The sequence below is a fragment of the Prosopis cineraria genome, unplaced genomic scaffold (assembly GCF_029017545.1).
Source record: "Prosopis cineraria cultivar Desert tree isolate PC_DT_omini unplaced genomic scaffold, ASM2901754v1 PC5, whole genome shotgun sequence".
Lineage (NCBI taxonomy): Eukaryota > Viridiplantae > Streptophyta > Magnoliopsida > Fabales > Fabaceae > Prosopis > Prosopis cineraria.
In genome coordinates, this window is record NW_026555336.1 from 9776998 (window position 1) to 9849086 (window position 72089).

At 31.3% G+C, this 72089-nt stretch overlaps 2 protein-coding genes across 3 annotated transcripts; both read left to right on the forward strand.

Moving 5' to 3' along the window:
• Positions 1 to 16876: 16876 nt before the first annotated feature.
• Positions 16877 to 27947, forward strand: LOC129311266 (PGR5-like protein 1A, chloroplastic). 2 transcript variants are annotated; one of them, XM_054953450.1, is made up of 10 exons: positions 16878 to 17308; positions 17416 to 17512; positions 17592 to 17692; positions 17832 to 17888; positions 18141 to 18217; positions 20055 to 20106; positions 20263 to 20373; positions 23668 to 23765; positions 23868 to 23943; positions 27727 to 27947. In XM_054953450.1, exons 1-9 carry the CDS (start codon positions 17000 to 17002, stop codon positions 23935 to 23937), a joined length of 972 nt encoding a protein of 323 aa, XP_054809425.1. In that variant the 5' UTR covers positions 16878 to 16999; the 3' UTR covers positions 23938 to 23943; positions 27727 to 27947. The 2 variants fall into 2 exon arrangements, with proteins under 2 accessions (XP_054809426.1, XP_054809425.1); XM_054953451.1 differs by lacking the exon at positions 27727 to 27947 and having other exon boundaries at positions 16877 to 17308; positions 23868 to 24130.
• An 11070-nt stretch (positions 27948 to 39017) lies between these two features.
• LOC129310740 (putative expansin-A30) lies at positions 39018 to 40361 on the forward strand. The gene is made up of 2 exons (XM_054952658.1): positions 39018 to 39187; positions 39727 to 40361. Exons 1-2 carry the CDS (start codon positions 39018 to 39020, stop codon positions 40349 to 40351), a joined length of 795 nt encoding a protein of 264 aa, XP_054808633.1. The 3' UTR covers positions 40352 to 40361.
• Positions 40362 to 72089: the final 31728 nt, after the last annotated feature.

Genomic DNA, 72089 nt, shown 5'->3' on the forward strand with positions numbered 1-72089 from the left:
TTAGAACTTTTCAGTCATGTCTACAATTAATGTTATCATCAAATTGCAACAAATGATTTTTTTTTCCTATTGTGCCCACAAACTATTTTATGCAGAAGTGTTCATTGACAATTATTGGCACTATGAAAAGCTTAGACATCCTATGGATGGACGTATCAAGGATGCCCATCTTGCATGACCAAGCCAACTGAACACAATGGCAAGCTTTACTGTAACAAATGCCATCATGATGTCCATTCCACTGCTGACATGTAACATCGCTTCCACTTTCCTTATGACAAATTACTGTTATTTGTTTGCCTTCCAAAATTACTTTTATTTACTCAACAGCCTTAAAATTCACTATGAGGTAAAGATGACACTAGGACCACATCAGTTGTATTCTTCGATCAAGTTGCTACACAGCTGCTCAAGCACACAATTGCTGAACTAAAGAACCACAACTTGAGGTATTTATGATCATTCTGAGTAAATAAGTTGAAAAAATATCCCAAAGAGAGAAAAAAATTTTTTCTTGCTTCCAAAACTTCTCTTAGCAACTACACCAATTCTTTAAGTATTTTTTAAACAGATAAATACTCTTCACAGGAAAGATGACTTCAGCTGGTTCCCGGCACAGCTTGAAGATGTACTTGGAAAATGTTTAACAATGAGATTGAGTTTCAAAGACATCAACCTCACAAGGAAGTCATCAAGTCTTTCAGTAATTCAATTTTCTCAGTACACTGACAATCCAAGCCCATCTGAATTCTCAAGTCCAGAGGTACTCACGGTGTCAATCATCTTTGACTTCATGCTTCAAATTGATCGTATGGTTAAACATTGAAATCTCTTTTTATGCAGAGTGCTAAATTTGTTACTGCACATATCAATTTTGGTTTAGAAACACCGTTAATTTCCATCCTCTCAAGTAAATATGAAGACAAGCACCCATCACCTCATGATAAGAACATTTATCTGTCTCAGCTCTCTAATACTGCCAAATCTATAAGGTAAACCAAGCAAATTGGCAAGAAAAGCACAAACGAAGATAACAGCACAGGAATCTTAGATATGCCAACTCCTGAGTTTTCCAACAAGCCTAGTAAGAAGCTGAAAAAAGAAAAGCTTCCATGACCTAATACAGTCGTTGGTTTTGATGTATGGAATCTTGTAGTATAGTTATGATGAAATTTTTTGTGGCCAACCAAAAAATTTTTTCGTTATGTCCTATGAACTCCATGGCTACTTTGCTTAGTCATCATACCACCTTGTAAGATATCAAAGGAATGAAGGTATCTACACTCATAAGTACTTTATTATATCTCATTTTCACGCATGCCTTCATATCAACTCTCTCGTAAGTATTTTTCTTTTTGTGTAGAACACAAATAAAAAAGATAAACATATCTCCAACATATTATTATTTCTACTATTACATGTTAAAGCTAATTTTCATCAAATCATAATCTTTTCTCCACTTAAGCTTACCTACATTCATAAAAGACTGACAATATTAAAACCCAACTACTAAATAAAAAATTGATTTAATAAAATTGTGATCTCAAGTAATAAAATAAGAGAAAAGTACTATTACATTTAATAAGATAAAGCATGACTTAATATTCAAATCAGAACAAGTTGATATCCATTATAAAATTCACAATCACCAATTGAACTTATAGGAATCACCGATCTATGTTGTTTCATGACAGATCATTTCTTTCTATCAAATACCTTGAAGATATAGGTGGGAGTGGATAAGCCAAGCGTGCCATTAATCCATCCATCTTCATTGGTTGGTTGATCGCAGCAAGAGAGCACCCCAATTCCAAATTCCAAAAGCACACTATCTTATTCTTATCCTGTCATCTATTTTGCTAGATTGCCACGAGTTGACTGTCATGGTCTAATGGATCTCCAAGACCCAGTCCTAGTCACTCCCGCGGGTGCCAAAAAGCAACACTCAACTTAATAGATAAATGTTGAGGTGGGACGCATGTAGCTATCCATGTCATGCGACAACCCACCCTTTTAACAGCAAGTAAAGCATCCTCCGAACTCACTAGCCAATGCAAAGCATAAATAGATCAACACTCACCTCAGAACAGAATCATCTACTCAGATATTGGGGTCTCGATTTTTAAAAGTTGGACCATATGTCCCTATCAGACTCATGCGACCAACCCGCAGGCTGACTCAAACACCAATTAACAATCATTCAGAGAACAAAAAGAATTATAAATACAAGAAAAGAATCAATATGCTTTCATTACACTGGTATCTATCCCAATACAGCACTAACAATAACAGGACCGAAAAAAATCGAGCAAACAAAATAGAGAGCATACGAACCAAAACATGATATGATTTCATTACTATACAATTTATGCCAAGCTACATACGCATACTTGCTTCTCCTACACCTCAAGATGAAACAGCCAGTGATTATATCACCTATACAATCAAAATAACATTTCCTACCGTTATAGGGTACCATCATCTTTATACATGCTGCCAATACATGCAATATATACTCTTACATTCATAACCTTTCTATTTATGATCACTGGCACCCAAAAAGCTTCTACAACTAACATTTTACCACCACCAAGGATACAACCTCAACTTCCGATGCATCCATGATAGCTCGTAATCCCATCTGCAATCTTTACACATACGCGGATCCTGTTCGGCATCATCATCCTCCAATAAAATCCCAGCATTAGCTCTTGGCCTCCATGGATTTAGACATAGGTTTTTCCTGCAAGAATATGACGCTCAAACTCTACAAATCTTCTGCCTCTATACCATGCAATCTGGAATAGGAAGAAGCTAAGATCCTTCCTACAATCAACAATGCGTCCCTCACGACGAAAAGTTCTGAGCCACTCTAAAGCCACAAAATACTTTTGACCATCCTTGTAACTATCACCGCTATCTAGCACCATCAAACCAAAAATATACCTTGCCTTTTGATGACCACCATTGGCAGAGCGAAACAACATCTCAACTGCTCCATCATGGCCCACCTGGTTCAAGAAGAACTGTTTAACACCCATTCTGTACAAGGCTTCTAAGTTGCCAGCTTGCATGCATCTACCTTCTAGCTCATCAATGAAACGGCACCGAAAGATATTGAACCTTGAAACTGGCTCAATATTCAAGTCGCGATAAACCTCCTCCTCTTCTGAGATCCTCCAAAAAATTTTACACGTGTGCCTAAAGGCTTGAAAGTAGCGAAAAGAACATGATGAAAACAGACAAGCAATTTTATGAGGATATCATCCAGTAAGTCATTCATGATGAACATACTGACCCTAACCCACAAGATATTGTTGGCTGTGCGGTCTGCATTCCATATCATTCTAGGTGGCACAACTCTCCGCAAGCTACTTTGGAAAGAGTAGATAGACCAAAGCTGAGGTACAAGGGGCTATGAGTTTAAACTTGGCTGTTTCCCACGTCGTCTAACACTTGATAGCAAACTAAGCCATTTAAATTAATTGCTCACTGTCTCATTGAAGCTTCTCGAAATACTGGCAAACCGCTCTAAATTATCTGATATATAATGATTATACCAATTCCCTCTCAAATATGTTCTCAACATCGTTACTCTGCACTTCTTGCTTCTTCTGTATCCTCCCAGAACCTTCTGGGATTCCCTCCACACAGCAATTAAATTCAAAAAGGATTGTAAACCCGCGTTTATCCCATTTCCACAACTCTTTTTAAATAGACCACAGCCACATGCCTCTTAATTCACACCCATTAACTTCCTCAATTGTCATCACTGCTCTTTTCAATCTCCCCAAAGTGTTGAAGATTCCATATAGATAGGTAAAAAAAAAAATTCTCATTGCTTCAATGCTTTCAGTTGTTATTTTGTTTAAGTATCTTGCATCTTCATGCCTTTTGTAGCAACTGCCGCTGTGATCAGGACCACCATCACGCAAAATCCCATCGTGTATCCGAGATGAGATTGTATGAGCTAAGCTTGAAGATCTCCCTCAAGAAAATAAAGAAGACTGCCAAAGTAAGCCATCGCTTCTCTTAATCAGCTACAACACCCACTCATGCTAAACAGAAAGGATGCTTCACTCAACTAATATCTACTAATGATTGCAACAAGCTCATCCTTCCTTCAGTCAACCTTACTAACAATCAACTCCAACTCTCACTTTCGCCATTGGTTCCGATGGAGGAGAAATTCCTGCTCCCACCACTTGATAAAGCTGCCACGTCTGAGCTCGATCTTAACAAACCACCAGATCAGTGAAGCAACGTGCATGAAGTGATTTTTTGAAACACATTGTGTCATACTTTTGCTTCTGTCTTTTGACCTCTTTTGTTTACCTTTTGATGTATATAGCTATATGGCAGGTTCAAAGTAGTCCAGAAGTTTGTATGACACAACCTATGCATTTATTCAATATCACCAAAAATGTAAAAACTATGTTCATCTTTAGTGTTTGACTTTCCTATACATTTCTTTCACATTTGCTTTTCAGATAAAGCTTTAAGAGATGGTGAAGCGGACAACAAGGAAGGAAAAGTTTAAGACATTAGAAACTCGCAAGGCAGTAAAACGTTTCTTGGCTCCTTATGGTGAGATAAAGACAAAATGGAAGCTGACAGTGATAGCTATTATTATCAGAGGTGAGCTGAGGGATAGAAGAGAGAGTGTGGGAGAGGGACAAGCAGTCCAGAACAATGAGAGGATGCAAGAAGCGTCAGACGAGTGTCATAGAGCAACTGATCAGAAGATAGAAATTTGGGAAAAATATTTACCGTTTGATTCAACTAATCACTGGCTAAGATTATGATCCCTATGCTGTGTTCATTTGATATCATCCTCCACTCAGAGAAAATATTGGATAAGTCAATTTACATAAAAATAGTATATTAAATGATCATAATTATGAAATTCATAGTAACAAAAACTAAAAATCATCCGTGTTACCTATTTTTCAAAACAAAGATAAATATGAAACCTATAATAAAAATAGAAAAATATAAAAAAAATTTCTGGGAATTTCATAAATCTAAATTTTAAAAGATTTGTTACCTATATTTTATAACGTAATACATTATAGGATCAAATTCTAATCTACATAACAATTTATTAAATAATAAATTTGTTACCAATTCTTTATTGCTTAAATTTTATTCTATTAAGGGATAACAAATCTTGAAATATTAAATTATTTCTTATTTTGTTAATATATACGGGATCTGTTATTTATGTTTACCATGTATAGGGGTGAAAATTTTCAAAATGAAACAAATTATTATATAAATTTTAATTTACGTATATAAAACAAATAATTACTGTTTTGATTATTATGTCCAATTATGTAATTTGCTCGAAGTCACTTTCTTCCTTAATGTTTGTTAATTGATTCACCTCCAGTGTTCAATTAATAATTTTCATGTATGATTTTTGACTTTCCTTTGCTTGATAATTAAATTTAATTATTTCACCTATCAATTTCTATAATAATAATTTTACTATTATAGATCATGAAATATATTACTTGTGGATAATGAAATAATAATTATCTTTCATATATCTTTAGTCGTTATCAAATAATAGCCGTTTTTGTCAAAGAAGACAAGCCAGTTGATCGTCGTTATTGTCAAGTCACTTTGTTTTTTTTCCCCTATGTTTTTACAATTTATAAAATTTTATATAATTATGTTTGCAGTATAGGAAATTAGAGGCAATCTACCGTACCACAACATGGCACACAAACAAATGACATGAACAATATATAAATTGTATTTTCTTAAAATAATATAATAATATATAATAAGTAATTCATACTAAATATTTTTTTAACATTTCACATCATGTATATGCATGGGAAAAAATTCTAGTTAATAATTAATTTAGGATTGGGTTAATTATTTATTTTGTTAAATAATTATGAATGGGTGATTACATGGTTTTTGAAAGAATCAGTTATTTGTTTTTAAATAAACAGTAACCATCCATTATCAAGTATTGAAATAATGGGTAATCTAGTAAGCAAACGCAGCGTAAGTTCAGATAATTCCCTCTCCAAAATTAGTCAAAATTCCCTCTCCATTATCATCTCTTTCTCTTTGCTTTGCTCATCTCTCTTGGTGTATCCACTATAAAAATTCATCCAAGGTTTGTAACCAAAACCCGGTCCCTGTGAGTGGTTTAAGAGAAGTCTGTCATCACTAGAGGCTGAAGGTATGCTTTTTACACACTATATTCTTGTAAATTCAAATAGTTACAAACATAAATCCCAACTATAAGTTGAGAATTATATTTACAATTTAAATGTTTTATGTCCAATTAGAATTCTTGAAAACAACTATCTGAATTAATATTTATGACTGATTTTTTTTTTTTAGAGTTAACTGTCATAAATTTCAAGTTTTGGGCCTTTAATGTTATTCTTTTTTTTAAAAAAATATTTCATATTGTTGAAGTCAGAGTTAAAAATTTTGGAGATGGCAAGTGGTATAGCAGAACCATTGGGAGCAAGGGTTCTCTCCTTGTCCTTTCCCGCCCTCTTTCCTTCTTTTTCTTTTTTAAAACCATTGGATCAAAATTTAGACAATTCATATTTAATCTCTTATAAAATTATGGAAAAACATATCTTTGAATTTCTGTATTTTTTTTTAATGTTTTAGATTCTCACACTTTTATTTTTCAATGTTTTAAGGCCCTCTCAAGTCCCTACACTTTGTTCATAGAGGGATCTAAAACACTGAAAAATAAAAGTGTATGGACCTAAAATATTGAAAAAAGTGCGAGAATTAATAACAAAATACGAGCAAAATATAAGGATCTAAAGTTATATTTTTCCTAAAATTATTGTTAAAATGTTAGATTAAAAAATATAAATAAAAAAATTCAAACTACTAAAATTCAATATAAACATTAAAAAAATATAGTAAAAATAAAATAAATTATTTTGTGAGACATCAAACCTAAATTATACAAATCTTGATCTAGTGATTAAAAATTAGAGAGAGAAGGATAGGAAGGAAAGAGGAGGGCATTCTCTCCTACGCTAGATACAGTAGAAAGATGCCGGAGACCAGAAACTCAAAAAATAGTAACATATAAGATGGGAAAGTTGAATGATCTCTACTGCATTTAAGTCCCTCCCTCAATCATATGATCCCAAAAAAAGTCTCACTCAGTACCAAATGGTATAATGGTAATATAAGGATTTCATCTAATTTTTTTTATTGAACACTTTTTTAAAAATAATTTTTAATCTGAAATATAGAATATTTTATAATAATTAAATCATTTTTTATAATTTATTGTTTTTGATTAGCATGAAAATATTTAATATGATTGTATCATTATTTAAAGTCAATGGTTAAATGCATCATTTTTCATGATATCACAAAAAAAATATTTTTTAAAATACATAAAATAATTGAAAGTATCATGTAATAAGAATGGGAGTAGTATGAGCCTGTTTGAAAATATTTTTATTTTATTATTTGAAAAATAGTGTTTTGTAAAACATGTGTTAAAATAAAAATAATAAAAATAAGTATTTCTCTCATTCTTTTTTATTCTCTATAATAATAATAGTAGTCTCAAAATACTTAAAAATTGTTTTCATTTTTTATTATTTAAAATAATCTTTTATTTTTTAATTTTTAAAATACTGTTTAAAAATACATTATCGAATATATTTTTTTTACTTTTATGTTCTGGGACAAGCCTTGCATGTCTGTAATTGTGACCGGCAAAGTTTGCTTGAGGAATTGGGGAAATTAATGAAGACTTCCCAAAAACCAAAAAACAAAACGCAACGGTTTGGAGGGTGTCCTTACTTTAGGCACGCACATTTCAACTAACCCCCATTGTGCCACTGGTTTTGGGCGAAGACAGCACAGATTTCTCCCTTGTCACTTCTTGTTTGGTTCATTCTAGAATTTAGGTCGACCTTTTTATAGATTTGGGTGTTTTTTTTCCGTACTTCCAAAAATAGGAAAAATAAATATGCAGATGTTTATAATTTCTCTTAATTTTAAATAAATTTTGTAGTTTAATTTTTTTAATCAAGTTCTCAGATCCGTTAAATATGTCAATTTCCAAATATTAAAATCCTTGAATTTTTTAAAAATTGAAATTAAGAAATTAGATATATTTTTTTATTAAGAGATAATTATATAACTTTAGAATTAAGGGTTAAATGGTAATTTTGCATTTATACTATAAGTCTAGAAGTGTTTAGGACCCTAAATTCATATAGTTAGAGAATAGGATTATTTGTTAATCATGTAATCAGTTGAGATATGGATAAGATTGAATCTGTCCTTTATACAGAACAAATGTGCCCTTTATATTCCTTGTATATGTGTCTCTATTGTATTGAATATCTTGTACTATTTACAAGGAGCCTACCTCCACAACTCTGTTTGTTAGCATTTCATTTCCTCTATCTTTGATTTTTCTACTATCAAAGCAAAGGGGATCCTCTTTTTTTACTTATATCCATCATGTCATCAACTTCTTCTCCTACTAACAATACTTCATTTACCATCATTGTTACCATTGTTTCTAAGCCAAATTCAATATTTAGCAGTCAAATCACATCGGTCAAGTTGGACCAAGGGAATTATCTTTTTTGGAAATCGATTATTCTTCCTTTGATTGAAAGAAACAAAATAGAATCTCATGTTAATGGTGTGGATATACGATCCTCCTGTTGCCGCAACAGATGCTACTACTGTTACTACTCCTACCAAAGATGACTGGAATGCTGTAGATCATATGCTTGTTGGTTGGCTGATGTATGACCCAAAATAGATAATTAGACCAAATTTGGGCCCAAAGATATAGAATTGAGCTACTTGATGTATGACCGTCTGTAGATGAGCACACTATAGTGGTAGACCACGTGCACTTATAGTTTAGGGACAAGTGAATATCAAGTGCAATTTTAGGAAAAAATTCACTAACACATTAAAGAGAATAACAAGTGAAATTTTAGAAAAAAATATGGAGAAATATTGAATTCTCATCACGTATCTGTCTAAGGGGATGCATTTACAATTTAGGGACAATATTGAGATGAATTCTTAATATGTTTCACATTATCGGATTTCCAAATTGCTTTAACAATAAAAAAATATGGTGACTTATTGAGAATACTGCTAGAAAAGGGAGATTCTATTTGTAAATACTAATGAATTTACCCTCAATAAAAACAATAGATAAATTGTTAGAAGTTGATGAATGTGAATTGCAAATAATTTGTCCTGACAAGCATACATTGAAGCCCTCATAGAAGCATTGGCAAGGAAGAAGAAATTGTCTACTTTTAATAAAGTCTTTGCATTAACCATTTATGGCCTCATTTAATTTTTGTTAGCAATAGTAGTTATTGAATTTCACACTATCGGCATATTCCAAATGGTTGAACATCATCAAATTAATCCTATTCTTGCAATACATTTAATTTAAAATCTCAAAATTCTGATACCACTAATTAAGGATAATTAACGACCATCTATAAAATAAGAAAGAACAAATTGATAAGAATAATAAAATTACATAACTCCTTAATTCAAAATTTCAAGGCTCAATTTTGTGCGTCATAAACTTTATATTTGATATTTTTATTTTGAAACTTAATATGAAACATATGATTCATAAAAAAGTTTGTGAAGAAGAAAACATGAATATTTGATACAAGGCCTCTTGAAAATGAGAAATCTTGTATCCTTGGAGTTGTTGTTGATTCTTTTAAACTTTAAGGTGTATGATTTGAATTTCATTAAATTTATCTCTAACTTACATCTCATGAAACTAATTAGACAAAAGATAAAAAAAATTTATTGTTTTGATTAATGATGTACAAAGTATAAAAAATATTAACAATTTATCATTTATTTCTTGAAATGAATGGTTATATTTACGGCAAGTACTATTACAAAGATTAGTCAATAACTACTATTTCATGGAAAAAATGGTATGATTATTCTTATAATGTTTTTCAAAATCAAGAATGAATATGGACAAACTTAACTCTAATACCACATGTTAAGTGGTAGTGGTCACATAAAATGAGGGTAGAGAATAAATGGTGAATGAATATATCAGTCTAACAAACTTTCATTTACAATCCAAGACTTTGATACCACTTATTTATTACATATAATTATGATTATTCTTATAATGTTTTTCAAAATTAAGAATGGATATGGACAAACTTAACTCTAATACTACATGTTAAGTGGTAGTGGTCACATAAAATGAGGATAGAGAATAAATGGTGAATGAATATATCAGTCTAACAAACTTTTATTTGCAATCCAAGACTTTGATACCACTTATTTGTTACATATAATATAGACTTAAAAGTAGTGAAAGATGGACAAGTATGAAGTATTTCTACATCTTACATAATGATTTGAGCGGACCATACATCTTAAATTAAAATCTCAAAACCACTTATTTGGAAGATGCAATGACTATTTAGAGATGGAGAAAATGAACAAATGGATAAGATTAGAGGAAGTACAATACTTCTTAATTTAAAATCTCAAAACTCAATTTTTATGAGTCCTACAATTTTACATTTAATATTCTCACTTTGAAACTTGATATGAAACATATGATTCAAAATGATATAGGAATATTTTTTTAAAAAAAATGAATTATAAAAAAGTTATCGAAGTCTTGAAAATATAGATATTTGATAGAAAATCTTCTAAAAATGAGAAATCATGTATCATTTGAGCTATTGCTAATTATTTTTTACAGTTTAAGGTATATGATTTAGATTTCACTGTAGTTTTCTGTAACTCACATATCATGAAGCTAATAAGACAAATATCAAATATTTTTAGTGTTTTGGTTGATGATATATGAATTAAAAGATATTAATAGTTCATACTTTTATTTTGGAAGAAAATAATCATGTTTACAACAAGTTATATTAGAAAGATTAATAAAGAACTTCTAATTCAAGGAAAAATGGATATGATTATTCCTATATCATTTTTCAAAATCAAGAATGGATGTGACAAAACTTGACTTTGATACCACCTTTTAATAACAGGTAGTGGTCACAAAAATGAGGATAAACAATATATGATGGATGTGTAGAACAATAAGATATAATTTAATTTAAAATATAACGCTTTGATATGACTTATTTATCTCATATATTCAAACAAATCATTTGATGCATTTTTGTTACAAAAAAATTATTAACATTTATTTTGATTGATTAGCATATTAAAAATGTTTTACCCTCAATTATGGAGTGACCTTATGACCTATAAATTGTTAGTTTTCATGCCTTTGAAATTAAAGAAGGATCTAAAGGTTAAGAGAGTTTTTTTAAAAAATTATTTAACATGCTAACCGAATTTTTATTAATCTTTTTTGTTTTTTAGTTGAACTAGTGAATTGTTGAATATGGTTAGTATAATGTCAAGCAAAAGTATGGAGTTGATCCCAATTGGACTTGTGTACAAATGAAGAGGGATCAAGTGAGTAACGAACATTAAGCTGATCGAAAGTTTGAAAAATTTCACCCAACACATTAAAGAGAATATCAAGTGAAATTTCAAGAAAAAAATATGAAAAAATATTGGATTTACTCTACATTCTTGTACAAGCAAATCCATTAATAATCTAGAAATGTGAAGCATTTCTATTTCTCTCATAATAAATAGCAAAGGAGGGTTTTAAAATATTATACAATGTTTAGTACCCTCATTTTATATCCTCATATAAAATATATGATTTTGAATGTTATGGAGAGATTTATGTTCAGAAAGAGACTATACAAGTAGAAAAACTTAAAGGTATTTTAACATTAAAGTATAAAACTATTAAAATATAGTTGTCTAAAATGAGGAGCTATCTCTTGAAAATGTGGTGTGAGAACAAATGAGTAAGAAGTAGGGAGGGACACAATGTCTTAACTCTAAATCTCAAGAGTTAGATATAACTTAATAGGAGGGAGAACAAATGAGTAAGCATGCATGACGTTTGAGATTCTATATATAATACCAAGTGCTATAGAAGGGAAAAAAGTCAACCCAAATGAACATTGGGATCAGTTGTGTCAAATGGCATTTAATTTCAGTGATCTGCACTTTGACGAGTATCGTGGTGTTTAGATTTAAAGTTTTTATTTTATATTTTTAAAATAAAAATTAATAAAAATATTTAATAAATATATTTACCATAAACATGGACAATATATTTAATTTGGATTGTCCAATTAATATTAGAAGTCTTTATAATTTTTATAAATTGACTATCTAAATGTACTCTGAATATTTCATATTTAATTTTAAATTTTTTATAGTTTGTATATTGGTAAATATAATATTAAAAATAAAGAAAATCTCCAAACTTGAACTTTCAAAAAAATATTTTTTAAAAAAATTGCATAGTCAATTTATAAAAATCATGAAAACTTTATTATTAAATTTGGATAATCTAAATTAAATTTAAATTAACAGATTGATGATAAAGTAAATTTATTAAAATTTTTATAAATTTTTATTTTAGTAAATATAAAATAAAAATTTAAATCTAGATGATGTGCACCCTATGATGCTCATTGGGGGTAATGAGCACTAAAACGGAACGTGATCAAATGCAAGCTTGATGCCCAAGTAATTCATCAGCCAACTTAAGCAACCACTTGATAAGAAATGGGTTAAATGATAAATTTGTCTCCAAAGTTTAAAATTTTGAGTTATAACAAGTTGTCAAATTATTTCCATGATTTAAAACATTGATAATTCAAAAATATTGTACTAATAGAAAGTTATCTAATTAGTTATTCAAAAAAAATTGAGCAAAATTGTCTTTTAATGCTAGTCAATGTAGTTCAATTAACTATCAACGTAGGTTAAACCATCACTATATGGAGTCCTTATATCATTTTTTTTAAATTTCAGGGTAAATATTTTGCTAATTAAAAATTAAGAATATTATTTATACTATTAAGTACCTGTAGTGAGTGATTTAAAACTAAGACCAAATCAGATGTTGCCTGGCTACCTTACCAGCTCATTTTTCAGCTTTGGACCGTTTGAAGAGTTGGATTGGGTTGAGTAGTTCAAAACCAACTTTTGAGCAAGGATTCGAATTTGAGCTAGGAATTAGAGTCGGTTGAAGAAAACCAGACGGCTAAATAAAAATAGAAGGAGAAGGAAAACTGGCCGAAAAGAAGGAAAAAATGGAAAAGGAGAAAAAATACATATTTTTTAATAAAGAAAAAAAACTTACAATGGATCTATGATGAGAAAAGGACAACATTGAATGACAAGACACAAAGGTTGATCCTGACGACAAAAACAAAAAATGAGAAGAGAAAGAGAACAAAGCTGAATGGAGAAGATGAGGAGGCTATCTAATGGCAAAAAGAAGCATTGAAACAATGAATATAATGAAAGAGAGCTTTTTACTTGGGAAAATAACAATTAAGTATCACTGAATAAAATTTATATAAGTTAAGAGTCAATTGACTTTGAAATTGCATTACAATCTTTTGATCATTGACTAATATTAATTTGTTATGTCAAAAGATCAAATTGCCTTTAAAGTAACAAAAAAAAAGACACCCTTACTATCACTGACGCCGACTACCAAATCGTCGCCGGACTCTCTGCTGGCAATGAGGTCACTACAGCCCTTACTATCGGTGGGGTCACTAGTAACCAATTATCGAAGCTCCAACCCCATCAACATTTTTATTCAAGAATAATTGATTTAGGTAGCCAAGAAAAGCTTGATCCCATGACCCATTGATCACTTAAAAATTTTGGTGTCCTATATATGGCAAATATATATATATATATATATATATAAAAGTAGTAAACCAAGTTTATAACTGCTTTCATGTTATAACTTGATAGTGTGTTGTTAATTCCTGAATGACATTTGCTATTTTACTAATGTTACTTATTAATATGACATGGACAATTATAAATTGGGAGTTTTAAAACTTTATATATTTTACTTGTTAAAAGTCTAAATGTATTGTTAATCATGAGTAGGTTGTTGTCAAAACCCGAATGAATACTTGTAAATGAAAGACTGAAATGTACAATTAAGCTCATCCTATCCTTTTAGTTTTTCTAACTTGTTAAAACTCAAAAAATTATTGTTAATTAAGAATGAATTGTTGTGATAACCCAAATGCATACTTGTTGATGAAGGACTAACATTTGTACGATTAAACTCATCTTATCCATTTTTTGAAATTGTTAACGCTCAAATGGACTGTTGTTAATTTAGAATGAATTAAAACCTAAATGGATACTTGTTGATGAAATACTAACATATACAATTATGCCCATCCTATCCATTTTTCTATCTTGTTAAATCTCGAATGGACTATTATTAATTTTGAATGAGTTGTTGTTTTTAAAACCAGAATGGATACTTATTGATGAAAAACTAACACATACAATTATACCTATCATATATGTTTGTCTAGCTTGTTAAAGTCTAAATGGATAATTGTTAATTTCAAATGAATTATTATTAAAATCCAAATGAATACTTGATGTTGATGATTAAAAATACAAGTCTAATAGAATTAAGTGTATAAATAATAAGCCAGTTCAGGCATTAATAAGTTAGAAAAACAAATAAGATAGGTATAATTATACAGGTTAATATTTTATCAACAAGAATCCATTTGAGTTTTAACAATAATTTATTATAAATTAACCATAGTCCATTAGGGCTTTAATAAGATAAAAAAATATATAAGATGGACTTAATTATACAAGTATTAGTCTTTCATCAACAAGTATACATTTAAATTTTCACAACAATTCATTTGAAGTTAACAATATTTATTCGGGTTTTAACAAGTTAAAAAAACTGATAAGATATGAGGGGCTTAATTGTACATGTTAGCTTCATTAAATTTGTAATTATCCATGTTATATTAATAAGTAATATTAATAAAATAACAAGTGCCATTTAGGAATTAACAATACACTGTTAAGTTATAATATGAAAGTGGTTAGAAGCTTGGTTTACAACTTATACACACACACACACACACACACTTTGCCATATATAATTAAAGGACTGGTGGCCAAATAGCCCAGAGATCATGAGATCAAACATTTCCCTTCATCACCTAAACTAATTATTCTTGAATAAAAATACAAGTCTAATGGAATAAGTGTATAAATAATAAGCTAGTTCAAACTTTAATAAGTTAGAAAAACGGATAAGATAGATATAATTGTACACGTTAATTTTTGATCAACAAACATCCATTTGAGTTTTAACAATAATTTATTTTAAATTAACAATGGTCCATAGGGCTTTAATAAGTTAGAAATATGGATAAGATGGGCTTAATTATACAAGTGTTAGTCTTTCATCAACAAGTATACATTTAAGTTTTTACAACAATTCATTCAAAGTTTAACAATTTATTTGGGTTTTAACAAGTTAGAAAAATTGATAAGATGTGAGGGGCTTAATTATACATGTTAGTCCTTCATTTAAATTTGTAATTGTCCATGTCAGATTAATAAATAATATTAGTAAAATAACAAGTATCGTTTATGAATTAACAATACACTGTTAAGTTATAACATGAAAGTGGTTAGAAACTTGGTTCACACACACACACACACACACACACACACTCACTCACTCACACTTTGCCACACTTTGCTATATATAATTAAAGGACTTGGTGCCCAGATAGTCAAGAGGTCATGAGATCAAACATTTTCCTTAATCACCTAAACTAATTATTCTTTTATAAAAATGTTGCTAGTGCTAGAGCTCTTGTGACTAGCCATTGTCGATCTTGCTAGTGGTAGGGACTCCAACAACCTCATCGCCGGTAGGGGGTTCGCCGATGGTCAGGGGGTCAGTACTAGTGATAGTAGGGGTTGACTTTTTTTTTATTATAGGGACAATTTGGCCTTTTGATATAACAAATTAATATCAGCTAAGGACAAAGGACTACAATATAATTTTAAAGTCAATTGATCTTTAATTAATATAAATTTTGTTTAGTGATCTTTAATTTCTATTTTTTCATTTTACTTCTCACATGTAGGTGTGATGGTGGGAGACTAAAATTTTGCCTTTGGTTAGTTTGTCAGACCACGTGTCTTCATTACCTTGTTCAAAATTCAAATTTTAAATGCAATAAATATATTATCATGGTAAATGAGTGATAAATAATTAATTGGGGAGACTTTACGTAGATATATTTACTTATTTTTATATAAAAAATAACGTTATATAAATGACTAACTTAATTAGTTGAATGTATTATTTTATTTTTAAAAAATTTAAAATTTTAATTACAATAATTTAATTATGATTAATTGAACCATACTATAAAATTGAACTATTTTTTAAGAAATTATTTCAAAATTAAATATTTTATTTCTTATAAATATTATATATGTATATAATATCATTTTATACTTAAGAATTATGTTACAGATTTGATCGTTGATTTAATTGATTAAATCATAAAAATTGTAATTTGTTAATATTTCAGGTTTAATGTTTGATTTGACTTTTAAAACATTTTTTGGAGGGTGGAAAAGTGGACCCCAGTGAAAGTTGATAACTTTTTGGACCAGCAATGAAGATTGATATTAAATGGGTCAAATGCAGGCCCAATAAAACCTCAGTAATTCGTCTGGCAACTCAAGACACATCGACGTGGCCCAACGTGGAAGCCATTATGATTTGACAAACCAGGAAGTAGAAACATACGTGGAACGAAACCTTAGAGCCAATCAATTTATTAAAGATATATTGGGAAAGTCAAGAAAAATAATGAGAAAAAAATGAAGAGAATCTCCACCCTTTCCTATCTTCCTATTGGAAAGCAAAACAAGAATTTGGCCGTTACAATTCCCTCCACACACTTCTTTCTGTTGCCTTATCCCTTTCTTTCCCTTCATTTCCAAACAAATCCTCAGTTCATGAAACCATAATATCTCAGACTCCGTAGTACTGCTCATCAGTACTACTCACACCATGGCTCTCAAATTTGCCTTCAACTCATCAAGACCCTTCATTCCAATTTCTTCCTTATCCTCTTCTCCTGATGCCTCTGGAATCCACTTGACTCAGTTCAATGGCCACCACTTGCGCCTCCGGCGCCGCCGTGGTGTGCTCGTACTCCCCCGCAAGGCCACCGCCGACCAACAACCTTCAGGCAAGGTTGAAGAAAAAGAAAATGAAGAAGTTGTCGTTGATGGTAAAATCCTCCCTTATTGCAGCATTGACAACAAAGAGAAGAAATCAGTCGGCAAACTTGAACAAGAATTTCTCCAAGCACTGCAAGTATGCGTGTGTGTGTGTGTGTGTGTGTGTGTGTGTGTTGGGCAAAATAATCTTCTTTTTCTTAGCTGACTATGTTTCTTAGATATTTAACTAGGTTTTCATTACAGGCATTTTACTATGAAGGGAAGGCTATTATGTCGAATGAGGAATTTGATAATCTGAAGGAAGAACTTATGTGGGAAGGAAGCAGCGTTGTCATGCTAAGTACGAAATAACTTCACCTTGATCGATGTGTGGATTCGTACTTATCTCTCGTCCATTATTACTAGTTCATTCACTACAGGTTCTGATGAACAAAAGTTTCTGGAAGCTTCTATGGCTTATGTTTCTGGAAATCCAATCATGAGTGATAAAGAGTTTGATAATTTGAAGCTGAGGCTAAAGGTTCGCTTATTGCTGTAATCATCATTTTCAACTCTGATCATCTTCTCACTGAGTAACTAAGAAGACAAAAGTATATATGAAGAGCCAACAAAAACACCAATTTAATTAAACCATATTTTGTTTTCTATGTAATTTCTAGATGGAAGGAAGTGAAATTGTTGTCGAGGGTCCACGGTGCAGCCTTCGAAGTAGAAAGGTTAGTATTGATTTGCAGTTTGTTTAGTCATTGTTGCTAATTGACTTGTTCTTGAAGTTGAGCAAGTTATTCAGATAAGTTTTGCATTACAAATATATAGTGACAATGGCAAGAGATATGTATATATATATATATATATATGGCATAATTTTTAAATAGTGAAATGCTTCTTATTTGCTATAGAATTTTACTAGTAGGCTCTGATGTCAAATCTTTATTATTTCTCTCTTGATTGGCTTCATCGTTGAACAGGTTTACAGTGACTTGTATGTTGACTACTTAAAGATGCTCTTGCTGAACGTCCCAGCGACTGTCATTGCATTAGGATTGTAAGCAACTTTCCTCTGTGTGTGTATGTGTGTGTGTGATTGTGATCATCTTTGAACAGCGTAGGTTATCATGTCCAAATATTGAAAATGTTGGCTCTTGGAAGTGCCATTGATTGGACTGTGAGTTCATATTAGTTGATTACTCATTTAATAATCATACGTGATTTTGTGACACACACACACAATTATGATTTTGGAATTTTCTAATTAGTATAATTTCCTATTTCTGTTTAAGTTGGTCCAATCACATTTATTGAAATAATTATAATTAATGATAGATTATATTTTCCTTTTTGTATTATAAGCTGGGTTTTCTTTTTTTTTTTTTAAATAGAATATAAGCTTGCCTGTGTATAAATAGATTGAATGTAAAAAACATTTACCTTTTTCTCTAGTCTGAATAATCTCATTCTTTATACATGTAACTCTAGTTTAGAAGATCGCCTTCAATAACTCAGAAGATATAATCTTTGCTGTCCACCTCTCGTCCTAAAAAAAAATAATTGTTTGCACCTTTACAGAGGGCTGATTTTGTTGGTTAGATTTCCCCTTGTTTTTTCTTCTTCCAGTTTCTCACATTTCTTTGTGCTTAAAAACAAAAAAAAAAGTTTTCTAATATTTCGGCCAACTTCATGAGTTTAGTCTTTAATTTGAAATTTGATCTTTTTAGTTTATGTTTTTTATTTTCAATTTTATGACCAAATCAAATTGATAATGCTCACCCCTAATAAATAAATAAGAGAATATAATTTCTCCTAAATAAAGTATAGAAAATTTTAATGAATATAAATAGGAAAATATAATATATAATAAATGTGATAGATAGCTAATATCGATCTAAATAAAATAGAAAACCCTAAATCAACATTGATCACATTATATTTAATTATACTAACAATAGACATGTTTACATTATAATTAACTAACATTTAGTTATTTACACCAGTAATTGGACTAGCATTTGTAGAAAACGCAATGTTGTTTTATTCACTTAAGATACATATCACTTGTCAGCTTAAGTATGCATAGTTGTGGTTACAAATACAATAGAAGAAAAACTTGACAATGTTTTTATGTTGAATCTGGCGGGGTCTTGCAAGTTGCAAATTGCAATAAGTTGTGAGACTAGAATGTCGAACGTCGAATGTGCTAAATTCTACTATCTCCGATTTAAAATATAAGTGTTTTTTTAATAAGGGATATTTTTTATTTCATTTTATCTTTTTAAAAGTTCGAAGTAGTACTTATCAAAAAATTTTCTATTATACCCTTATTTACTCTAAAATTTCAAAACAATATTGATTATGTTTTTAAGGTAAATTTGACAATGTGGCTAATATTCTTATATGTCAAGTACACTTCTTAATCTATGCAAATACTTTTAAAAAATATATACCCCCTTTTCTTATATATAAAATATTTTTAAAAGCTTATTTTATCTCTAAATATATAGGGTGTTATAATATTTTGGAATAAATAAATAATTTTGTCTTTGTCTTAAAAATAGAGGAGACATTACTTGTGTGTTGTGCTTATTATCATCATGATATTAATCGTGATATCAAAACTATAAAATTATTGTGATTTTATATGATTTCAGCTAAATGAACTTTTATTGGTATATACAAGAATTAGTTAAAAACACTCTATATATAAAAACAGATAGAGTATTTTGAAACAGAGAAACAATAAATTTGTAAAATTTTGTGTTATAACTAGCAGTATTTACTTTTCTTGACCTGAGTTCATTGTGAGTTCTTATGATATAGATTTTACTGTTTGCTTGAGTTAGGTCATGACTTCTTCATCCTCTTTCATTCATTTCTCTATTTCTTAGGTTCTTCTTCGTTGATGATCTGACTGGATTTGTGATCTCAGATCTGATAGCGGTATGCTCTCATTTTCCCCCTTCTTTTTTGCATGTGGTTTGATTCCATAACATCATCAGTCTCAAGCAGTAGTTGCATTTTAAGGTCCTTTTATATATATTTGGTTTCCTTCTTCAGCGTCAAGAAACTTACATAGTTTTGAATTGTTCGGTGCAGATTCCAGAGCCTTTCAGCTTCATTCTTACTTGGTTTGCTGCTGTTCCCTTCATTCTGTGGCTAGCTCAGGTTCTCACCAACGCAATTGTAAAAGACTTCCTGATTTTGAAGGTATGAAATTTAGTAGTTAATTATATGATAAACAACAACAACAACAACAAGCCTTTATCCCACTAGGTGGGGTCGGCTACATGGATTGCAAGACGCCATTGTGCTCTATCATTTATCAAGCTTTTAGAAATATTATTAATTAAGAGATCACGTTCAACAACTTCCAAGAGTGTTCTCTTAGGCCTTCCTCTACCTCTCTTAATCGGACTCAAAGTTATATGTTCCACTCTTCTCACTGGTGCCTCCCTTGGTCTTCTTTGTACATGCCCAAACCATCTCAACCGATTTTCTACCATTTTTTCCTCAATAGGTGCCACCCTCACTTTTTCACGTATGTGCTCATTTCGAATTTTATCTTTACGTGTATGTCCGCACATCCATCGTAACATTCTCATCTCTGCTACTCCAACTTTATGCTCTTGCTGTCCCGTTAGAGCCCAGCATTCACTACTATATAACATTGCTGGTCTGATAGCAGTACGATAAAACTTTCCTTTAAGTTTATTAGGCACCTTACGGTCGCAAATAACTCCTTTAGCTTTTCTCCAATTAAACCACCCAGCTTGAATTCTATGTGAAATATCTCCACTGATTTCGCCATCATTTTGAATAATGGCTCCCAAATATCTAAACTTTTCCACTTGAGGTATAATTTGATCTCCCAATTTCACTTCCAAATTATTTTCGAATAGTCCTTTACCAAATTTACAATATAAATATTCCGTCTTACTTCTACTCAGACGAAAACCTTTCGACTCCAATGTCCTCCTCCATAACTCAAGTTTGCAATTAACCTCTTCTCTTGTCTCTGCTATAAGAACTATATCATCCGCGAAGAGCATACATTTCGGGATTTCCTCTTGAATATGTTCCGTCAAAACATTTAAAATCAAGTTGAACAAATAAGGACTCAGAGATGATCCCTGATGTAGTCCAATCTTTATAGGAAAATCCTTTGTTTGACCACTAGGCGTTCTTATACTAATTTTTACCCCCTCATACATATCTTGTATGGCTTTAATATAAGCAATCCGTACTCCCTTTTTTTCCAACGCTTTCCAAAGCACTTCTCTTGGTATACGGTCATAAGCTTTTTCCAAATCAATAAAAACCATGTGTAGATCTTTATCTTTACAACGATACTTTTCCATTAATCCCCTTAGTAGATAAATTGCCTCTGTAGTTGATCTACCTGGCATAAAACCAAATTGATTCTCAGAAATACTTGTCTCCAATCTCAACCTGTGCTCAATTACTTTCTCCCACAATTTCATTGTGTGGCTCATGAGTTTAATCCCTCTATAGTTAGTACAATTCTGAATATCTCCTTTATTTTTATAAATAGGAATTAATGTACTTCTCCTCCACTCATCAGGCATTTTCTTGGACCGTAAAATCACATTAAATAACTTAGTTAACCATCTCACCCCTTCTTCACCTAAACATTTCCACGCTTCGATAGATATACAATCAGGTCCGTTAGCTCTACCATTTGCCATTTTCTTAAGAGCTTCCTTTACCTCCTTATCACGTATTTTTCGATAGAATGACAAATTTTGTTCTCCTTCACCAGTTACTAAATCCTCCAAGTTACTAGATGAATCCTCTCCATCATTGAAAAGTTTACAAAAATAAGTCTCCCATCTATTTTTAATTTCATCATCTGTAACTAAAATTCTTCCCTCTTCATCCTTAATACACCTTACCTGTTCTAGATCTCTTGATTTTCTTTCCCTACTCTTAGCAATCTTATAAATATTTTGCTCTCCTTCCTTCGTCTCAAGGTTCTTATAAAATTCTTCAAAAGCTTTGGAACGAGCTTCACCCACAGCTCTCTTAGTTTCCTTCTTAGCCATACGGTACCTCTCCCAATTTTTCTCATTGTTACACAAATGTATGGCTTTAAAACAGTTCTTCTTATACTTGATTTTGTCCTGTACACTATTATTCCACCACCAAGACTCCTTATCTCTCGGACCAGAACCTTTCGATTCTCCCAAAACTACTTTTGCAACCTCCCGTATTTTTTTAGCCATATCCTCCCATATGATGTTAGCACTTCCCTGAGAATCCCAAATTCCTTTATCCAAAAGATTTCGCCTGAAAATATCTTGCTTCTCACCTTTTAATTGCCACCACCTAATCTTTGGTGTTACTACTTGTCGACGTTTTTGGATTTTACTCATAATACACACATCAAGGACTAGGACCCTATGTTGTGTCGTTACAGCATCTCCAGGGATCACCTTACAATTTTTACAAAGTTTTCTATCTGTGTTCCTAACCAAAAGAAAATCAATCTGCGACCTTGAGGCTCCACTTTTGTAAGTGATGAGATGCTCATCTCTCTTCTTGAAACAAGTGTTGGCAATCTTAAAATCATATGCCAATGAGAAATCAAGAAGAGTTTGCCCTTCATTGTTTTGCTCTCCAAAACCAAAACCACCATGCACCCTCGCATACTGACCAGCTTCCCTCCCGACATGCCCATTAAAGTCTCCTCCAATAAAAATCTTTTCACTCTGTGGTATGTGTCGAATCAACCCCTCCAGATCCTCCCAAAATAATTCCTTAAGACTGGCTTCTATCCCGACTTGCGGCGCATAAGCGCTAACAATATTAACAGTCTCACGTCCAATTATCATTTTTAAAGAAATAATTCTGTCTCCAATTCTGCTAACTTCTACAACGTTCTTCTTCCACTCATTATCTGTAATGATGCCTACTCCATTGCGTGCACTTACTTTTCCTGTATACCAAAGTTTGAAACCTTGAATATCCTTAGCTCCTTCTCCACGCCATTTTGTTTCTTGCAAGCAAAGGATATTGATTTTCCTTTGAATCATAACCCCTACAACCTCTACAGATTTACAATTTAATGTCCCAACATTCCAAGTACCAAATCTAATTTTGCTCTTATGGACTAACTTCTTTAGCCGCGTGCGTCCAGAATGACGCGGTAGCCCTTGCTCATTTAACACTACATCCGGGCGCCGATGCAGCGGCTCTAACTCACTTATCACTGTACTCGAGCCATGCAGCGCGTTACTTACGGGCAACGACCTAGCATTAACATTATAACGTCTATTGTCCATGTTCATGATAGATTCAACAAATTTTTACATTGGCTGTTGATGGCCTAACACAACCCTCCTCCTTTACCCGGGCTTGGGACCGGCTATAAACATAGGCGGAGTTTAGTTAATTATATGATAATGTTTTCTTTTAGGCTGTATTGATTTAGTACAAAGTACTGAGTACAGATTAATTATTCACTTATATATATGTATATAGGGCCCTTGTCCAAACTGTGGTGCAGAAAACACCTCCTTCTTTGGGACCATATTGTCAATTTCAAGTGGAGGCTCTTCCAACACTGTGAAATGCACCAAGTATAAAACTTTCCCTTAATTAACTGACCACAAATTCTGGTGTTGGTTTGATTTAATTGATGGTAGAGAATTATTTTAACCATTGAAAGGAATTTGTCTCAGCTGTGACACCCAAATGTTGTATGATTCTAGCACAAGATTGATTACATTACCAGAAGGAAGTAATGCCTGAGCAGAGGTACGTTACTGATATATACTTAATTGAATAATTTCTCTGCTAATTAAATCTATCAGCTTTGATCAAATTAATGATTGTAATTAACCCTTCAAATACAATGATGACATTAACTATAAAATGCTAAATGGATGAACTTATGACAAGATCTGATAGTAATAACTAATAGTATCATGCCTTTTCATTTCAACATATTGAAAGGTGGTTTATTAGTTTCAGATGCAACATAAAGTACTGTCAAACATGTGGTTCGTTCAACTAATGAGAGAATTTTATGAGGTTAACTAAATTTTTTTAGTACAAATTTAAGAAGTGTTTGAATAACCAATTTTTAGCGGTTAACTAAATTTTTTGAGTTCAAATTTAAGGTGTGTTTGAATAACCAATTTTTAACTTCTAAAAAGTATTTTTACAATTTTTTAAAAGTCAAAAGTTGTTTGAGTAATTTTTTTTTTTATGAAATCACATTTCAAAAGCAATATAAAAAAGTGGGTGAAAGTAAATTTGGGGCAGCACTTTTGAAATGTACATTTGGAGTTGGGGTATCAATGAAGGAGTTAAAATATGCACCTATTTTTGATATTACTATGTTACCCTTAATTCTTTTTCATTTAATTTTTAATATTAATATATATTAACTATTTATAGAATTTTTGTCCAATATATCAAACTTTGTATTTTTTATCCTTACTATTTAACATATCAAATTTCATGTTATTTAAAATTATTATTACATATATTTTTCAAACATTTCTAATATGCAATCTTTGAAGAACAGAAATTACAAATCATAAAAATCAATATTTATTTTGATTGTTGTATATTCAAAAACACTTTCCATTATCTATGAGCAAAATAAATTTTAATTTATTAAATTAATTTTTAACTAGAAGTATCTAACCACAAATTTTATTATGACAACTAATTTTTTAGTAAATTAATTTTTAACTAATAAAAAACCAAACACACATTTAATGCACTGGTTCAATGTCTGTTGAGTTTTGACTATCAATACGGATCCATCCATTTTACTGAATAAATTGTGAACAGAAAAACAAAACCGTGATTGCTTCTCCACGGCAATTTGACTCCAACGCTATGCAAAAAATAAATAAATTATTTGCCAAATGCTGTACATTGGAAAATATTTCTCCAAATTCTATAAATATGAAACTCGGTTTGTATCAAACCGATATCTAATTTTTTTTTTTTCCAAACCTACCAGTACAAAACTTGACTTCTATAAGACCAAGTTCTACTTAAATTTTTTTAAAAAAAAATTGTGACAGGCATAATGAGGATGCCTGCCGCCCATGCATCATCTCACTTCCCCTATCTTTTCCCTTCTCTTCTCCTTCCACCCTCCATCCTTGTGTCGTGTGTGCTAGTGAAATGTGAGCGTATATTCATTTTAAAAAATGTTTGCATTTTATATGTAGAATAAACATATGATTATAATTATAAAAATTATAAAATAACTGTTTTATATTATAATATAAGATTTTACAAATTTGAATAAATATGAATCCATATTTACTAGTTTTATATTATTTAAATAAATGTTATTTTATTTTAAAAAACTCCAATAGTGGCATGAAACTTTAAAAGATAAGCATATCATTTATAAAAAATTATTTTAAACTAGTATCTCGCCCCATGTGATGCACGGAAAGATATCTTAAAATTAGATTAAGTTGAATATTTGTTTAAAGTTTCGTCTTAATTAATAAAGTGAAGTAAAATATGGAGCATAATGATGATGATAGGCCAATTAAATGAAAAATTAAACCATCCCAACAATATGTTGCATATAAATAAAAGTAAAAACTTAATCTGAGAGTGATGAGGTCAATAATATTCATTGAAATAGTTATGGGTGACAAAGGAAAATGAAATGAATAAAAGAAGTAGTACTGTTGTATCTTTCGTGTATCAAGTCAAGTCAACTCTGATCATTTTAAAAAACATGAATGTTCTTATATAATTAGCAAGTTTGGTGTGGAAGAAATTCGGTTCTTTGGAAAATAAAAGACAAAATGTAAAGAACCAAATAAAACCTAGAAAGTAAATATTGCAAAAAGGGTACATTGTTGCAACAGACATGTAAACGTGAGGCATCGCTTTTCATATCGGACATGGCATGGAGTTCTGGTAAAAAAACAAAAAAGGGGCCATTTTTTGAATTTTACTGTTCAAGTATTGTTCATGGTCCGCCAACTCTTAGATATAAGATTGATAATTATAAACAAGGAAAAAAAGACTTAATGCCAACAACAGTTCATGCTCAAAAAGTTTGAAAACAAAACTAATAAATATTAATTTATAGGTATAAATGAATAATCTAATCAAATTTTAAATATTAGTTAACTTAACTATTTTCTTGGCATGTACAAATTTGATAATTTTTATGATTAGGAACAAATGAATTATTGTTTATAAAGATTTGTACCATATAAATTATTTTAAGGGACTAAAATAAAATTTTATGCAAAGCTAAAGAACTAAAAATATATTTTTATCAAAAATTTTAATAGAGAGAAAATTAAGAGGAAATCTTAAAAATAAAAATTTGTACTTCCTTCATTAAAAAATGTAAGGTATTTTTAACTGAATCTTACCCCCAATAAAGTAGTTACCTGCTTTTCAACTAATCCCATCTTTTCATATTTACTTCTATTAAACACCCTACAATAAATATAAAGTCATTATCAATAGGAGTATTTTTTTTTAAAAAAGCAATGATTACACCTTAAAAAACTAAAAAATGTCTTATATTTTTTTAATGGAGGGAGTACATGCCAAGAAAATAGTTAAATTAAATAATATTTAAAATTTGATCAGATTATTCATTTATACCCATATATTAATAATTGTTATTTTAGTTTTTAAACTTTTTGAGTAAAAACCGTTGTTGGTAAGTCTTTTTATTCCTTGTTTGTAATCATTTAAAATAATTTTTTTTATAAATAATATGTTTATCTTTTAAAGTTTCATGCAATTATTGAAAATTTTTAAAATAAAATACTCCTTCCGTTAAAAAATGTAAAACATTTTTTAAAGAGTTAGATGTTCAAAAATATAAGACATTTTTAGTTTTTCAAGGTGTAATTATTACCTTTTTTTTTAAAAGTGCCCCTATTGATAAATGACTTTATACTTATTATAGGATGTTTAATATGAGTAAATATAGAAAGATGGATTAGTTTGAAAGTAGTTAATTATTTTATTGGGGGTGAGATTCTATTAAAAATGCTTATATTTTTGAACAGAGGGAGTAACATTTATTTAAATAATATGAAACTAGTAAATATGAATTCATATTTAATTAAATTTATAAATTCTTATATTATAATATAAACCAATTATTATATAATTTTTTATAATTATAATTATATAGTTTACTCTACATACAAAATACAAACATTTTTTAAATGAATATTCACTCACATTTCACTCGCGCACACAACACAAGGATGAAGGGTGGAAGGAGAGAAGAAGGGAAAAGATAGGGGACTACGTCCCATTATGTCTATCACATCCTTTTGTCTTTTTTTTTTTTAATTAAAGTAGAACTTCGTTTCATAAAAGCCGAATTTTGTATTGGCAAGTTTGAAATATTTGGAGAAATATTTTTGAATGTATAGCATTTGAGTAAATCTTTTTTTTTTAATAGTATTGGGGTCAAATTGCCTCTCTGTACTAAAATCTGGTATATGCATGACCATGTACATGTAGTTGTCGTTTCTTCATGACATTCTGATCATTTACGTGTGTCTCTGTCAACAGTGTTTCCGTCCACAAAAAAAAAAGAAAAAGAAAAAAGAAAAAAGTGTCTGTCAACAGTGTTGCTGTATCATACTCAACGTTGCTGCAACTAAAGGAGCTAAATTATAGAAGCTATACTTCGATTTGAAGTTGATGAACTTGTCAAGTTATGAAGCTCTCAAGGTCTTATGCGAAAGACTTTTTTTTTTTTTTTTGGGGGGGGGGGGGGGCGCCAAAATACGCGAAAGACATTGAAGTCGTATTCTTGTTAATTACTAATGAACTCAACTGTTATGAATTGCTAGCATGGCCTTTGTATGGCATATATAAAGGAGTATGTTAATCACCAGAAAAGATGAGTTATGAGAGCACCTACAACTTCCATCTGGTGGCCAAAGAATTTCTTGGGAGGTTAAACATCATTTCTTGGGAAATGAACAATATTAAAAGATATTTAACATCTGAACATATGAGATATTTTGATCAAGCATTAATAATATATGTTTTTAATATTTCCTTTTTTATATGTTCTTTTTGTTAAATTTTTTTCTCAAATAAAATATTAAATTAATGACTTCTTAAAAAGTTTATATTTCTTTAAAAAAAACAAAGTTGTAAAATATATTAATAAATTTTATTAATATGTGTGATTTTATTTAAAATTTTCTTATAAATCATAACAGATGGAGCACTCTATATTTGTCATTTATCCTGTCATTCAATGTGAAATTTTTAACTGAAATAATTGAAAAACTTGAGACCGAGGAGATGGACCAGTCAATACATGACCTTTCTGACTAAGGAGCCTAATGTTTTTAATAGCCCAAATCAAAGATTTCTTGTATACTTACCCATCCCTTGCTCATTAGAGTAAAACCTAATAAAGTGAATGACTTGCACTATTCCAGCGCTTCTGGAAAGTTAGTGATACATGGGTATGTTGGGTTATCAAAACTAAAAGTTCACAAGTAAATTGAGAATAAAGTTCATCTCAAAATGGAAAGCTTTTTGACAGACGAGAGTTTGGTTGATTTTCATCCACCTGATCCTGATTTCACTCATCTGTAGTTGTCCTTGTTTTATTTCTCAAGCTTTCTGCTTGCCCTTGTTTTTTTTTTAAAAAAAAATGTTCATCTCAAAAAAATTATTTAAATTTGTTCATGTTAAAAGTATTTTTTTCCATCTATATTAACCTTTTTAAACGGACTTTCCCAAAATATATTCATAAAAATAATTTACAGTTCATCTCATAAATATGATAATACTAAAGGGGATCAAGTTGAGCAAATTGATATTCATTAAATTTCCCAAAATATATTCATAAAAATACTTTCATTTTATTTTTTATACTCAAACAACTTTTAACTTTTAAAAAGTGCCAAAAATGCTTTCTAAAAGTTGGAAGTTGGATTATCAAATGGACCTAACTAATATTGGACAAAAGTGAATTTATTAAAATGACTTTTGAAATGTTAAAAGTTCATAATTGAAGGTTAAACTACTCCATAAGGTACTATTAATAAATTCTAGCCAGTGATATTTAGTATAAGATTGTTTATAAAATTTAATGAAGCATTTATGACTTATATTTTTCAAAATTGCTCTTGTTATTTTTACTTTTATATTAATTAATGGTTTTCTCACCCCCCCCCCACAACCGAAACTATGTCAATCAAAGGGTAATTTTGAAAAATTGTAAATAAGAAAATTTAACATTTAACTAGCTTTTAAAACTATTGAGAAGTATTGTCTAAATAAATAAATAAAATTCTTTAAAGTAGTTTAATATTAGTGCTGTAAAATGGGGTGTCATGGTAAACTTGGCCTGTTAGGGCATATTGTCATGATCTATGAATTTTTACGAGGTTAAGGAGGTTTGGAATGTTTCAAAATCCTCCAGAAGGCTCCCGGATAACCTTATAAGTGCTAGAGAGTGCAAGAACATTCTAGAGAAATCTACACAACTCTAGCCTCAATATTTTAATATTGCTTCTAGATATTTCCATATAAATATCTAGATATTTGTTATAAATATTTAGGAAAGAATCCTAGAAAATCAATTGTAACCGTAGGATTGATTTAATCTCCACCATCCATTAAGGAGGTGGGAATTTTCTAAATTTAATGGGACGTTTATAAATGTCTCACCCCTCCTCATTTGTAAACCATCTTTGAGTTCTCAAAGCAATACTACTATCACATTTCCCAATCTCTCTCAACTATCCTTTACCCTCAAGCTTTTCCTTTCCTTAACTTAGCTGAGTACCCTCCTTCTCATACAAATTAGGCTTACTTAGCATCTTTCAAGAAGAGTGTCTAAGTGCTCTACAGGTCAAAAGACTAGTCTTGTGATAGTTGGTATTAGAGCATGGTTCTACCGTTGTGCTTGGAAGAAGGTATTGCATAATAGCAACTGCGGAAGGAAACGTTGTTGGTGTAGAAGTGCAAAAGCAAGCTCGTGTATAAGAGGAGCAAACTCATCCCAAGTTCAAGTAAAGCAAGGGCAAGGTTCCAACAGGTGAGTCCCTTGAACCCCGTGTTACTGGCTTGGAATCTCACATGAAGAATGTGAGATGCACTATGGGGGAACTCAATGATCAACTCAACAATCTCATCCTAGAGAATGCTGAGGTCACACGTGTTGAAAAGTCGATGATTGAAGAACTTGATTGTGACATTGGGAAGGACATTCATTCCCTTACACATGATCTTGCTGATCTTCGCAAATATGTCGAGGATGAGTTATGAGGTCTATACTCTTAAATGAATAAGATTCAGCATGAGTGAGAATCTCATTGTCGTGTAAGCAGCTTTATTAGTGGTAGTAATTCAAACAGCACTTCTCAGAGTTTGAAAGTACCGAAGCTGGTATGTACAATGGGGCTCATAGTGCTACAGTTGTAGAGAACTGAACAATACTTCGAGGCCATGGGAGTTATTGATGACTTGATCAGAATCAATAATGCTTCAACTTTCCTTTTGGATGTAGCCCAACTATGGTGGCATAAAAAATATGTCAAGCGAGAGAAGTGCATTTACACTCTTAACACATGGAAGCTATTTAAATCAGAACTCTGAAAGCATTTTGTTCCCCACAATGCTAAGACAAAGGCTTGAAGTAAGCTCCGTAGATTGAGATAGACTGGTAGTATTCTTAACTACATCAAAGAATTTACTACAATCATGCTAGAGATCGAGGACCAGTCTGACAAGGAGGCTCTTTTCCAATTCATGGATGGGCTCAAAGATTGGACCAGAGTAGAACTCAACAATAGTAAGGTATAAACTCTAGATAAGGCTATTACAGCTACTGAGTCCTTGATTGACTACTCTACCAAGAGTAAAAAGCCTAATCCTAGTAAGAGTGGGGGAGATAAAGGAGGATAAAAGAAGAGTTCTGATCATAAGGATGGTGGTAAATCTTCTAGTGAAAGTTCTAAATATGATAAGCTGTCCTCAACCAAGCGTGATGCCTCAAAGCCACTGAAACCATGCTTTATATGTGATGGTCCACATTAGACTCGCAACTGGCCCAACTGCAAGGCTATGAATGCCTTGGTTGCTGAAATGAAAGAAAGGCGAGATGAGGAGCAACAGGTTGACCTTAGTTCCCTCCAATACTTAAATGCACTGACTGGACTCTTTTCTCCATCCAAGAAGAAAGAGAAGGGTCTACTTTATATTGATCTTGTCATTGAAGGCAAGTCTACCTCTACTATGCTCGACATAGGAGCATCCCACAACTTCATGGAGGTTGAGGAAGCAAAGAGATTAGGCATCCAACTCAACAAAGGAGAAGGCACCATCAAGGCAGTAAACTCCCTACAAAACAAGTCCTTGGGATCATTAAGGATGTAAAAGTGATGACTGATGACTAGCAAGATATGCTAGACTTTACTTTAGTCCCTATGGATGACTTCAAGGTTCTGTTGGGACTTGCTTTCTTTTATAAAGCATATGCCTTTCCTATTCCTAAAGCCAAGTCTATGGTGGTTATCGACTCCAATATGATTCGAGTGATCCCTTTGAAGCACTTAGAGAAATCCAAACTAATGATTTTTGCCTTGCAATTCAAGAGGAGTCTCAAGAATTCAAAAGGATATGTTGCCACCGTACATTCATTGGCTAAGGAAGAGGATGGAACCACCAACCCATAAGAAGCCTTGCCACTTTAGATTCAAAAGGTGTTATAAGAGTACCAGCACGTCATGCCTAATGAGTTGCTAAAGAAACTACCTCCTAGAAGAGAGGTAGACCATCAGATCAAGTTAGAGCCGAGTGCCAAACCATCTACCTTAGCACCTTACCATATGTCACCTCCAGAACTTGTCGAGTTAAGGAGACAATTGCAAGATTTCCTTAATTTAGGGTATATACAATCATCCAAGGCCCTATATGGTACTTTAGTCCTTTTTCAAAAGATGAAGGATGGATCATTGCGGATGTGTATTGACTACAAGGCCTTGAATAAGATTACAATCAAGAACAAGTACCCGATACCTTTGATCGCCGACTTGTTCGATCAACTTGGAAAGGCCAGGTACTTCTCTAATCTTGATATAGGGTATTATCAAGTACACATCACCATAGGTGACGAGCCAAAGACAACATGTGTGACAAGATATGAAGCATTTGAGTTTCTTATTATGCCCTTTAGACTGACAAATGCCCCATTAATATTTTACACGCTCATAAACAAGTTGTTCCACCATTACTTGGACCAGTTCGTGGTGGTATACTTGGATGATATCATGGTGTATAGTAATGCCCTTGAAGAGCATGCTCAACACTTGAAGAAAGTCTTTCAAGTATTCTCTGATCACGAACTCTACATTAAGTTGAAAAAATATTCTTTTGCTAAACAAGAGGTGGACTTCTTGGGGCATAAGATCAAGGATGGAAAGCTCATAATAGACCCAACTAAAGTTCAAGCCATTCATGACTGGCAACCTCCTACCAAGGTCCCAGAGCTATAATTGTTCCTTGATTTGGTGAATTATTATTGTCAATTCATCAAGGGGTATTCAACAACTGCTGCTTACTTGACAGATTTACTTAAGAAAAATAGGTCTTGGCAACAATGGTCATAAAATTGCCAGGATGCTTTTGAAAAGCTAAAGCAGATGGTCACACAAGAACCTATCATGTCCTTGCCCGATTACTCTAAGCCATTTGAGATACACACTGATGCCTCAAACTTTGTAATATGGGGTATGTTGATACAAGAAAGACACCTTATTGCATGCAAGAACTGCAAGCCGAATGACAAGAAAGGCACTACATAGTACAAGAAAAAGAAATGTCTACTATCATCCATTATCTATAGACCTGGCGTTACTTCTTACTTGGAAGTAAGTTCACTATAATAATGGACAATGTTCCTATAAGTTACTTCCAGAAATTGAAAAAGCTTAGCCCAAAACAAGCTCGCTGATAAGATTTTCTTGTTAAGTTTGATTATCGATTAGAATACAAGCTAGGCAAAGCAAATGTTGTGGTGGATGCATTAAGCAGAAAAGTCAAGTTAGCTACTCTCTCAGCAAGCATGCCCCAAAATGACTTCCTTGAATGAATCAAGGAAGGTATGTCTCAAGACTCTATTACAAGCAACTTAGTAAATCTTGCTACAGATGGCAATCTTGCTACAGATGGCAAGACCTGAAGATTCTAGGTGAATGATGGAATACTCTACACCATTAGGAACCAAGTCTATGTGCCAAAATCGGGCAACCTTCGAAAGGATGTCCTCAAAAGTGCCATAATTCCATGTGGGCTGGACATCCAGGTATGGCATAAACACTTGCTCTCATACAAATCACTTTTACTAGCCACATATACAAGATGATGTTGAAGTACATGTGAGGACCTACTTAGTATGCAACAAGATAAGGTTGAACAACAACATCTTACTGGTCTACTCAAACCTCTGCCAGTAGCTGAAAGACCATGAGAGAGTACCTCAATGGACTTCATAGTTGCTCTCCCTAAGTCTGAAGGATGTGGGAGTATTATGGTGGTGGTTGATAGATTCAGCAAGTATGCCACTTTTATACCAGCCCTTACAGATTGCAAAGTTGATGAAGTGGCACACTTGTTTTTCAAGCATGTCGTAAAGTTATGGGGGATTTCTTGAAGCATCGTCAGTGATTGAGATCCTCGATTTACTAAGAAATTCTAGAGAGAACTTTTCAAGCTCTTGGGGATAGACTTGAACTTCTCAACAAGCGTTCATCCTCAGAGTGATGGATAAATAGAGTGGATCAATGCTTTGTTAGAGCTCTACCTTCGACACTGCGTGAGCGCTCATCAATGAGATTAGGCCAAGTTGCTTGATGTGGCTCAATTCTCTTACAACTTGCAGCGAAGCAAGTCGATAGGTAAGAGCCCTTTTGAGATAGTTACCGGGCAACAACCTCTAACCCCAATGCACGTGCCACACCATATAAGGGAGACACTCTAGATGCCTATAAGTTTACTAAGGAATGGCAAGAATAAGTTGACATTACTCGTGCATGCCTGGATAAAGCCTCTTGTAAAATGAAGAAGTGCGCAAATAAAAAGCGGTGCCCCGTTGAGTTTCAAGTTGGTGACTTGGTCATGGTTAAGTTACTACCAAATCAATTCAAGTCACTATGCAAAGTCCACAAAGGCTCTTTTCCCATCATCAAACATGTGGGAAAGGTTGACAACTCCCTCCCAAGCTTAAGGTTCATCCTATCATCTATGTTAGTCTCTTAAAGAAATATTATTGAGATGAAGAAGATCCACCTCGAGGTATCTCTAACAGAGCACCAACAGTAGTCATCACTGAGTACGACAAGGAGATAAAAGAAATTTTTACCAACAGGATGATCAAAAAGAGAGAGTTCCCAACTACACCGAGTACTTAATCAAGTAAAAGGGTCAACCAGACTCTGAAGCTAGTTGGGAATGTGAAGACCTCTTATGGCAGTTCACTAACTAAATCCAACTCTACAAGAAGAAAAGCATGACAAGGGCGTCGTGAAATTAACTGGGGAAAAATGTCAAGATCTGTGATTTTTCACAAGGTTATGGAGGTTCAAAATGTTCCAAAACCCTCCAAAAGGCTCCTGAATAACCTTAGAAGTGTTGGAGAGTGTAAAAATATTCTAGAGAAATTTACACAACTCTAGCCTCAATATTTTAATATTGCCTCTAGATATTTCCATAGAAATATTTAGATATTTGTTGTAAATATTTAGGAGAAAATTCTAGAGAATTAATTGTAATCGTAAGATCGATTTAATCTCCACCGTCCATTAAGGAGGTGGGAATTTTCTAGATTCAAGGGGAGGTCTATAAATACCTCACCCCTCCTCATTTGTAAACCATCTTTAAGTTCTCAAAGCAATAATACTACTCTCACATTCTCCATGCTCTTTCAACTATCCTTTACCCTCAAGCTTTTACTTTCTTCAATTTAGTTGAGCATCCTCCTTCTCATATAAATTAGGCTTACTTAACATCTTCTAAGAAGAGTGTCTAAGTGTCGCACGAGTTGAAAGATTAGCCTCATGACAATATGCCTTAAAACCCTATTTCCCTCAAACCATCCAATTTCTAAAACCCAACTCTAATGATAAGGGCTTAAGGTCAAGCCCAAAACGCTTATTTATTTTGTCTTTTTTTTTTACATAGTTCAAATTTGATAATTAAAATTTCATACAACAAAAGAAACATATGCTTTAAAATGTGTTGAGTGTGACAAGGAAATTAAGTGAGAGAGGCGGAAAGGAGATTGAGTGAGAGATGAGTGGATGAGAATGCGGTTTTTTTTTTTTTTGTATAAAGAAAAATATATTAAAATTAAAAAAACAGATACAAATATCCAATGGTATATTTTGAGCATACTCCCAATATCCCTTTGTAATATACGTAGCCTATAAGAAAAAATACTATAAACTAGAATCATTGGAATATAAGCAGAGTTAGATACAAAAATAATCAACAAAAAAGATGACAATGATGAGATTTAAGGTTGATTATTGACGAACATTAAGCCATATTGAACTATTTGCAAAATTAATTGAATGTTGTTCCTTATCCACATCTTCAACTCCTTGGAGTATAATATATAATTATTGAATATAATGCGTAGATGAGTCTTCTTGATATTCTTGAATTTTCTAATTGAGCAATAGTTCTTCCATGCTTTCGAACTTCGAAGAGTATCTTCATTGAAATTCCTTGGATGGAAATTAGTATGTGGATGTTGATAACTTGTTCATGTATGAGATGGAGCTTCAAACATATTACAATGGAGGAAATAAAAGCAGTTCCTTTGTGCCATTAAAAGGGCTTCTATTGGCATGATATTCAAATTTTGAAAGAATTTTTGGTTCCTGCATCTCTGTATAGTGTCAATAATTTAAAAAGGAAACACAAAAATATATAACAATTGATCCTTTTCCTTTATGAGTGATAAAATTCATTGTTTAATCCATACAAACCAAAAATGATTTGGATTCATAGACGTTCTTAAATTCAAGGGAGATCCAAACTAAATTGTCCTAACAAAAGGACGAAGTAGGAAAATATGATCCAATGACTTATCAGAGCCTTGAAAAAAAACAACATACTTCAGTAATATTCATATGATGAAGCAAAGACAATTTGTTTTTGGCAAAGATTTTTGAATGATTTTCCAAATTAGTAATTTTATTTTAGGAGGCAATTTTATTTTACAGAAGAATTTTCATGAAAAATCAGGATTAAAAGGAGGATCTTGATTAGATTCAATTAGCTAGTTATAACCCTACTTAAATATAACCACCATTAGATTTAATAGTCCAAACCAAGGAATCCGCTTGATTAGTAAAAGGTAATGGTGTTTGCAAAATTTGTAAAACTACAGCATCGTGATATAAGGAAAAAACTAATTGTCTATTCCAAAGAAAATGAGGATGGAGTATAAAAGAATGCGGTTGTTTGAACTTGAGAGGAAAAGTAGACCGTGAGATAAGGTTAGCTAGTGAGAATGAGAGAAATTATGCTATTGACTGGTGCATCACATTATCTATGACTTGTCCAATAAAAACATATCATATTAGATGACTGTAAATATAAATTGATTTTGTTATTAATAATGATAAAAAAAGTAAAAAAAATTAATGATATATTTTATTTCAAAAATAAAGTCATTAAAAATAAGAGAAATTCTTGCATGGACTTTAAAGATAATGATACCTAAAATTTTATTTAATTGAAATGGTGCAAAATTATATATTTTTATTTGACGAACTATGAATAACATGGTACATTCGATCTACATAAAAATTTCTTGTTGATAAAATTTTAAAAATCTATTCATATATATATATATATATATATTAAACAAGGTTTATGGATTAACATGATCCCGACCCATTTTTTGAAGAGTTTTTAAGCCCTGGCCCAGAAGTCATTTCCTTCCTTCTACCCATCTTCAAGCCCGATCTTGTCTGAAATGTGGGGAAAATGAGCATGGCTGTATTTAGGGTTTAGTTGACATAATCTTGTAAAAAGGACAAGATGGAGTAAAATTTTATTACTACTTTAATTTGTATCCTCTTAATTTGTTATTAATTATGAGCATTAATTTTTTGTTAATTTTTATTTTCACAAAAGTTGAAGAAAAGGTGAGTGTAATTTCATAAAATTTGTTGGGAAACTAAGAAACCCTTAGAACTATGTTTATATTGTTTCTTTCTTTCTTTTTCTTTTTTCAGCATAAAAATATAAAGTCAGTCTCACTAATTTTACACTCGTGTTTCAAAATATTTATCTTTATAAGAAAATTTTTCATATCATTTGACTATTTTTACTTCCAAAAACACTATGTACAGATACTTTTTATATTTTATATTTAGTAGCATTAGAGTACTATTAGCTGTGCGGGTAAAAAAAAAAAAAAGTACTGTTAGTTGCAAGTACTGTTAGTTGCAATTCTTAATTTGTGTACAATAGATTGAGGGAAATTTTGATAAAGTAAATCATATTTTTACATGTTAAGTACAATTTTTTAATCTTTGAAGCGAAGTAGGTTCAAATTAGCAAGGATCTCGGAAGAAGGAATACTGATGGGAAAAAAAATGGAAGCTATACTATTAAATTAAGAATCAATATAAATATACAGGTGCCAACTGGAATTAGGTTTAGCAAAATGAGTTAATATTTTATAACATGGTGAACTAAAGCTGAAATACCTGTTAAGAGAAAGTGTCTGAAATTAGCATTCGATTATATCTTGAATAGGACTTCTTTGATCCAATAAGTAAATACCTATAAATAATAAAAGAAAAGAGTCAATATACAGGCACGCGCAAATTAATTAAAATAGATCTTAATCAGCCTTCTTATTTATTATACATCACTTGGTCGGTATTCTTTAACTATTTTTAAGGTTAAAAGTCATTTTTGCTCTTTAACTATTCATTTAAGAGAATATGACAAATGATAAATTGAGCACTTTGCCAAAGTTATATTTGATCTTTATATGACCCATAAAATTACTTATAGATACCCAATGAGAGAATTAATGTCAATTACATTCCCCAAATTATATGCAAATAAAAGAATACAAATATTTTATTTTACCCATGTAAAAGGTCAAAATATAATTCTAACCAACTATTATTTCAGGAACATGATTGATGATAATTTTCTTACATGGTACAATTATTTGCAATTGTATGAATCCTTTTATGTAATTTTTATATTTTTTTTTTAATCAACTAATTGTTAAAGTTAATTTTTTTAATGATAAAAAATTTAGTATGTCATTTTCAAATGATGAAAGAAAAAATTGTATCAAATGTAAGTTTAAGCTACGAGATGAGGGACAAAACTGCCCCTTAACATTTATTTTTAATATTTCTTGGATTGATCATAATTTTATTCCCAAAGCATTACGAATGCAATGCATGGCCATTGATCCATTGAAACTTGCCCAGTTGCCTGCACGTTCTAACACTGAAGGAAAAAAAAAAAAAAAAGAAAAAAAGTCCAACCGTGATCTCTAGACATTTGTTTGTTCTTGTTGTACCCTACCAATTGTTTTTTTCTTTTAAAGTCAACAGTTAAATCTTTGAAATTATTCGCCTCCCATAATCATCACTCTGTACAATCTCGCCCAATAAATACATAAAATACCTATTTTCCATACTGAAAAACTAATAATAACATGTATTAAAAAAAACCTAATAATAATATTGACTTACCTTCGTGGGCAACACGAAGGCATTTTACGCCGTTTATATAAGAATAGATGTACAAGTTAGGATCAAATATCGCATCATCCAAAAAGCTCAAACATGGCTTCCATCGTTCGCTTTTGTAACTCCTTCTTACTTACATGGATCCTCATCGTCACAGTAACCAGAATCCTGGCAGAAGCCGGCGCCGGAGTGTTCAGACCCAAACCTTGGGCTCTTGCCCACGCCACCTTTTACGGCGATGAGACTGCTTCCGCCACAATGGGTATGTTCGTCGGATTAACCAGTACATTATTGGACCTCTATTCGTTTCAATAACATTTTGTTTATATAACTGGTTTTTGACCATTTCTACTGTTATTTTGATGGATTTAATAATCAGCTCAGTTTATAAGTACTATGGGCCTCTAATGTGCATTTTTTAAGTACTAAAAACTAAAACCAATCAATGAATCAATCCAAGCACAATTTGAAAATTAACGATTAAAACTGCAGTTAAACAACATTAAACCCGTTATTTTATCAAATCAGTTAAAACATTATTTTAATAGTTTAATCGGATGAGTTGACTTAAATTTTCATATTAATATCTTTTATAATGCCTCAACTTTTTAATTTATTTTTTTTTTTTTAGATAATTGACTTTTATATAAAATAAGAGATATTTTAATATTTTAAAGTTTTGAAATGATAGAGTTTTGTTTTTTTATAATTTTTTAAAAATAAAAAGGATGATGTAACTGCAATGTTTTTCTTTAATTTTGTTTTTGCATTGATTCTGTCTTTGAATTAACAAATATTATAGGAGGAGCGTGTGGTACGGAAACTTGTTCATGGATGGATACGGCACAGACACAGTAGCACTGAGCTCCACACTCTTCAACAATGGCTTCGCTTGTGGCACATGTTACCAAATCAAATGTTACCAATCAAGCGCCTGTCACAAAGACGCGATGTTTACCACCGTGACGGCCACCAACCTATGTCCACCGAACTGGGCAGAACCCTCCGACAACGGCGGCTGGTGCAACCCGCCGCGCGTGCACTTTGACATGTCAAAGCCAGCATTCATGAAAATAGCAGACTGGAAGGCAGGGATCGTGCCGGTGGCATACCGACGAGTGCCCTGCCAGAGGAACGGAGGGCTGAGATTCGTTTTCCAAGGGAATGGATACTGGCTACTGGCGTACGCGATGAATGTGGGAGGAGGAGGAGACATAGGAAGCATGTGGGTGAAAGGAAGTGGAACGGGATGGATCAGTATGAGCCATAATTGGGGAGCCTCGTATCAGGCATTTGCTACGTTAGGAGGACAAGCTTTGTCATTTAAGTTAACATTGTATACCACAAGACAGACTGTTATTGCTTGGAATGTTGCTCCTTCTAGTTGGTGTGTTGGTCTCACTTATTCCTCCAATGTTAACTTTCGCTGAAGAAGAAGAAAGCTTGGAGCTTGTTTGAAATTATTTTTATTTTATTATCTGAAGTTGATATTTTGTAGGATATGTTTTAAAAAAAATAATAATAAAAAGTATTTTTTATATTTTCTTTTATTTTTCAGAACAATATTTTCAAAACATTTAAAAGATATTTTTGTTTTTCTCTTTTATAGAATAATATTTAGTTTTTTTATTCTCTAAAATACTTTTTAAAAATACATTATGAAATATATTTTTTTTTATTTTTTGATTTGAAGAATAGAAAATTATTTTCAGGATAGTACCAAATAAGCCATTGGTTTTCTATTACCGCAATTTGATTCATCAGCAGAAGTTCCGTCAATTTGGGGCGAGAGTCATCTAACATTGCCTTTTTCTAATGGTCATTGTGGCCCAACTTCTCAATTTCATTTTTTTTTTACTATTAGCTTTTATATAAAATAAAAAAAAATCGATACCTTGAAATTTAAACGGTGAATTTTTTTCACAATTTTTTAAAAATAAAAAGGTGCAAGTGTGATATTAAAAAATATTTAAAAAATATTAAACTTTACTGTTTTGAGACTTCATCAAGATATTAAATTTTCTCTCGTTTTATATAAAAGTCAATAATCTAAAATAAAATGAAATTAAAGAGTTGAAGCATTACAAATAATATTAGAAAAGATACATTAGGGCCCGTAAATCATGAATTTGCAGCTTAATTATATTTTCCCACATTGTAACTTGCATGTTCACCTACATATAAGTATGAATGTAAACCGAGTACTGTTTTCGTAGTTCATCATGTGATCATTTTGGACTCTAATCTGATGATCAGGTTAAAATTTAATCTGTTCACTACTCTCTCAGTTTTAATTATTAATTTGTAATCACTGGATCCATATGAATTGATATTGCCTTGCTTTAATTTCTTCTTAAACTAGAGGATGCAATGTATATTTCTTTTTTTTTTTTTAATCTTGTTTAGCTCGATAGAAAATCTAAGATGATTAATCTAAGAAAATCTAATAAGTAAATTTATATGACCCATATAAATTTTAGAGAAGATTCATTGGTCGCTGGTTGTCTATCATATTGCCTTGCCTATGCAGTTGTCTGAGATTCATGATGTATTCCATGTATCTCAACTCAAAAAATACCAAGCGGATCCATCACATATTATTGAGTTAGAGGAGGTGAAACAAGGGAACATGACCAATAAAGTTGAATAAGAATGAATAGTGAATGCACTATTATAAAATACTCTACGCACTTTAGAAGCATTCATGTTAGCTAATACTTCTATATGGGTTGGCCTACATGAGCACTTTTTTATATAAGTGCTCCCATAAGCATTTAAAAATTTTAAAATAAAAACCCTATGGGAGAATTTAAAGCCCTCTGCAACAGCACTTTTTTTTTTTATAAAATGTTGGCTTACAGGACCACTTTTTATATAAGTGCTTTCATAGACATCAAAAAATTTCAAAATAAAAACCTATAGGAGAGTTTAAAGCCCTCAATAGGAGAGCTTTTTTATAAAGCGCTCTCATAGATTGGCTTATAGGAACATTTTATATAAGTGCTCTTATAAGAATCTAAAAATTTCAAAATAAAAATTCAATAGGAACTCTTTTTTATTAAGCACTCTTGCAGAGTGTTGTTTGGGAGTGCTTCCTAACAAAAGCACTCCCATATATATTTTTATTGTAAAAAAATAAAATTCTTTTTCACCAAATATTTTATAATTTTCATAATTATTCAACTCTAATAAATTTTACAAAACTCATAAATTTTGAAAGCATCATCATATTATCAAATAAATTTCACAAAATAACTTGTCATCCAATGTTATCACACTTCAAACTTGAAACCAAATTTTCTTCTACATGTCAATATATAAAATTTGTTTTTTCACTTTGAATCAAAATCCTATAATCAACATTACCCTATGTCATTATTCTAACATAATTGATTTATAAGAAATCCAAAAAGAAACCATATATGACTACCTAAAATTGTGTGAAATCATATAGATAACACATGAAATCTTAAGATTTCTATCTAAAGCAAACTTTTATCATAATAAACTTGTGTACTCAATGAAGTTAAGGTTTCCACCTAAACTCCAAAATGTGTGCAAAAGATTTGAACAATTTGAAACATAAGGATTATAAAAAGAACAAAAAGACTAAACAAAAAATTGGAGAGTAAATACGTACAAGATGAGAAGAAAAGGATGTTGTCGTGTTTGATTTGGAATTTTCTGTGGAGAAAAATTGAATGAAAAATAAATATTTGAAGTTGCCACCAAAATTTTGAAAGGTAATTTTGAAAATCTTTTTGATGTGTGGTCTACTTATAAAGAAAAATGTAAGAGAGTCAATTGTGTACGGGGAAGGTATTAGGCACCCTACAACACCTATTTATGTGAATAGTTACCTTAAGTTAACTATATAAATTTAAATGGCCTTAAAAAATATATTAATTATCCTTAATAAAAAATAAGATAAAAAAGTAAGAAAATTAAAAAGGAAAAAATTTATTTACTTATAAGTTGGACTTGACCTAGAATAAATCTTAGAACCTCTGTACCTTTTTGAGGGATTAAAATTCAAGTAGTTCAGGATAAAAATACGTGTCTCTTGGTTGAGATTTGTTTAAAAAAATATTATTTATTAATTTTTTATAAAATAGTTTTAATGTTGGTTTGTAGTTTTTATTTAAGAAAATATTTTATTTCTTTGTTTGTGACAAAATTATGAGAGATAATCTTGCAAAAAATATTTTGATAAGATTTATGAAAATTTTATGTATTCTATCTTCCAAATATGATTTATTTTATTTTATTTATATTAGGAAAACCTTTTATTTTTATTTAAGGATAAAAATATTTTAAAATGTACTCATGATAATTTATTGCTGTGTAGGATAAGTTATTTGATTTATAAATCTGCGAGGACTTTAAAAGTCTCATGTAACTGATGATTTCAGAATTATGCACATGTAATAATTTATCACTATATAAGATAAATTAATTAACTTATAAGCTTGCGTAGACTCTGAAAATCTTATATAGTCAAAAGGATATGAAACACTTTTAATGATGCACTACGATAATTTATCGTCACTCATGATAAATTAATTAACTTCAATAATTTGTGAGGACTCTAAAAGTCTCTCATGACAAACAGATTAGGAAAAATCCTAACAAATGTAATGAGAAATCAATAAACAGAGATTTGATATTTAAATTTTGAAATTTCTCATGAATACCTTCCCACATCATATGTCTCCAAATTTAATCATGACATTGGCATAATTATTTAAAATGTAGAAATTCATCAAAGAATTATATTGAAGTCTCACACTTATATGATGTTATTATAGCATAAAAGAAGATGACTTTAAAAAGTAAGGCTCATATGTGAAGATTTAAGATGAAAAAAAATAAAACAATGGCTATTAGAAATCATCTCACTCACACCATATTCAATCGCATGAAGACAAAAATTTACAATTCAATTAGAGGAGAGAACACATATAGAGCTCAAAAGGTTCTAGACTTAAACTTTAAGACTCAACCTTATGATATACTTGATTAATGTAAAAGCATACATGCCTAAAGTTTAAGAAAAGATGAACTTACCTCTATAAATCTTAGTCCACTTGAAACTCTTTTGTCCTCTCTCTCACAATTTCTTCAAATCTTTAACTGTCCTCTTACTTTGCCTTTGCTTTCCTTTATATACACTTCTATACTTAGAGTTTTTTTAGAATCTCAATCTTATCGTGATCTCTATCAATATTTTTTATATATTGTTTTGTCATTATTATTTGGAGATTAATTGTTATCTTACCATTATTTTATCCTGATCATTTGAAATCTTTAAATCTTAATATTAGATATTAGATTATATTATCTTGAAATCTTTGAATCATAATATTAGATTATATTATATTTTAATTATTATATTATTTTGAGATATTCAAATCTTTATAACTCATTATTATATTAGATCGTGATCTAGTTTGATTACATTTGTGTCATTTTTTATTATCTTCAAATCAAAGATCTTTTACCTTTTTATTTGTTTATTTTCTTGTTATAAAATATTTTTCTATTTTCATTCTTATTATTTCTTTTTTTATTATTTTATTATGAATGTTACCTTATTTATTTATTAGGGTTTGAATAAATTACAGTATTCACATAAATTATACTTTTGCTTTGTATTTCTCATCTTGAGACAACATCTAAAACAACCTGCGAAATTATAAAATGGATAAGTGGAACTATAAAACTTTAATAATGAGAAGATGTAAGATAAAAGAGTAATTTCAAACAATTATCATCTAATTCCAAACCAACATGCTATTTTCCTTTGATACAATTGAATGCTATATATATATATATATGTATGTATGTATGTATGTATCAATTATTTCGGATTCCTCCACAAATTACTGTCAAAATGCATAAAATATGCTACTTTAATTTTTTTTTAATATATAAACAAAATTTGTTATCTAAAACAAGAAAGATGATTAAGACAAGGGCCCAAAAAAATTAAATCAAATCTGAAGAAATTAAATATTTTGATATAAAGTGATGCTGACAAAACTGAAAGAGATCAATATCAAACAAATAGATCAGTATCTGGTATCATGGAGAAAGTGAAAGAGATCAAATTTCATCACAACGATCTCAGGCGCGATCATTGTCCTAAACTTATGGTATAACAAATTAAGCATTCTATCTGTCTCTGTCTCTGTGTGTGCGCGTGCGCAAATTAAGCATTCTCTGTCTCTGTCTGCGCGCGCGCGACAATCATCACTCTCCCTTGCATCCAAAAGGCCCGCTTCATTGCGTCTCGTGTTTTATGTGGTCGTGCATTTATTTGATTTGGATTTTCTACTTGCAATTTCTTTTGTCTCCTTCTGCATCTTCTCCTTCCTCTATTGTTTTTTTTTTTTAATTTTGAAGCAAATCTTGTTCGGATTATACTTGAATTTAAACTCTTCTTTTGAAGCAAGTCTCTTTCAAGATTTGCAGACATAAACAAGACAAGGCTATGAAGCTCTAACCTGGCGAGTTAAAATAAATCAAAATTTGATGTCAGAGATTATAATTGAATTTAAAACAATCAAACAAGAAAGAGTGAGAGTAGCGCCAAGACCTAGAAAAGCAAATGAAATGACTCTGGGATTTCGCTCAAAAGATGAAGTGCTTGCTTTCTTTTTTTATCTTAATCTCGAAAAAGATTTCTTTCCTTTAAAAAAAAATTCCAAAATTGATGGACTTCAAGTTTCAATTTTTAAACTAAGCGGAATAAGACAGGAAAAAAAAAAAAAGCTCCTTCATTTACATATATATATATATATATATATAATCCGAACAAAAAGGTGAGTGAGAACGAATTTGTAAATAAAGGTGGGCGAGGAAATACCAAAGCAGGAGGATTAAGCTAGAAGGTATGAGTTGCTTTTGAACAGTATATTTATTTATACATCTAGAAGAAGTACCATAGATCAACGATGACTTACGGATCTGAAGCACAATGCACAGATCTAGAGCGATGAACGACAACAAAAGCTTTGTTGTCGATGGCGGACAGCTGGTGAATGACGGAGGCTAGCGCACAATGGACGGCCTTAACAAAAAAGAGAATAGGTCGAAGGTTTTCTGGAGGCAGAGATGCACGAATTTACAATAGCTCACTGTGGAATGTTGATGGCAAACGACGCAGCTTCTAGTGACGGCAAGGTAGCCAGTGGCGGCGAGATGATGGAGAAAAGTTGGGGAGACCAACGGCACTCGAAAGACAGAAGGGATGAGGGTTTGAGAGAGAGAAGAAGAGAAAATTTAAAGTGGGGCTCGTGCGTGATCTGTCAAACTTAAACGTAAACTAATAAAAAAAAAAAACCTTTCGGAGAGCTTATAGAAAAAAGCAGTCTAGGAGGCTGCATTTTTTAATTTTCTTTGCTAATCTATCATAACAATTTTTGATAAAGCGCTTGGGTAGATCTTTTCAAAATTTTTTCATTCCCTTTTTGGCTGTTACCTACTCTCAAAAGCGCTTCATAGGACTTTTGAAATTTTTTTTTATAATTTTTCTATTAACTTTTCGAAGCGCTTTACTTCAATACGCTCAAGCATGCATTTTTATTTTTATTTAAAATTTTTTACAGATCTATGGGAGCAATTTTCCATATAAGCACTCCTATAGTAAACATTCTAGAGTGCTTATTTTAGTAAGTGCTATTAAATGTTTTTGCTCATATATTTTGAAGCGTTTTTCACAAAAGAGCTCCAAAATTGGTGCTCCCATTTACATTTTTTGTAGTAGTGATATAAAAGACAAGAAGTTTTGGAATAAGACTATTTGGCTTGTAAATGTAATCTAGAAAGGCATGGCTCCTAGTGACACTACATGAGAGACAGAGGACAAAATGAGGCAATAGTACCCATATCTGTTTCTCTATGTATGTGTTTATATGATTTTTTTAATTTTAGAGACAAAATTCTTATAGAATGGGACAATGGTAACATCTTGAACTTTTAATATGAGAACTAATTGATGATTAAGGATAAATTAATAAAATTAGTGAATTAATTGAATAATTAGAGTTTTGGATGGTGAATTAACATTTTGGCTTGTTAAATGGATAGGATTGATTGAAAGAATTACGATCCAGAGCAAATTTTGAGTAGTAGTTAGGTTTTCTTCTTTATCCTAGACATCCCGGCATATGCAGCATATATGTGGTATGTGGTCAGAGAGGACTAATGAGTGTTTTTATTGCTTTCAACCACAAAAGTGGGCTCGAAGTGAAATTGGGTCATTTGAGCATCAAAAGAGGAGAAAAATAAGGAAAGAAGTCTCTGTGCCACATGTCGCAATAGGTGCATTGTGTGCCATAGCACACGGGGCCAGAAGATGAGAAGTAGACTTCTCTACACCACATGCTGTGGTGCACAGTATGTTTTCTACAAAAATGCTTGGTGAACAAACTCAAAAATTAGAAGAGAAATGAGGAGAAAATGAGGAGCATTGGGATAGTTTTGCTAGGGTTTCAATTCTAAGAAGATTGAATGTTGTTTCTAAGCCGTCCAACCATAAGAGTAAGTCTTCTAACTTCTTCTCCCTCCTTTTAATCCATTTTCTTAGGTTTATGATTAGGGTTTGTAAATGAGAGATAATTTTCAATCCATATAAGTTATGGGTTTGATTCATTGATTTAAATAGAGTTAATAGGAGTTATTTGAGGCATTTAAACTTGAGGATAATGGGTTTGCATGTTTTGGTGGTTATGGATACATTAATGGTTGAAAATGCCACATTTATGCTTGAAAATATGGCTAAGCAGTGGTAAGAGTGTAAAGTTGGCAGATGGCTCTCATTTGACATGGAAGGAGTTCAAGAAGCGGTTCTTCGCCCATTATTTCCTAGCTTCTTTCATAGAAGAGAAGGAGTTTGAATTTCACAGGCTTCAGTAGGGAAATATAAATGAAGAGGAGTTCATAATGAAGTTTAACAAGCTATCAAAGTACTCCACCTATTTGAGCCATCATGATGATGAGCACTAGAAGGCTGAATAGTTTCTTGACAAGATAAGGCTTGAGTACAATCATCAATCGGTTGCTTTTGATATTACCTCCTTTAAGGTTACATGTAACAAAATTAGAGCTATTGCCAAAAGGAGTAGAGCGATAAAGGAAAAGAAAGGGATGGTTGAGGAAAGTTCTCTTCATATATAGGCTTAACGGGTGAAGTGAGTAAGAAGTCAAGTTTTACCTCGAGTATGTCTAAAAAGTATAGTGCTATGGGAACTAAGAATAAAAGTTTCCATAAGAGGTCTCGGTCTAAAGGATCCAGCTAGAGGAGTATGGGTGGAGCTTGGAATCAGATATCCCAGCAAAGGTCTACGGCTCGATCTGCTACTGTACTAGTGAGAGCCCCGCAATGCAATAAACACAGGAGATGTCATCAAGAGCAGTGTTGGACCTACTTTAGGTGCCATAAAGTGGAGCACATAGCTAAGTATTGATCAAAGAATATTCCTGCTCTAAACTAGAGATCAGCTATCCTAGTACGAGTTTTTGCCATGACTAGAGAAGAGGTTGAGGCTTCATTGAAGTTGATTATATGTAAAATTTCACTTAGTGGTAACCAAATAGAGGCCTTGTTTGATCATTGTAACCCTCCTCTATATCCACTTGATAAAGGAGAAGATTAACAAAATTACCACACACAAATCACCACAGTAGCCAAATATTTTGTTTGAAAAGCTTTGGTTAAAGACTTGTTTGTAAAACCATTCAAAGGCATACCACATCAGAGTAATACACAGTGAAAGAAAATCACACATTTGTCTTATGCATAGTAGACATAACCTGTAAGTATTCCCATTTCAACTGCATGCATTTACATCACAAAATCAGGTTGGGAATTGGTCCATGTGCTACAGCGTGCAGTACGTGCGTCATAGCATGTGGCACAAAGCCACATGCTCAATCTATGCGTGTCATGCACCTCAGCATATGATGTAACATCCCAAAAAAATTAACCTAAGATTAATTAAGTTAATTTAGAGCAAATGAGTAATTTTGGAGGAATATTTAGAGATAAATAATTTTAGTTAGAAGATTATTATTGGATTTAATTTAGATAAAATCTAAAGTTATAATTTTTTTAAAAAAATAGAGATAATAATAATATTATTAAAAAAAGAAGAAAGAAGGAGGAAGAAGAAAAAGGAATACTATATTTTAAAAAAAGGAAAACAGCAATCGCAGGGTGTGTGCGTGATTTTGACATTATATATATAATAAAAACAATAGAGAGAGAGAAAGAGACAAACCGTTTTTCCACCTACTTTCTTTTGTTTCTTTCTCTCACATATGCGTGTAAGGTATAAAAAAATAATAAATAAATAAAAAAGAAACAAGGAATATTAAATAAATTAAAAAAATGAGAAAAGAGAGGCGGACGTTCATGTGTGTGCATTGAAGAAAACAAAGAAGAGAAAGTAAGAGTGTGAATTATTATGTGGGACTCACACCATTTTAAAATAAAACAAGCCAAAGACTTCTGGCTTTTCATTCTCTTCTTCCTTTCCGTTTCTGCATCCACACACAGAGAGCAAGCGAGAGAGCGAGCGACGCTGCGGTGGTAGGAGCTGATTTAGATGGTAATGCTTCATAATGGAATACTTCAGATGAGATTTTAAGTATTCTATAACTAGGTAAGTGTTCTAAATATTTTCTTAGTCGTTTTTCCCTTTGAGCTGCAGATTTTAAGATTTTGGAAAATCTAGGGTTTGAAAGAGGGATGAATTTTTGGTGAGAAAATCTGGTTGTTGATATTATTGATAGTATAATAAATATTCTAGAGTATTATTTTGTTGATAGAATTGGAATTTGAGGCATTTGAGTTTATCCTAGATCCCTATGGGTAGATTTTTGGTTAAATCTGAAAATATAAATTGATTTGTTGATATTTAGATGATTATTTGAGATGAGAAATAAATTATTATGGCTATAGAATAATGATTCTAGGCTTGAAATCAAGTTTACAATTTTTGGGTATTTTTATGTGCGAATTTTTGGAATAAAAAGAGAAATTTTGATATTAGAAAATTATTTGAATGAAATTATTGTGAAGGAGACTATTGAACCAAGTAGATAGGTTCAAATACATGAAATTAAATTTTAGAATTTAAGAGACTAAGACTAAATTCTTAAAATATATATATATATATATATATAAAATAAAATAAAATACATACTTAGGTGTTAGAGTATGAGTGAAAATTGTGTTAATAATATTATTGACACATTAAGATTTGATCAATTGTAGATTAATTTTTTTTGACACCATTCAAGCTTTGAAAAGCTTTGGAAGTGTTGTAACTTGAGGGGTAACCTTTGACCTCTCGAAGGTTGAGGTAATCGGGGAAATCTATTTTATACATTTGTATGTTAATTAATTAATTATGTTAGTGAAATAAATGAATATATATATATATATATATATCTAAATTTGAAATAGTTGTTTGTAATACATGTGACTTTGTTGAGACTCTATGACTTGTGAGTAATGAGATTGATGGTTGATAATTATATGTACACTCTTGGTTATAAGTTGTGGATTATGCACAATCATGAAAGTTGATGAGCATGTGGGATAATTTTGAAATATATATATGAGTTTTTGAAATGCATTTTCTCATAAGCATGATCATATGGTGGAAGTTCGCCGTAGTGAAGGAATTAGCGGTTATGCAAAAATCTATATGGTACTCAGTTATTAACCAATAATCCTAGGCGTTATAGCCGCTACTTACCTTGTAAGATATTGTAGCATTGTTCCTATTAAGGGACTTGAGCCTACTAGCCTACCTGGAGTTTTGGGTAGAGCTAGTTTTGGGTATGACACCCCATAGTGTGTGATTTGGGGAAAACCGTGTTCATAAGTGAGTAAGATAACCCTGGCCCGGTAGCCCTTCATGATATGATTAAGGCTTTGAGTAGTTTCACCACATAGACGATCCCTTTCAGTTGTTGGCCCATAGATTTCATGTTAGAGGAAATAAGGGGGGATATATGGAAAAGATCGATATGCATATTATTACTATCATGCCATTTGAGTGATTGATGGCTATATTGAGGATATGATTATAATTGTAGAAATGAGAATATGTAGTAATTATGTGAATAATGTATATGTGGCTATTTGTGCAAATTTTATACTTGACTTTATTCTTGAAATTATTCACATGAGTTAAATGTTAATGTGATTAACATGTTATTAATATGATTGTTTGAATGGTCACCTTGATAAATTTATTGGCCACTTGCATTATGATTAATTATCATGCATTTGTATAACTTAAATATACCTTGGTTACTGAGTGGTTGTACTCACCCCTCTCTTTTAATATATTACAAGAGCTAGCTCATCTGAGAAAAACAGAGGAAAGGAGCATTACTCAAGTGATAATATCACTTCTGTAGGCCTCTCTCCTTTTATTTGATATGTGTATTTAGTTTATGATATTGCCATCTAGGATAATATATTCTTGATCCACTTGCATTATGGGTTTTGAGTTGGGAAAAATGTATTTTGGGCCCTGGGAAATGTGGTTTGATGCTTGTGCTATAATTACGGGCTAAAATATTTGTACAAGTAAAAATAGTTATTATCATGCTTCTGCATATGTTTAATTAAATGATATGAGTTCTTAAAATATTTTAAAGACTTTGGATCCCTTTGTATTAAATAGTTTGTGAAAAATACATGTTAAGAATTCATTTAGGTTAATCTCATAATGAATAATCTATTTGGGTTAGTCTTGATTAACTATGGTTAGTGTGATGGTTAGTATGATAATTAAGTCCTAATTTAGGACGCCCTTTACATGTGACACCATGCACGGCGGCACGCATATGTGAAATTCTTGCTGTCATTTTGATAGTAAAAATGACAAAATTTTGATGTTTGTTGTTTTCACATGCGACGTTTGATTGGAATGATTCAAGCACCCATACGAAGCTTATCTTATAACCTAGTTAATGAAATAAGTTTGGACATGATCTAACGGTCCGATCAAAATTAGACACCTAGGTGCAAAAAGTTATTTTTTCTAAAAATTTTACATACCCAAACGTTCAATTCGATCCCTTTCTCTCATTAGACCACACAAGACCTTAAATCAAGTCCAAAAGGACTTAATACACTTGATTGACCAATTTATATCACAATCAAATACATACATTAAAATTTGACCTCTTAACTGTCAATTTTTATAATTCACAAACTTTCACAAATTGCCATCACTTGACATAACTTGGCCCACTTGGCCTTTTTCTCTACATAAACATATACATCCACGTTGATAATACATGTATCATTTAATCTTAACCCCAAATTACTCATTTTATTATAATTTCTTCCTTGGACTTAAGATTCACCAATATAAACAACAATTTCAACGCAAACATACTCAAGTCATAACCCTTGATTTATTTCATCACATATACATACAATTAGGTTAAGATTTCATAAAATAACTACTCAAGTCATGTATACAACCTTATGGAAACTCATTACACATATATACAAAAGTTTCTTAGTTCAATTCTGTTATGCTTGGAAATATAGTGCGAATGGCGTGAGAGCGAAGGTTTCGGCCTTTGGAAAGAAGACTGAAGAAATGGGAGTCGCCATCAAAATTTTGAAAAAGATCTGAGAAATTGTTTAATGGTAGATACGGATGGTCTGCAAAAACAGAAAATAGATTCGGGAGTCAGTTGAGTGTGGGAAAGATGTTAGGTATCCCACAATACCCGTTCGTCAGAACGGTTACCTGAAATTTGTTGTGCTCTATTAATATATTTTTATAATTATTTTAATTATCTCTTTTATATTCATGTGTTTAAAAAATAATAAGAATTAAGTGAGAAATATTTATTTATTTATGAGGGAGGACTTGACTCAAAATCAAACTCTAAGGCCTACATACCCTGTGATGGGGATTAAAATCTACATAGTTTAAGCTTGAAAATTGTTGGTGAAATTTTTTTTGAAGAAAAATTAATTAAAACTAATTCACCATTTTGTAAATTAAATAATTTCTGAAATTTTGATGTGTGTTTTAAATTGCAAAAAAGTGATTTAATTTCAATCATTTTCTCAATTTTTGAAATAAAGAAAAGAGTTTTAAAATAATTTTTCATGTTTTAATTTTTTTAAAAAATTTAACTGCTATACCTACAGAGCCTTATTAGCTCATATGATAATGTAATTATTTTAAATATCTACGGAAATTTCAAAATCTCTCATGATAAAAGAATGAAATAGTGTAAATATTTTAAGTATATTTTAATGCGTAATTATGCAACTTATATTTTTAAACATAAAAATCTTAATTGCTATACCTGCGAAGCGTGATCGACTTACACGGTAAGACGATTATTCTAAAGGTCTACAGATATTTAAAAATCTCATATGACCTAAAGATCGAATACCTTAATTTAATTAATTAATTTTATTAAAAACATTTACAATTTTATTTACAAAATCATTTATTTACTATATAAATTAATAATTGTGAAATTCTGTGAGAATTTATTATCCACACGATAATGCACTTAATTTAATTATCTATGAAGATTCTTAAAATCTCTAATGAGACTTAAATATTTTATTAATTATAAAAAAGAATTAATTTTAATGATGAGTTTTTGGAACCCACATTATTATATATAAAATTAATCCTCATACCTGCAAAATCTTATTGATTTTTACTATATATGATCATTTAAATGCTTGTGGAGATTCTTAAAATTTCACACAACAAATAGATAATTAAGATATTTACATTTGCAATTAGTGCATAATATGAATTTAGCATTCAAAGAAATAAAGAAAAGACTATTTTGATATTTCACTCTTCTTTTGACCTGAGAATGTGTTCTTCAATATTTTTCAAAGTGGCTTAATGCTCAGATATGACTTTCAAAAGGAAATAATAAGAGTAGTGGTGATAACATCCAACAATTACAATAAACACGATTCACATGTCATCTATACCATCAACACCCAATTTATTTCTTATGAATTTCTCATACCATATAAATATCATGATTTCATGGTATACTTAAACAGATGTTAAGCTCTCATTATTATTCACAACTAAAGGTGTAATTTATCTAAGGTTAAGAAGAACAAGTCCTTCCTGTATTAGATTTCTCCATGAATGCAAATTATAATAACAAGAATAAAACCTTTCCATCTAACTAGATAAATAATCAAAATATCAGGCATGGTAATAAATGAAGAGAAAGAAGAAATACCTTCAGGGTCCAACTACAAGACTACGAGAAACAGAGAGTATGCATATTAATACTCAGACCGCAATGGCCAACTATGTCCAGGCTATAGGGATTCAATCCTCTTGCATGGTTCGAAGGGTACTTCTTTACCATGTTCCCGCTCTTCTTGAACACACGGCAGACTATCCCTTCATCTTGCTTGTTGGATTTAGAGGGAATGCTGTATTCATGCATGACCCAGCTGGTTTTCTCGCCTCTTGGAGCTAGCTCTCTCTCCTCCTCAGTTTTCCTCATTCTCGATCTCCTTCTCTCTCGCATTCTCAGTCTCTCTTTCTTCTTCCTTTTCTTCTCGTCCATTACTCAATTTTTCATCTAGCTTTATTTCTCTTCTTTGTCTGGTTCTCTTTCTCTCTTGCGTTCTCGGTCTCTCTTCTCTTCTCTCGGTTTCTTCTCTCTTTTGGTGCTCTATTTTTTTTTTTCTTTTTGTGCTCTGTTTTCCTTGTCCGTTCTCGATCTCTCCCTCTCAGTTTTTCTGCTCTGTTCTGATGCGCATTTTGGATCAGTGCTCTCTTCTCTTCGTCTTGCCTTCTCCTTCTCTGCTTCTCGAGTTCTTTCAGTTTTGGATCAGTGCTCCTTCTTCCTCGGTACTCTGTTCTTCTTCTCTTTCTCTGTGCCTCTCGTCTATAGTCTTCCTTTTCGTCTCTCTCTTCTCATTTTTGTTTCTCTTTTTTTTCGTGCCCCCATCCCTTTTTTTTTTCATTTGTTTTAAAGCAGAAACAGGGAGAGTTGCATGTGAAGAGCTTACGTGCTGTGCATGTGTTTCGTGTGTTCACTATACACGCTTGCTTCTTCTTTTTTTTTCTGGCGTTCTTTGCTCTTCCCTTTTCCTCTGTTCTGTGTTTGCTTCTTTTCTTCTGTTGCATGTGTCGTCTCTGTTTCTTTGTGTTTTTGCATGTGTGCTTACATGTGTATGTGCTTCTGCTTCTTTTTTGCGTTTCATGTGTGCTGTTTGCATGCTGCTGTGTTTGGCAGGTTCTTTTCTCTACTCGTGTGTCTGTTTTTTCTACGCCTAGCTGAGGAGCTTGTTTTTTTTGGCTGTGCTGGAAGCAATCTTGGGCTGGTTGAAAATTTCACCCACCCCATTTCTATATTTTTTTATTTTAATGCCTTTTTTTGTGTTAATTAGATTAAGGGAGAGAGGGAAAAATTTAATTTTGACACATATTTATTTTATTTTATTTTTATGAAAAACAATCAAATTTGAAAAGTTGACTTTTAAAAATTGATTCCTAATATTATCTTTAAAGACTTAAGCAAGATTATTTTCCAATTTTGTTAAAATATTATCATTATTATGTTTTTTTTTGAAAATATAATCCTACAAAGGATTAAATTTCATTTTTGTGTTTTTATATTTTTTTGATTATTTATTATTATTTTTATTAAATTAAAAAAATGCCCGAATAAAATACAGTGTTCACAAGTTCATTACACAAACTCAAAGTATACATGGCTTCAACAACTCAAGCCAGTTCAGATTGTCTTTCCTTGCTCTGATCACTGCCTTGGCCTATAAACATGTAACCATGAGGGTGAAATAAAAATATCAGTAACATAATAACTTGCTTCTAACGACTATCACATGCAACTATATGAAAGTAAAGTATAATATACCATTTAAACCTCAATAACATAACATATATCACAAGTTCACTTAAGTCACATCAATGTTTCACATTTCACCTCTTTACACCACTTTACTTGCACAAGTATCACATAACATACTATAGCATGATAACTGCTAACCGAATCTCCAAATCACCCCTACAAAACTATAGGTTCACCTTAGACTAATGTATACTCTCATTGGCTTTGAGCTCACCTTTAGTGGTAGAAACACCTAGCCAAAAGTGTTCTATCTTGCTTTCGGACTATAGATTTCTCTAATACACATAATGAAATGTCATTGACTCTAACATCATATCATATAAACACTAAGAAGTCTCAAATCTCCAATACCACACCTCAATAGGCACTAAGGAGATCTTCTCAAACATTGCACCTTATAAGGCACTAAGGAGGTAATTCTCCAACACCGCACCCTGTTGGACACCAAGGAGAATATGCCATATGGTCTTATTATCACCTCTCCACTCAAGTGAACTCTCATCCCTATGATTATGCTTTCCAAATCATTTAGAGTTCCTTACTACCACCTTACATGTTTTCCCAAACATAACATATATATTAACATACTATTTGAAAACACCCATTTCAATGCTTTTATTCTATCAAAAGCTATTTTATATAACATTCAGATAATGCTATAAAACATGCTTAATCTAAAATAAGTTCATGCACTACATAGCATACTCACACACAGTAACAATAAATAGTCAAACAAAGGAAGTTATTTGTTATTTCAACCCTTCTGTTACTAGAAAGGTTACTCATGGATTTCAACTACCACAATAGCTTATCACAAGCTTCTTTTTTCAACTCACACATTCAATATGCTAATCTGAACACATTTGACACATTTTAGTCATTTGATCCATTTTGATCAAAACACACATATTCACTACTTACGGCTATACTCATTAATAAACATACTTTTTCATTTATCCATTCTAAGTCTATTACTGCTCGATTACTACTTTACATCATCTCAATCGATCTTATTTCACTTAAATTAGATTTTCACCCCATTCTCTCTCTAACTTAAGGCTAAATTGAGCCTACAGTTTTAAAGCTCTACTGTTTAGCTTTAAATCAATTGCAAAACTCTAATTTAACTTTTGAGATCCTTTTTATTACTATTGAGAAAGAATCAAACCCCTTAAAATCCACTAATTCAATTTTTATATAATTCATTTTCAGAAAAATTTATGTAGAATATAAAGTAAGAGTTATACATAGCTTACCTACTAAGTTATTGATCAGAAGAACCTTTAATGATTTGAAATGGCTTGCCCTAGTTGATAAACCCTTCTTCTCTTCTCCCTCTCATGTGTTCTCAGTTTCTTCCTTCTAAAATTTTTGAAATTTCATGACTTAAGAAGTCATTTTCTGGTCCATGCATTACGGCGCATGCAATATAAGCAGCAGCGCATGGCACAATGAGATTTATTCTCACCACACGTACTTGCTTTGACCTAAAACACTATCCTTTCACTCATACCTACTCATACAACATCCCAACAAGTCAAGCTATTAAGTAATCATCCAAATCTCTAATCCTACACTAGTTACTACTTTACCCTCAGTTAACAGCTAATCACGAGATTAAGAATTTTAGGATGTTAAAATTATGGTGCCACATACTCTTTTATTTCTAATGAGTGTGCAAAAAGATTAAAGTTACATGTAACATCCTAAACTTTTAACTTGAGAAACTAATTTTTAATTAGGAGTAAATTAGTAATTAGTGAAAGAATTATAGTTTTGGATGATGGATTGATGTTAGATGTTGATTGGTTGGTGTGTTTATGGGGTCGAGTAGTGGAATGACAATCTGAAGTGAAGTACATAGGCTAAAGTGGGAATTTTCTTACTGTGTCAAGCACTGGGGCATGTGATGTATGTGTTGTAGCACATGGCACAAAATTTGGATAAAGGCTGATGTGCTCAGCTTGTGAAATAGAGGAGAAAAGGGAAGAGAAATGCATGAGAGAGGGAGAAAAAAAGTTAACTATGATAGGGCTTGGATTTTTGAAAGTTTGGGAGTTAGTTTCAACCAATGACTTCCCAGGTAAGTTTCATACCGCTCTGTGCTTCATTTCCACCCTAATTTCTCTTAATTTAGGTTATAGAGAAATTGAATCAATGAGTTTTAAATGGATAAATTCTAAGGTAAAGGTTGGAAAAGGGCTCTTGGGTATGAAACTAAGGTTTTATAACTGATCTAAAGTTTAATGGTTGAGTCTTAGAGATATAGGCTCAAATTGATTTAAATTTGGGAAGTTAATAAGGATAAAAGTGCTAATTAAGTGAGCAAATAAGCGTTTTGGGTCATTATAATGGCTAAGGGTGTGCTAATATGGTGAATGGTTTAAGTGAACCCAAAGGGATGTTAATGAGATTGTTACATGTGCTAGGTAATGTGGATTAGCCAAATTAGTACTTTGTATTGAGTGTTGGGAACTGATCAATGGTATGTGATTGTGTAGATTGAGCATTTGAGGATTGCTCGTGGAAGTCTACATATTTTAAGAGGTTCAATAAAAATGGTAACCCTTGATATTAAGGGTGTGAGATAATTGGACTAACCGTTTCATCTATTAGCTTACGAAATTATTTCAAGTTCTTTATGAAAATATATATGTGCCATGTTCATAAAACAATAGAGTAGAATTTTTGTAAAAATTGGTGCATGTGTGTAATACCCTACATTTTTTTCAAACAATTATCACAACCAAGAATCCATATGTTTAATAAATAACAACAACCCTAACATTGGCAATAATGCATTATAAAAATTATAAATCCAAACCTAGAGAGAGGAAGTGGTTCCACACCACTAAGCCTCAGGGGCTTCTCTAAATGCCACACAGTTGGCTCTTCTTTTGGAAATTGTGAACTATATAATGAGACTCAAAAGTCTTAGTAATCAATGTCAATTTATGATAATGTATGCAAATAGTTATATGTGTGCTTACTAAGTGGAGAACAACAACATTATAATTCAAACATAAATACAAGAGATATTGAAATGCATGACAAACAACCATCCTTATTTTCTTCCATCAACCTCGAACCGTAGTCCTCACTCAGTGCTAAATCACTTGGCCAAAGGTAGATTAGCCTAAACTCTCATAAGCCACCTATTGGGCTTCCAATAGGGGCGTACCATATGGCACAAAAATGTAACAAGTCTCCCAACACTTCCCACAAGAATCAAACAATTACATATCAATATTGTACAATTATACAACATTATAATCTTCACAATTTTTTTATTTTCAACAATATTATAACATGATATCCCACTTGGAAAAAATACTTCAAAATACATATTCACAATTTCACAATTTTTCCATAAACATGACAAAATAATTTCTCAATGACAATTCACAATTTTCTCAATAATCACACAATTAATATGAAGCAACATTAATCACAAATTAAAGCATAGTTACCTTATAGTTTTATCAATAAATTACCCTTTACAACTTCTCTTTCACCATAATCTTCACTAATAAAACAATCTACACATAGTATAGTATTATAACATATTAGTTTCAATTGTTGAAACCAATAAAACAACTCTAATTTTAGAGTTGGAGGATATAACTTACACTTTTAATTTTATTATTTATACCAATTCTAAGGTTAGTATACCTGACCATAATTCTAACATTCTTGTAATAAATTATAAACATTAACAAGCTATAATTAGCCTTTAATTTATTTTTTTTAAATTAGCATTTTCCTTTTTTTCATTTCATAAATTTGCAAAAAAATATCCCTTAAATGAAAAATCTAGTCTCATGTCACAAATCATCATTCTAGCACCTTACAATCATTCTAAATTCAAATAAACTCCTAATCATTACAAAGAGACTCCAATTTTCTCTAAACTTTATTTTCTTTAAAAATTTCAATTCACTACAACAAATAAATTGTTCCATCCTAATTATATTCCTATCATTCTATAACCTCATTTCACTCATTATAGGTATTAAACAACAATGATTTTCCCAAATCATTCGTAATTTCAAAATTTCAACTTCTACAATATATACAAAAATCACTAATGTTCACACTCAATCATAAACCTCAAAACCAATCCATTTAATTATCAATATAACCTCCATTAAACCAAAATAAATAATTAAATTCAAATTAACCACCACCATATTCATACATAACAATTTTCTCAATTAAAACCTAACTTTAATCCCACAAATTAATAATTTGGACAAATCTAAATCACAAAAATTATTATTCTAACATCATTAGCTTTACTAAAGACTAAATAATCAATTAAAATACTCACAAATTCAAAATATACCAAACTCTAAGGCCTTGTTTGGTATGATGGAAGAGCTTTTAAAGAAATCGGAATCGAAATCAGAATCGGAATAGAATTGAGTTTTAAAAGTGTGTTTGGTATGAAGATGGAATTCTAATATAATATTAATTTATATATGTACTTAAAATAGGAAAAGACTAAATTGCCCTTTTTTTAAATTAAAAAGACCTATCTTGTTATAAATGGACACAAAATATGAGGATAGTAGGGTCCACAAATTGAATTCAAGGGAATTGAAGCAATTCCATGGTCAATATGATAGAATTTGATTCTAGCATTTTTGGTTGAATTAGAATTATTAGGAATTGCAACTCTTGCATACCAATCATGGTTAAATTAAGATTTCATCTTTGATTCCATTTCCACCTTGCCAATTCAATACTACCAAACATGACATAAGTTTTTCACTGTCAAGAAATTTAAAATAAAGAGACTATGTGATTAAGAAAAATATTTAGAGTGCTTACATAGTTTAAAAAGGCTTGAAATCTTATTCAAAATATCTTATTATGGAGTCTTAAACCAAAATCATTTCCTCGTTTCTCTCCTACGCTTGCTCTGTCCCTTTCTGTTCGAAGACGCAGAGGAATCGAGAATGAAAGAACGAAGAAGAGAAAGAGGGGGTTGGGCGTCTTTTTAAAATATTGGTGCGGGTCGCACCGTGTATGGCACCTACCTCTTTCTGTTTTTTTTTTTTTTTTTAAATTTTTATACTCCCTCACCACATTCCTCCGTCTCTTCTTGTCCCTTGTTTCTTTGTTTTATTTCATTCTCTTTCCCGGTCTCTCTCATTTTTATTCTTTTTTTCACATTAATTATATTTCTAGTTTGTTTTTATCCACTTGTTTCCAAAAATCCTATGCCATGATACTGTAAATTTTTAAATCAACTTTCATAATTTTCTATAATTTTCCAAGACTCATAAAATTGCAAGGACTAAAAATTTAATTCCCATAGTTGTCTCGGATATAATTTTAATAATATTTATATAATTAGAAGCACTTAAGTGTAAAAATAATTTACACAGTTTAATTTAATCCCCCTTAACCTTATTAACTTTTATTTTTCCAAAACTTATGTATTGAAATTAAGACATTAAAATTTAGCTTAGATAATTACGTGATAATTTCTAATTACCATAGAATAATTCCCTCATATTATTACTTAAATCCTAAAAATAAAAATTGAGATGTTACAATGTGTGTGTGAGTAGAGATGCTTAGAATGTTTGTGGTGGCATATGTGCATTTGCATTTACGAGTATACCTTAGATTGAGGTAGGAGTTTGTGGCCCTATTTTATGTAAGGTTAGGAAATCCTGATAGTCTAAAGCATTGATTTTATTCATTAGTAGGACTTAGAAATGCCTTCATGAGTGTACCCTGGTCTAAGGTAGGGGTCATGGCTCTACTTTTTGTAAGGTTAGGAAGTCCTAATGGTTCAAGCATTAATTTTGATCTGCTAGTATGACTCAAGAATAGCATAACCAAGTATGTGATACCCTAGTATGAGGTAGTGGTTGGGGGCCCTACTTCGTGTAAAACTAGAAAGTCTTGGTTTGAGTGTTGAGTATTCTCCACTAGTGGGACCTAAGAGTGCATACTCCTAGTGGTTGACTGTGCATCGCATTGTGCATATACGTCGCTTTGATTGAAAGATAGTTGATGAATAATAGATTATATATATATATATATATATATTATATCCCACCTTTTCCATGCATTTTAATGATGATTTTGGGTTAATTTGGGTTTATTAAATATTATTTCAAGTATTAGCTAATTTTGAGGAAAAATATATTTTTGAATTAATTATAGGGATTTTGGGCTTAAGTTGTGAATATTTTATTTTTTTATTTTTAACATGGTTTAATTTTATCAATTTTTAATTGAGCTTGATTTGGATTATCAAACATTAGTTGAGTTTTTAGCCATTTTGTGAAAAAATCATAATTTTTGAAAAAAATTAATTTTGAAATATTTTTTGAGACATGAGATTTATTTTGAATATAGCATACACTAATGGGTGAATTTGATTCTTTAGAATTTGGAGATAAAATTAATGGAACTCAATGGTGAAGATTGAATCTTGACAATTAAAAAAAAAAAAAAGCATCCAAGGACTATGAAGAAACAAGACAAGGAAGGAATTATCATGGTTCATTAATGGTACAATGGACATTTTTAACTAAGAAAAATTAGAGAACTTTTTTACTTTTCTTTTTATCTTTTTTCTTATGGCTCTTTTGTAATTTAATAGCTGAAATTTTTCTTAAATTCTCTACCCTTTTTTCTAACTATTGGATCATTTGGTCCCAACCCCCTCTTCCTCTCACCAATATACACAAAGCTGCCACCAGTAAGAAGCTAGCTCTTAGATTTCTTTCCCCTTTAGCGTGCATCATCATCATCATCTCTCTTTCTCCACTTTCAATCCTCCACTCTTTCTTTCTCCATTCTATTTTTTTCTTGTGTCACCTCACCTCTTCAATCTCTCACCTGTAAATTTAATCATTTCCCATCCCTCTCATGCATAGCTCACCACTCCAATCTTCCATTGCATTTACGCTACCTCCCATTCTTTCACTCCAAAATCATTCCATTGCTATTTACACGTTGCCTCTCCTCTCATTAATTATTCAATATTCTTTCATCAAATCTTCACATGGCTGTGATTCATAATAAGGTTGGAAGAAGAAGAAAATTCATGAAAGCTTGAGCTAGCTTGGGAGACAACTTGGGATGAACATGAAGGAAGTTAGAGCTTAGGATTTGCACTTAAAGACCATTGAGAAGTGATTTTTCATTTATCTTTTTAATTCAAGAGCTTAGGATTATTTAGTTTTAAATAATTTTAAATTGTAATGCTTGAGTACAATCTAGTTCTAGGTTGTAAATATTTTAAATCTTAGATTGGATTGATATTTGGATTGATTTTGTGTTTAATGAATTTTTAGAATTTATGTTTATATACCCTTGCTTTGTCAATTAAATTAATGATTGAGTTCTCATTGTTGATTTAATTGTCATTGTAGTGTTTGTTGCAAACTTGGGTAGTTTCTTTTACCTCTTGATTGTTTAATTGAGTTGGTAATTTGTCTAATTATTTAATTAGATAATTTAAATATATTTTTCAGTTTTATTTTGAATCAATCATCATTGGTTTTAATGGATTTAATTTGCCTAATTCATAGTCATAATTTGCCTAATTCTTAATTCGATGATTAGTTGTTAATCAGGGGTAAAGTGGTAATTAGCAAAGGATTAGAGACTTGGATGATTAGTTGATGATTTGGATCTTTGGGATGTTAAATGAGCAAATACAGGTGGAAGGATTGCATTTTAGGTTGAAGCAAGTGTGTAAGGTGAGAATTTTTCTCATTGTGCCACACATCACAATTGAAGCTGCATGTGCCATGGCACATAGACTAGAAAATGACCTTAAAAATCATGAATTTCATGAGACTTTAGAAGGGAGAGAAAGAGAAATGAGAGGAAGGCTTTATTTGCTGTGGCAAGCATTTTCAGAGTATGAGAAGGCACTTCTGATTAGTAACTTATCGAGTAAGCTATGTATAACTCTTACCTTCCATTCTATCCAAATTTGTCTAAATATGAGTTATAGAAAAATTTAATCAGTGAAATTTAAGGGATTTGATTCTTTCCCAACAGTAATAAAAAGATTCTCGAAAGTTAAGTTAGAGCTTTACGATTGATTTAGAGCTGAACGAAAAAGTTTTGAACCTATAGGTTCGATTTGGCCTTAAATTAAGAGGAAATTAGGGTGAAAATCATGTTTGAGTGAAATAAGACTAGTTAAGGTGATATAAAATAGTAATCGAATAGTAATGGATCTAAAATGGATAAATAGAAAAGAATAAATGGTTAAATATAGCTATAAGTAGTAAATATGTACTTTTAGTTAAATTGGACCAATTGACTAAATTGTGCTAATTGTGTATAGATTGGCAAGTTGCATGTGAGAGTTGAGAAAGGAAGCTTGTGATAAGTTGTTGTGATAATAGAAATCCACGGGTAACATTTTTGTGATAGAAGGGTTAAGGTAATTGAATAACTTCCTCTATTTGGCTATTTATTGTAACTACATATGAGTATGCTATCTGTTGTATGAGATTGTTTAAGACTAAGTATGTTTTATAGCATTGTATGAATGTTACATGAAAACGGCTTTTGATCAATTAAATTAGTAAGAACATATGATTTTATACTTTACATAAATATATGCTATGTGTTAAGGATACATGTATGAATGTGGAACTTATGATTGGTTCAGAAAACATGATCATAGGAGTGGGAGTTTACTTGTATGGAGTGTGGTGATAAGACCATATGGCATATTCTCCTTAGCGCCCAAGGGGGTGCAGTGCTGGAGAATTATACCTCCTTTGTGCCTTTTAAGGTGCAGTGTTAGAAATTTAGACTCTTTAAGATTTATGTGATATGATGTTGGAGTCAATGATACCTTATTATATGTATTGGAGGAAACTATAGTTTAGAAGTGCGATAAAATACCTTTGGTCGGGTGATTCTACCACTAAAGGTGAGCTTAAAGGTAATAAAATTGTATATTGGTCTAAGGCGAGCTTATAATTTCAAGTCATACTAATTTAGAGGTTCGGTTAGTAGTGATTATGCTTAGTTAGAAAGGTGGTGAAAAGCAGTGAAAGTGGTAAAATATGCTATATTGATGAGATTTGAAATGAGATAGGTGATATATAATATGTTAAAAGATATATATTATACTTTCATTTCATATAGTTCCATATGATAGTCAATGAAAGTGACTTATTCTGTTATTGAGATTTTTATCTCACCCCCGTGGTTACATTTTTACAAGACAAAGCACTGATCAGGGCAAGGGAAAAGAGTCAAGATTGGCATAGTGGTGCCGTGGTCATTAAGAAGATTTGAGCTTGTGTAATGAACTAAATTATTATGGATATTGTGCTTATAAGTTGTCATAGGAGATTGCATGCATGGTTGAGTTGTGTTTGGTTGAAATTGTAGAAATGTAGAGCGATAATGGTGAATCTTAGCCCATGTGTGGAAATTATGATGAAATGAGTAATTTAGGGCTAAGATCGAGTTGTAATTATGTTGTAAATGTTTGAGTAGTGAATTTATGGTAGAATTGTAGTGAAAATCGCTAAGGGTCAATTTATACTAAGTTGTGCCAAAATTTATGAAATGTGAAAATTGATTGTTGAGGGGTTAAATTATATTATGGTTAATCAGGTATGTTAAGTGCTTTTGGACTTGGTTCAAGGCCTAGAATGATCTAATAAGATTAAGGGATCAATTTGAGCGCTTGGGTGTAAAAAATTTTGAGAAAAAGTGACATTTTGCACCCAGGTGTCCAAACTTCGATCAAACTATTAGATTATATCCAAACCTATCTCATTAGCTAGTTTATGAGATAAGCTTTGTGGGGGGGGTTTGAATCACTCCGATTGAATGTTGTATGTCTAAATGGCACACGTTAGAAGTTTATCATTTTTACTATCAAATGATAGCAGAAAATTCAGATTGGTGGGCCATGGCACATAGTGTCTCATGTAATGGCGCATGACATAGAAGGTCAGGTGTGTGGCTCTGTGCCACACGTTGTGATGCATATATTGCATGCCATGGTACATGGCCCATATTTTAACCTGATCTTGTAGTTTTTAAAGCATGAAATGGTTTATATGAAAGCATGTGACTTGCTTCCACTGTGTAATTCTATGACGTGTTGTGATTTTGATGATTTTGCAAAATAAGTCTTAGGCCCATTTTCAAATAAAGTATTTGATTATTTTGATTTGAGTATGAGTGGTGATTTAGTTACTCTTCTCTTGTATCTGACAGATATAGAAGGAGGTTACACATAACATTTTGTTCACTGAGTTCTCTAGTGGATTAAGTGTTAGACTTTGTGCTTATGGGTTCCATTTCCTTAATTAGGTAATTGAATTTATTAATCCCTTAATTAGGTAATTGAATTTATTAATCCCACTCACCTATCATTTCTCTTTGGTCTAACTAATTGAATTGGGTTAGGAAAGTTAACTCTATGTGATGTCTTAAGTTGTCCCTTTTACTAGCATTGAATCAAACTTTTCTTAATTTTTTATTAAATAATCCTTTTTTCACTTAATTAATTGCTTTAGTTTACATTTCATTTTTTTGATAGAAAACCCCTTCATAATTTAAGACTCATGCATTTCATAATAGCATTTAGGTGACATAATCATTAAGATCTATTTAAGCAGCTTTAGTTGCATAAATTGCATTTTCTCATTTGCATTTTAGTGTAGAAATCTTGAATTTAGTTTTAGATTTTTTTAGTATTTAAATACCTAGAACAAACTTAAGATAACTCCTAAATTGCTCCTTGGAAGAATGATCTAGGGTTGGCTTATATTATATTAAGTCTATCTTAGTTTAATTGAGTGCTAAGATGACTAAGGCATCCATCAATAGTGTTACTCTACTTCTTGTGCCTAATTTCACTTGTTAATTGATATTTATGGTTTATTCAAGTTACTGGGATATATGTCTAACTTTGTTACTTCTTGTGTATAGGTAAAAAGAGTTCCAAGAGGCCAAGTAAGGAAGCATGAGAAGAGTAGCTTCATTTCTGATAATGGTATATCTACCTTTAAGGTGTAATGAATGTATATTTGTATTAAGTGTTGTAGTTTCCAACTAGGATGCATACATGTGTTTTTAGTATTTTTGGTAACTTTCTTGTATAATTATGATGCATCTTGCCGAGTGTATCACGATGATGAATACATGGGTAAGCTTAGGTGCTATTCAAGCAAGTATGTAAATATGATGTGTTGCTTTGATCCACTATTGTATGTGTGTGAAACTGGATTAAATGGCAAGGCTTGGCCCTATTTGTATAAGACAAGTATATTTGTGAACCCTGACTATATGGTGAGGCTTCGCCTCATATGTGCAAGTTAAATGTGTGAAAGTAGTGATGATGCACATATATGATTGTGTGTGATGCCTCATATAAGATTATAGATGTGTAAAGTGGTAGTGAAAGGTCAAATTGTGCATGTGATGTGTTATATGTGATATAATGTGCCATTTAAGTATATTTAGTCTTTTTAGACTTAGTTCAAGGCCTAATTAAGACAAGATGATGTAAATGTACACTTAAGGTGTAACATCCTGATTTTTTAATCTTTTAATTAGCTATTAATCAGGGGTGGATTAGTAATTAAAAAATGATTAGAAATATGGATGAAAGTTTGGTATTCTAACCTATTGGAATGTTGAATGAACAATTATGGGTGGAAGAATTGCATTCGGAAGCAAAGCGTGGGTGCATGTGAGGATTTCCCTCACTGTGTCATACACCACGACACAAGATGCATGCACCGTGGCACATAGACTAAAAAATGAAGTGATAAGTCATGAATTAGCTTGTGAAAACAAAGTAAAAGAGAGAGGGAGACGTGAAAGGAGAAGAGAAGGGTGAGAGGTTTGATAGGGCAAGATAGTTTAGGAGCTTGGAAGGCATCTCCAACTAGTAACTTATTGGGTAAGCTTCATATAACCCTTACCTCCAATTCTTCTATAATTTCTTAGTACGAGTTATGTGAGGTCTCCCTTAGTTATCCACAATTAACTCTACAATTCAAGATAATTACGGGAATAACCCAAATGAATTATCAGATTTGTAAAATTTAATAAATGGGATCTCAAGTTTTCAAAAATTAAAATGCTATAAAATTATTTAAAGAAAACCAAAATCAAAGCAAAACATGTATGCGGAAGCATGGACAACATGTAAGGTAAGATAACGTCAAATTAAGGTCAAAATAGCAAAAATTGATTCTAGCTCAATTGCGCTACTGTGAATACTGTATTTTGTTTGGAAATTTTTTTTTAAATTTAATAATAATAATGATAAATTCAACCAAAAAATGAAATTTTAATAATATAGATAAAATAAAAAATTTTAATTAATAGGGTTTAATTTTTATTTTAACCTAGATAATATTTTATTAGTTAGGATTTTATTTCTTTTAGTTCATTAAAATAACTAAAAAATATAAAATACAAAAATAAAATTTAATCCTTTTTAAAATTATATTTTTTAAAAAATATAATAATAATAATAATATAAAGAAGACAAATAAATTTAATTGGTCCTCAGAATCAATTGTAAAAAAAAAACTTGCTTAAATTTTAAAAAAATCTCTCCCAAATTATCCCAACCATTCAAAAATATTAGCAATCAACTTTTGAGAGTTAACTTTTTTAAATTTCTCTCCTTAAATCTTGTTGCTTTTCATTTAATATATATATATATATATATATTTAATCTAATTTCTAAAATTAATTAACAAAAAATAATAAGAATTAAAAGACAAAAAAATATATGTGCGCCAAATGAAATGCTGTGTCATTAGCATTTCATCACAACCTTAAAGGGCTTTTCCCTTAATGCTAGACTCGTGAGTGAAGAGAAGAGAGAGTAGAGAGTAGCCCTAAACTGGTTCAACGCAGAAGAGAAAAGAAAGAGTAGAGAGCAGATGCATAATAGAAGACCAGAGGCGCACACAAAAACACAGAAGCAAAAAGAAGAGGAGGACAGACAAAAAGCAAAAAGAGAAACTAGAAATGAAGAGAAGATGAAAACAAAGAAAGCAAGTAGAGTGCACACACACACACACAGAAAATACAATGGAAGAAAGGGAAAAAGAAAAAGAGGGAGATGCACGCGATTAGGAAGAGCAGTATAGAGACAGCGATCTAAGATGGAAGTGTGTAATGGTAAGTAATTGTCTACTCTTTATATAAAGCCTAGAATCGAAAGGGGCGGAGGAGGATTTGAGGATTTCTAGAGGGATTTCTAGATTTTTTTTCAAAGAACTAGGTTTTCAGAGAGAGGACCAAGAGCCTGAGAGGAACTGAGTGTGGAGTTGTGATTTGTTTTTTTGGAAAGGAGACCGAGAGAAAGATTTCGAGATATCTAGGTTCTGAGAGAAGGTACAAGCAGAGTTGAAGAGTTGGAAGAGAGTGATCTAAAGAAACAGAGGACATGGTTGAAGAGTACCAAATATCCAAGGGAGAAGAGCTAATTGAAGATACCCCATATCTCCTTACTGCAATAGGTTTGGGAATCAAATTTTTTGCTTTACATTGTTGCTTTGCATTCTGATCCCATTTCATGTTCTATTCCATAAAAATTTGATTAGCTTTAGGAATGCAGTAATTAAGACTGAGTTCATATTTTTGAATTTTATATCATTTGAAGGAATTGTATGAGTGTTTGTTCCATTAAGATTTTATAGGTTTATGGATTAAAAGGTTGAAAACAATATCTTTGATGTTTATCAAAAATTTTTTGCTGTGGACTAATGATGGTTTTAATAAGAATATCAAGTTCATATTCTATTAACATATTGCTCTAGATTTTGATAAGTTGTGCGGGAGTATGGGTATGCTTAAAATATCAAATAAAGTGGTACGAGAAGTTAAGCACTGTATTGAATTCTTGGATATAAGTTAATGAAATTCGATTCCTCTATTGTGGACTTAGGTATTTAAGATTGCTAATGTGCTTGCTTCGCAATTTGGCTATCTTGGAGATTTTTCAAGAAGTTTTGATCAAATGGCTTTATAATTTTATATATTTGACAGCTGGAATGTTGCATGAAAACACTTTTTTGAAACAAAGGTTTAATGTGAAAATAAATTGGTGGAGCCTTTGGATTTAACTACCATATACGTGGCTTTAGATGGCAAAATGTGATTTGAGTTTATTCCCTTTAAAGGTTAAAGTATGTACGTGCTTTACAACATTTTGGGTTCTTTAAAATCTGGGAATTAGTCTTTGTGATTAATCTTAGAAGTTTTACTTTATGCTATTTTCCAATGTTGGCTTCAATTAATAATGATTATATTGGTGTTGACTTAAGGAGAATGCATTTTTGGAGTTACATTTGTTTGTGCTTTAGTTCTCAATAAATATGACTTCAATTGTCTCAAATAAAATTAGCTGTGTAAGATTTTAAGAGTCTCCACAATCGCTTAGAATGGTATCATACTGTGTAACTCAATAAGGTTTCATAGGTGTGAGAATCAAATTTATACATATTAAATGTGGTTTTCAATGGCCCATTATTCAAATTACTTCCTTTTTCCTTTTTAGATTTTAAAATCAATAGAATATTTAATAATATCGTGTGAGATTTAAAGAATCTCTGTAGATATTCAAATTATCATGTGCAATAATAAATCCTCACAGGTGTTTTGATTATTGATTTGTATATAATAAATAAAAAAATCAATTCGGTAAATAATAATATCATAAACATGTTTTAAAAAAGTAATTAATTAAATGAATTTATTTAAATCATAATCATATTTACTAATAAGATCTTTTGGTCAAGTGAGATTTTTGAATCTCCATAGACCTTTAAAAATAATCGCATTATTGTATGAACCAATAAGGCTCTACAGATATAAAGATTAATTTTTTAAAAGAAATATGTAAATTATATATATACATAATAAATCAATTAAATTAAAAATATAGTTAAACGTATATTATTTAATCTTTTATCATGCAAGATTTTGGAATCTTCACAGATATTTAGAATAATCATATTAGTGTATAAGTCAATAAGGTTTTACAAGTATAATGATTAAGAGTCTTTAAAAAATATAAATATGTATATACACGCTTAAAAAATTATTATTATTACATAAGAATATAAATAAACAAATTAATTAAGTTGTTAAACTTTTTTATCGTGCGAGATTTCAAAATCTCCACAGATATTTAGAATAACTGCATTATCGTATGAACTAATAAGGCTCTGCAGGCATAGCGATTAAATTTTCAATACTAGCATATAAAAAAAGAATAATTTTAAACTCTTTCTTATTTCAACATTTCAAAAATTGAGAAAAAAATTAAAATTAAATTACTTTGTGCAATTTAAAACATACATATAAAAATTTTAGAAAGTTATTTTATTTACAAGATGGTAAATTATTTATAATTAACTTCTCTTTAAAAAAATATTTTCACTAATAATTTATAATCCTGAACTATGTAGACTTTGATCCCCATCATAAGATATGTAGGCCTTAGAGTTTGACTCTGAGTGAAGTCGTCCTTCATAAATAAATAAATATTTTCCATTTTATTATTATCATTTTTTATTAAACACGTGAATAAGAAAGGGATAATTAAAAGAACTTTAAAATTATATTAATTTAGCACAATGAACTTCAGGTAACCGTTCTTACGAACAGTTGTTGTGGGGTGCCTAACACCTTTCTCACACCCAATCGACTCCCAAACATGTTTCTGATTTCATAGACTATCCTTACCTCTTTTAAATGATTTCCTAAAATTTTCCTCAAAATTTTAGTGGCGACTCCCATTCAGCTGGTCCTCACTCTAAAAGCTGAAACCCTCTGCTCTCTCGTGTTGTTCACATCGCATTTTTAGGTGTGACAACTGCAATATAAAATTTTGTGCTGCAGCATAAACTGTAGAACCCATGATAGCAATGACAAATTTTCTGGCCAAACTTTTGACGTGCACAAAATCTCTATCCGATGTCTGATTGAGGTGATCTAGGTGTCTATAAAAATCTTTCTCTGAGCTCTAGCTAATGGCACTATTTCATATTCAAATCATTTCTCAATCAAAAGTTGAACACCAAAAAGCAAACTCACACTTTTATGCTTTCAAAATATAACTAGGGTGTCTAAAACTCAATCCAAGTGCCAAAAACCTACACCAACCCTTAGACCACACTCAATGGACTATAACGGACTCATGTAATATACCACAACATTCCAACAACACCTATAGCACATTTTGACCACTCA

What these genes read in the sequence shown, in the direction of transcription:
- LOC129311266 (XM_054953451.1), top strand. Translation starts at nt 17,000, where the DNA reads ATGGCTCTCAAATTTGCCTTCAACTCATCAAGACCCTTCATTCCAATT. An exon ending in ATTTGAAGCTGAGGCTAAAG is followed by an intron (nt 17,693 to 17,831) that starts GTTCGCTTATTG and finishes TGTAATTTCTAG; the next exon opens with ATGGAAGGAAGTGAAATTGT. An exon ending in TGATCTCAGATCTGATAGCG is followed by an intron (nt 20,107 to 20,262) that starts GTATGCTCTCAT and finishes TGTTCGGTGCAG; the next exon opens with ATTCCAGAGCCTTTCAGCTT.
- LOC129310740 (XM_054952658.1), top strand. Translation starts at nt 39,018, where the DNA reads ATGGCTTCCATCGTTCGCTTTTGTAACTCCTTCTTACTTACATGGATC. An exon ending in GCTTCCGCCACAATGGGTAT is followed by an intron (nt 39,188 to 39,726) that starts GTTCGTCGGATT and finishes ATATTATAGGAG; the next exon opens with GAGCGTGTGGTACGGAAACT.